General features: G+C 36.0%; 3 protein-coding genes across 4 annotated transcripts in view; 2 read left to right on the plus strand and 1 right to left on the minus strand.

Moving 5' to 3' along the window:
* The window catches only part of LOC109234290, a 3708-nt gene extending 2448 nt beyond the window's left edge, over positions 1 to 1260 (plus strand). For both annotated transcript variants that reach the window (XM_019400208.1, XM_019400209.1), the window contains exon 6: positions 1022 to 1260. In XM_019400208.1, the coding sequence (XP_019255753.1) occupies positions 1022 to 1036 (15 nt within the window). In that variant the 3' untranslated portion in view covers positions 1037 to 1260. The remainder of the gene's footprint in view (positions 1 to 1021) is intronic.
* Positions 31420 to 32396, plus strand: LOC109235016. Its single transcript, XM_019401033.1, has one exon. It carries the CDS (start codon positions 31514 to 31516, stop codon positions 32126 to 32128), a length of 615 nt encoding a protein of 204 aa, XP_019256578.1. The 5' UTR covers positions 31420 to 31513; the 3' UTR covers positions 32129 to 32396.
* On the minus strand, positions 32889 to 44502 carry LOC109234291 (probable LRR receptor-like serine/threonine-protein kinase At1g56140). The gene is made up of 24 exons (XM_019400210.1): positions 44149 to 44502; positions 41229 to 41406; positions 40732 to 40803; positions 40574 to 40645; positions 40427 to 40498; positions 40231 to 40302; positions 39223 to 39294; positions 39045 to 39116; positions 38846 to 38917; positions 38675 to 38746; positions 38488 to 38559; positions 38203 to 38274; positions 38056 to 38121; positions 37682 to 37747; positions 37528 to 37572; positions 37118 to 37182; positions 36365 to 36741; positions 35594 to 35792; positions 35349 to 35513; positions 34852 to 34970; positions 34283 to 34493; positions 33944 to 34175; positions 33704 to 33854; positions 32889 to 33412 (listed from the first exon to the last, which is right to left on the minus strand). The coding sequence occupies exons 1-24, from the start codon at positions 44300 to 44302 to the stop codon at positions 33062 to 33064; spliced, it is 3099 nt and encodes a 1032-aa protein (XP_019255755.1). The 5' UTR covers positions 44303 to 44502; the 3' UTR covers positions 32889 to 33061.

A 63683-nucleotide genomic window follows, 5' to 3' on the forward strand; every position in this document is an offset into this window, starting at 1 on the left:
CTCCAGATTTTCTTCATCTCTTTGTTCCCTTTGCAGCACAGCCAGCTACTTAGTAGCTCTTTTGTGGTTGATGACGTCGCCCACTTTATCACAAAAATGTACAGGAAAATATTCCAAATATTTCCGGTAACTGCAATGCAAAAATTGTACAGGAAAAAATTCCAAATCTCTCGTACAAGTTGGTATTGTTTGTAGTTTCTTATCTAGGTATCCTGGATTATATTAATTTATGATAATCTCTGTTGCTAGGACTGGGGTGCGGGTATCCGATATGGGTGCTGATCTAGAGAACGGATTCTTCATCACATAACTTTAGGACGGGTATGGATCAGACTATGGATACAGGTGCCAGGATACAGACAATAAATGTATATTACGACACATATAAGTATATATTCGAGTACTTAAAATTATTGATACAACAACAACAACAACAACAAAAAACCCAGTGGAATCCCACAAAGTTATTGATAAAACTAATAAAATTTGATTCTTTAAAAACACCTAATATTTTGTTCATGTAATAGCAAAAACCTCTCTTACTTTATATAACTATATATATGACATAAAACCGCAAAATCAAATCGACTATCCAATCAGTCTATACTTCTCGGTCATAGATGTAGTCAAAGCACCCACGGTGAGTTGACCAAATCCTGGGATATCCCACACCCACACTCTGCAGCAAGGATTTGAAGAGTCCAAGCAACATAGCTGATAACTATGTCTACTGAAGAGGTCTTGTGCCTTGTTCCTATATATTGTTCATTAGCGTGCATAAACTCCTCAGCTCAGCAGCTGACTCTGCCAATAACTTTCATATTTTTATGTTTTTGGCTGAAACAGAAAAGAGCTAGTGAAAAGAAGTCTGAATTTAGAATTATGACTTTTGAGCTTTCTCCCGTGGAGAATTTTCATTATATTTGATGTTTCTATTATATGCCATAATATTTTTTACATAATTTATCTGCTTTTCTCTACTAAGTGAAGTTCTGTTCTTGTATTTTCTGGATCAATACAGGTAAGCGGACGATGAAATCTGATGTTTATATATTTGGTCTTCTACTTCTGGAGCTGATAAGCAAAAAGAAGTTCAATTTTCGCGAGAATCCTGTGAGTGTGAGAAATTCAGTTGTAAAGGAGGCTACATAGTTCAGATTTGATTGATGTTATTGAGGTGAAAATCATATTCTAAGTATCAAATCAAATTAAATTTTTTACTATAATTTTCAATATGAAGAAAATTACTTTCTAGTTTAATATTTGGCTAGAAATTCAATAACTTCTTAACATGCGTATATAAATACCCATGACATTATCTTTTTCTATAAGCAACTTTTATTGAAAACAATTGAGCAATAAATTTTATTTTATTTTAGCAATGGATAAGGAGAAGAAGAGTGAAGGACGCCAATCAATTCCTATGGAAAGAATAGAAAACCCAGAGGGAAAGTAATTTGGTCAAAGCAAGTAATTTGGTTGAAGAATGTGGCGTAGATATAGGAATAGCTCTTTTTTCGCCCGCTGGTAATCCATTTTCTTTAAGAATGTGGCGTAGATAAAGAATGGCACAATTCTACTTCTGATATATCTTTAAGTTTAAAGGGATCTTTATATAAACAGCTGGTCGAATTCGCTGTTTACTTTTCCTAGCATATACATAAATTTTACACTAATTATATATGGTTATACACATAAAGGTCGTTTGGTAGCTGGTTAGAAGAACGGTTATTCATGTATAAGGGGTAACATAACTTATACCATGTTTGGTAGGCAATAGTTATTTTGTATAAAATTCTGCATAACTAATACCATGTTTGGTTGACATTTTTCAATTATGCATAAATAATACATGTATAAGTTATGAGTCAATCTGTGTATTATTTTATGCGGGGTAGAAGATGGAATAACTAATACATGTATTAGTAATACATGGATAAAATACTGAAATGACAAATTTACCCCTATCACTTTACACATAAGGCTTCCTTATTTCTCTGCCAACCCGTCAACAGGTTTCACTTGCTTTCACTTGCCAACTATATACCTTGTCTTCTCTCATTTTTAAAGAACAAACTAGCAAAAGCAAACTGGAGAAGCAACTAGAAAATGGAAATACCAAAACTAAGAAGTGAAAATCAAATATGTCTAAACTTCACATAGTTCAGTAGTATGACGAAGAAGTGAAAGTAACACCCAAAGTTCCTAACTAAATTGTTTCCTACATAAATAGAAAGAGAGAAAAAATAATGCAAAAGAAGGCCAGGGGTATAGTTGTAAACAAGCATTTTACTTTAAAATTTATATAATGTATATCAATTTCTAATACAACAAACCAAACATTCAAAAAAATAATCTCTGCATAACTAATACTTGATATCACACATCTGGTATTCCTCTGCATGAATCTGGAACCAGAAGAAAGGCCAACGATGAAGGATGTTTTAGATGCTTTGAGAGCACTAAGGGAGTGAAGGGGGAGAAACGAAAAAGAGATGAAAACGAGGCAGAATAGAATAAACTATCCTCGCTTTTACTTTTTGTATAGACTGAATTTCGTTAAGTGTAGTAGCTATAGAGTTGATTACTAATAGTATTAGTTCGAAAGGCTCGTTGGAATTGAACCACTACGGAATTAACATTTACACAGCTTGAACTTATGAATTGTACCCCTAATATGGTATTCAGTCTGCGGCTATGCTCCTTTGGTGGGGCTACAAAGATAACCAGGCCAAATAATAAATTTTTCACTCTGCACTTCTCGGCCTTTAGATGAGGAATGTAATTTTCGCTTTTTGGCACAACAAATTCAAGAATATAGGCACTCTCATCCTCACTCTTTGACTCCCCCATAGGCTCAGATGGCTTGATTAGTATCTCACTATCTAAACACAATGTAGAAAAATGATTGGAATGAGATTTATTGCGCTCTAACTCATGAATTTTACTACTATTTGCATCCCCATATTTACACACACTCAAGTCTCCCAAAGTAATGTTATTTACTCCCTCACATGACTCTAGAGCACTCTTCTCAATATTGGCACCCTCAAGAAAAACATGGTCTAGTGATTGCTATTCTCGTTTTAGCCCCTCAATTTGGTTTAGAAGATTTTTTTCAGCTTCACACAACTCATTATTAATTTGTTGGGCGTTACACGCATCAACCTTTGTGCTCAAATCTGCATCTAAGTTATGTACAGCCAAGCCAAAATTATCAATTTTATGTGCAAGTTCATCTCTCTCCTTAGACCAATCATTCACCAACGTTGTTAGAAGACAACGTCGTTTCGCATATTCGCCTAATCGAGAATATTCTTCCCAATACCAACCCTTATCCCATATTCAAATTCAGACCTCCAGGAGTTCAGGTCATGACAAGCCCAAAAAGATGGGCCATAAAAATCTTCCTTCAACCAAGAGTCTTCATCAATAACCTTATCTCCAAATATTTTATGCCCAGATGTCATGTTAAGAGAACTAGAAATACGCTAAGAGAAAAATCAAATAGTTATAAAAAAATAAAAATATTTACAAGAAAAGAGAAGAAAAAAAAACAAACCTTGTAGAGATAAAAGTAAAAGTCTAATTTAGAAAATAGTTAATTTCTAAGTCCCCGGCAACAGCGCCAAAAACTTGTTGCGGCCAAACACACATGCAAGCGCACGCGGTCGTCAAGTAATAAAGTGACTAAAAGTCGGATGTCGATCCCACGAGGACTTGTGATTAACTATTAACTAAATTAGACTATCCTGATTATCTAAACAAGAATTAAACCTAGAAGTATTTGATTCTAAACTAATTAAAATAAAGAAATATATATAATGAACTTTTAACAGAGAGAAAGAGCAGATTTTTATGATATCAATGTAATGAAAACGATCTAGGGTTATGGGCTATCTAACATTCCTATTGTATTCTTCAATTGAATTGACTAACTAATTTATCTAGTTTATTGGTTGACAGGGTTAATATTGCTCATAAGAATCTGTCGAGTTCTTACTCGCCTATTCAAGCTAACCTAACTCCTATATGTCTATAGAATTAGAATCAACAAGAACGCATTTATAATTCCTGTAAATTTACCAAGCAAGGCAATTAGGTATATGTCTATCCTAATCGCAAATCCGTTCCCCGAGGCCCAGGTTCAAGAACTTGCTCTACTCAATCCTATATGCAATCTAGAATTCCCACTTTCGAGTTCAATTCTAGATTCGTAGATAGTATTCAATTGGTGATCAAGCAATCAAATAATTAAGTGCAGGATTGAATAAATAAACCAATATGATAAACTAAGAAATCAGAATCAATATCCGAATAACAATAGTCATGAAAGAACCACAACCCTAGAACGTGAAGTTTAGCTCCACATAGACATGGTAGCAAAACAACAAATCATACAAAGAAACATAAAAAGACTAAGTTGGTGGAAGAAAAGATGAAACCCGGCCTCTACGGCGGCTCTGTGCTTTTGTTTTCCTCTCAAAAACGTCCTCCTCCCTCCAAAAATTACTCTAAAAACGTTCTCTCATGTATATATACCAAGTAGGGTTGGGACCAAACAATTATACCTTCTCCAATGTGAAAAAGGACACTTTTCCCGGGTGACTAGCGCGAGTTCGCGCGTCCTTCGCGCGTGACTTCGCGCACCATTCTGCCTCCAGCTCCTTAACACGCACGACTTCGCGCTAACTTCGCGCGTTCGCACATTTTTCACCCTGTTTCTTTCCGAATTTGGAAAAACATAAAACATGAAAGTTGTATCCCTTTGAGTTATCTTTCCAACCATATATTGTGGAGCCAAAATGGAGTTCTGAGCAAAAAGTTATATCTATTTTACTAGACAGTGCGCAATCTGCCTACTGGAGTCTTCGTTCGCTCTAACTATCATCCGTTGACCCCCAAACACGATCCCGGCTTAATTCTTTGAACTTTTACTCAAACTTTAAAGCTTTAAATCACTTGAATTCATTCCATAACATCTATATAGCTCGGAATCACTCCTACAAGGCATAAAACATATAATTAGTGCAAAACACTAGCGATTAAAGCTCATACTCAATTAAAGTGCAGTAAATTAGAGTGTAATAATCGACTAAAATACGTAATTATAGCCTATCATCAACACCCCACACTTAAACGTTGCTCGTCCTCGAGTCAACCAAAAATTTACTCTATCTATGAGCACTTAACATATTTGAAGCACACTACACCAATGATTATGGTTGATAGCAACAATTAAACTCTAGCATATGCAATCATCATACACTTCCCTTTACTTATGTCATTCTTCAAAAATATTCAAACAAAGACAATATGCTCACAACAATCCTAGCCTCAAAAACTGACTCAATGTCACAATGCACTCATGGCTTGAACACCCAACATCCTAGAGAAGTCTAATAATGTTACCTATCCTTCGTGAAACCATGTGCCCTCACAACCAAGGCAAGAGAGTAAGTTGAATCCACACATTCGAATCTCATGATCAAATATATTTTAAGGACTCATATATATCAAAGAAAATATCGCTCACCCTCACAAAAGAAGTCACATGCATGTAATTGGTACCATAGGCTTGCCCATAATGTAAATCTCTACTAATGTAGGCTCACTCGATCTAAAATCAATTAAGACTTTTTCATGGTTGTAATGTGGGCTAAGGGACGAGTAGGATATATTTAGGAATAGTGACTAACCCTCCTAAGCACTTTAACACACCACATAATCAACTTTAAGCGCAAATTCTTCAATCCCAACTTCAATTTCACAACTAAAATCACTCCCAACAATGTTCCCTCTTTCTTTAAGCACTACATTAATTCATACCCACCAGCAGGAACAAGACAACAATGTATTCATCTCTATATTTTTTTTTCCTTCAGATTTTTTTTTCAATTTCTGCTAATGGTGTATTATTTTACAAAACAAGTGCACCTTTCTTCCTTTTATTGGTTCCACTCAAAAGCCACCCCACTCTTAGTTCCTTCTTACTTCTTTTAGCACTCATCTCACAATTAAAGTGCTTTAAGAGGAAAATGGATCAAAACAATGTCACTTAAGAACAAAAAGGGTGTAGGCTTGTAATGTGGGTGCCAAATAAAAGTCTATAGGCTCAAAAGGGCTAACTAGGAATAGATTTTATTTGTGATAAGCAATTAAGCTCAAAAAGATCAAAGAAAGCCTAAAATCATTTTTCAAACCGAACATCACCTAAAATTTCGCTTCGACTCACAAACCGGGCAAGTTCTAGACACAAGTACAATACATGGACTACACAAAAACCTCACAACACATGGCACATGACTCACTAAGGACGATCTCATTCCGACTCTCAAACAAATGCAAGTATTCACAAAGCCACGAGATATTAAGCATTAAGCACAAAGTGAACATAAGTCAAGAAAACGAGACATGGGCATCACAAGACATGCTATCCAACTAAGCAAGGCATCATCAATAATTTCAAATCATAGGGAAGATACTACACATGCCAAAGCCTAAATATGCTACTATCAAACAAGTCAAGGGCGCCTAGGTTCATCATTCTTCCTCCATTTATTCCCTAAATTCTAATCTACTCTAAAAATATAAAAAAAAAATACTACTACCCGGTTCAAACTACATCCCATGGAAAAGAACCGAGGCACAAAGAAAAACCACGGGGGATTATTACTACTTAAAGAAAATAAAAGACATATTTTTGGATTTTTTGTTTAGACTTTAATCCCTCAAGAAAACTGTCTAGGAGATCCATCGTCGGGAAAATTCCAAATCTTTCAAATTTTTTTTTTCGTTTTTTAGTTTTTTTTTTTAAAAAAATTACTACACTAAGAACGAGTACTATAACTAAGCTAACATAGCACAGAAAATCACCCAGACAATCTCCTCACCCCACACTTAAAATTGTGCAATGTCCTCAATGCACACTAAAAATAACAAGAGGGTAAAAGAGACTCCCTGGTAGGCCAAAGGCCGAAGAATTAGCAGCTCACGGGATACTCAGACTTCTCCCTGGTATGATCCCTTGTGCGGGTACCTCACACTCAGTTTCAAACACATTCTCGCTTTTGCACTCTTCCTGTGGCTTTGCTCTCTATGCTCATAATCCTACAAAAAAAAACGCTACAAAGATAGAAAAATAAAATAAACAAAAATAAATAAAAATAAAAGAAAGCAGTAAAGCTGGGTTGCCTCCCAACAAGCGCCTAATTTAAAGTCGTGGCATGACTTGAACCAATTTTTGTCTCCACCTTGAACTTATGAATTGTACCCCTAACATGGCATCCAGTCTGCGGCTATGCTCCTTTGGTGGGGCGACAAAGATAACCAGGCCAAGTAATAAATTTTTTCACTCTGCACTTCTCGCCTTTTAGATGAGGAATGTAATATTTTCGCTTTTTGGCACAACAAATTCAAGAATATAGGCACTCTCATCCTCACTCTTTGACTCCCCCATAGGCTCAGATGGCTTGATTAGTATCTTACTATCTAAACACAATGTAGAAAAATGATTGGAATGAGGTTTATTGCGCTCTAACTCATGAATTTAACTACTATTTGCATCCCCATATTTACACACACTCAAGTCTCCCAAAGTAATGTTATCTACTCCCTCACATGACTCTAGAGCACTCTTCTCGATATTTGCATCCTCAAGAAAAACATGGTCTAGTGATTGGTATTCTCGTTTTAGCTCCTCAATTTGGTCTAGAAGATTTTTTTCAGCTTCACACAACTCATTATTAAATTGTTGGGCGTTACACGCATCAACCTTTGTGCTCAAATCTGCATCTAAGTTATGTACAGCCAAGCCAAAATTATCAATTTTATGTGCAAGTTCATCTCTCTCCTTAGACCAATCATTCACCAACGTTGTTAGAAGACAACGTCGTTTCGCATATTCGCCTAATCGAGAATATTCTTCCCAATACCAACCCTTACTCCCATATTCAAATTCAGACCTCCAGGAGTTCAGGTCATGACAAGCCCAAAAAGATGGGCCATAAAAGTCTTCCTTCAACCAAGAGTCTTCATCAATAACCTTATCTCCAAATATTTTATGCCCAGATGTCATGTTGAGAGAACTAGAAACACGCTAAGAGAAAAATCAAATAGTTATAAAAATAAAAATATTTACAAAAAGAGAAGAAAAAAACTTGTAAAGATATAAGTAAAAGTCTAATTTAGAAAAATAGTTAATTTCTAAGTCCCCGGCAACGGCGCCAAAAACTTGTTGCGGCCAAACGCACACGCAAGTATACGCGGTCGTCAAGTAATAAAGTGACTAAAAGTCGGATGTCGATCCCACGAGGACTTGTGATTAACTATTAACTAAATTAGACTATCCTAATTATCTATACAAGAATTAAACCTAGAAGTATTTGATTCTAAACTAATTAAAATAAATAAAAACAAATAATGAACTTTGGACAGAGAAAGAGCAGATTTTTATGATATCAATGTAATGAAAACGATCTAGGGTTATGGGCTATCTAACATTCCTATTGTATTCTTCAATTGAATTGACTAACTAATTTATCTAGTTTATTGGTTGACAGGGTTAATATTGCTCATAAGAATCTGTCGAGTTCTTACTCGCCTATTCAAGCTAACCTAATGCCTATATGTCTATGGAATTAGAATCAACAAGAACGCATTTATAATTCCTGCAAATTAACCAAGCAAGACAATTAGGTATATGTCTATCCTAACCGCAAATCCGTTCCCCGAGGCCCAGGTTCAAGAACTTGCTCTACTCAATCCTATATGCAATCTAGAATTCCCACTTTCGAGTTCAATTCTAGATTCGTAGATAGTATTCAATTGGTGATCAAGCAATCAAATAATTAAGTGCAGGATTGAATAAATAAACCAATATGATAAACTAAGAAATCAGAATCAATATCCGAATAACAATAGTCATGAAAGAACCACAACCCTAGAACGTGAAGTTTAGCTCCACATAGACATGGTAGCAAAACAACAAATCATACAAAGAAACATAAAAAGACTAAGTTGGTGGAAGAAAAGATGAAACCCAGCCTCCACGGCGGCTCTGTGCTCTTCCTTGGTCAAAAATTGCTCTAAAAAACGTTCTCCTATGTATATATACCAAGTAGGGTTGGGCCCAAACAATTATACCTTCTCCAATGTGAAAAAGGACACTTTTTCCGGGCTTAACTAGCGCTGCAGCGCATTTGACCGCGCATCTGGGCACGCTAATTGGCTGACTTTCTGTTTCTGGGAATTTTTCACCCTGTTACGTTCCGTATTTGGAAAAACGTAAAACACGAAAGTTGTAGCCCATTGAGTTAGCTTTCCAACCATATATTGTGGAGCCAAAATAGAGTTTTGAGCGAAAAGTTATGTCCATTTTACTAGATAGTGCGCAATCTGCCTACTGGAGTCTTCGTTTACTCTAACTATCATCCGTTGACCCCCAAACACGATCCCGGCTTAATTCCTTGAACTTTTACTCAAACTTTAAAGCTTCAAATCACTTGAATTCATTTCATAACATATATATAGCTCGGAATCACTCCTACAAGGCATAAAACATACAATTAGTGCAAAACACTAGCGATTAAAGCTCATACTCAATTAAAGTGCAGTAAATTAGAGTGTAATAAGCGACTAAAATACGTAATTATAGCCTATCATCAAATTCCAATCCTTTAAACAAACTATTGTAGACATATTTATCTCTCTTTTTTCTTTCTTTTTTGGCTGCTTATTTTCTTTCAAATTGTTGCTATTATTTGTTGTTTTATTATTACTGTTCCTTGAGTCGAGGGTCTATCAGAAACAGTCTCTTTAACTTTATAGGATAGGGGTAAGGTCTGCGTACACAATATCCTTCTCAAACCTCACTTATGAGATTACACTAGGTTTTGAGTTGTTATTGTAGTATTCTCTTTCGAACTATATCTGGTGTGCAAAGTCTCCTACCTGACTTTATCATTGTTACTAATCTTATCATTTTTGTGGCTATCAGATACAAATAGTTTTGACCGCTAGCTAAAGTGATCTTTGCCCCTGTCTACATAGGAATCCTTTTCGGTCAGTCCTTTATTCTAGTCCAAGTATATTTGAGTCCAGCATTATTATTAAGGGATTTTTACCTTCCTATACCATATATGAAACCTTATTACCCTCAATGTTTAAGGTTTGTGTTAATTACATTTTAGTATACCAAATTACCATTTATATACCATAACTCAAATTAGGGATATAATTAAGGGTGCATTTATATTAGGCGCTATTATAGGACCGTATCTTCCCACTTCCCCCCTCCCCACATATGGAGAACTCGATTTTGTCTATGCATTACACTATAAACAGTTAGAATTTTAGAAAAGCTTGCTTCCGAACTCAATTTCCTCTTCCTTAGATGAAGCAGCAGTAGCAAGATCTCTTAGGTCAGACAAGCTCCTACCTAACTTCAACGCCATCTTAGTTGAAATCTTGTATCTATTCAGGATTCGTAAAGCAAGAAACTTATCATTTTGCTTTTATTTCTGTAACCAAATGATAATTCCTAATCGTGCAGACAAGTCTGGCTGGAGAAAGGAGATTGAAACTCCTCGAAGAAGAAGAAGACGACATATTTCCAGAAATTGTAGATAAATTGTAGAATTGTAGAAAAACTGTAGATAAATTATAGACTGTTTTTTGCAGAAGATTTTGTAGAAGCTTTAGTCGTTTTGGATTTGTGAAAACAGAAAACAATGCATCTACAATCAGAATACAAATAATCTACAATTTATCTACAAGATATCTACAAATTGGATACATTGAATTTTAATATCCCAATTCCCATTTCAATTGTAGCATAATTGGCATTTTCGACATAATTGTAGAAGATTTGTAGAAGTTTTAGTCTTCCCAATCTACAATTTATCTATAATTTATCTACAATTCTACAATTTATCTACAATTTATCTACAATTTCTGGAAATATGTCTTCTTCTTCTTCGAGTTTCAATATGAAATTCAGTCAAAACCAAGTCTAATCTTCACCAAAACCCCTCAAAATTGAGATATAAACTCCAAATCATATTCCCGATTATTTTCAACAACACCCAATCCAAACAAATAATGATTTTTGAAAACCCAAATTTGAATTCAAAATTTTCAAGCTTTTTAATGGCTATCAATGGTGGAAAATATATGGAAGAACAGATGAAGATGAAGATGAAGTTGAAGAACAGAAATCTCCTTTCCGTTTCAAAATTAAGCAGCTTCCAGATCTCCTTTACGTTTCAAATTTCGAATTTAATTTGGAATAAATCAATCCCAGATTTTGTGGCTGATTTTTCGCGCGCAATAAATGGCAGATTCTGCCTAATAAACGATTGGTATATAAATTGTAGTTAAAGTGTGGACTGGGCGGATAATATACAAACTATGCACATTTTTGATAATAAGGTTTCAAATATGGTATAGTTAGGAAAAAATCCCTATTATTAAATCCAAACTTTAATCCATAACCATCCTAGTTCTACCCAGCTCTAGTCCAGAATAATTTGAATCCCACTGATAGCCTAATCAAAGATTAGGTTAATAGCGTATTTGGCCAAGCTTCTCATCAGACCAAAAGTGTTTTTTTTTTCTTCAAAAAAGTGTATTTTTTCCCTCAATTTGAGGCGTTTGGCCAAGCTTTTTTTGGAAAAAAAGTGCTTTGGCCAGGAGCAGAAGCAGTAAGCATAAAAAAGTAGTTTATCTCCAGAATCAGAAGCAGTTTTGACTTTTCTTAATACTAAAAATACCCTTTGCAAAATATTATATATATCAAAATAACCTTACTTAGCTTAAACTATTAAGTAACATAAAATAATTTTTGGGATGAACTTTCATATTTATTAGATGATTTTTTGATATATTTAAATTATCGTGAAAGAATACAGTACTTTTCAATTTTATTTTTATATTTTAGTTAAATAGAATAAAAAACTTAATTATTCTCTTTAATAATAAATATTTGTAATTATTTATCTACTTATATAATATTAACTATTAAACAAATCTCTTCATGTCCTTATTTATAATTTGACACTTAAAAGCATTTTTTGAAAAGCTTGGCCAAATATAAATTATTGTGCAAAAGTGCTTTTCAAATTGATTAGCCAAACACAAACTATTTTTCTCCAAAAGTATTTTTTCGAAAAGCACTTTTGAAAAAAAATACTTCTAAAAATGAGCTGATTTTTCCAGTTTGGCCAAACAGACTATAAGTCTCGGCTCTAGCAACCTATAAAGTCTCATTTAGGAATGACTTGTGTCTTGGCTGCTTCAAAATGCAAAAACTTCTTCAAATTTTTTAAAAATTTCCACAAACAAGACTTGTGAACTCCCCTGTTAGAAAAATTAATCTAAATGGTATCCACTCAACCGTTTAAATTGAAAATAATATATAACATATGTATAATATATATAAACTATCTTTGACCAATGCTATCTCGACTTTGTGCCTTTTCTTGACCCGGGGTACTCTTTCGTGATTGCTACCTTCAACCCAATATGAATTTTCTTAGCATAAAATGGGACTAAAGTTATAAATAGGGACAATGTAGTAAACTTTTCACGGCAAGTGTAATTTAACCATGTACAAGTTTACTTAGTTAAATAAAAATATTTGTTTGACAAGAATATAAATTTTATTTTTATATAATATGTATATGCCAGTATATAATATCGACTAGAAAAAATAAATAATAAATTCGGTCAATTATTTGGTAAAAATGACACTAGGTAGCCACTTTTAAGCATGGTGTTTAAAATATATCCACAGTTTACAATGTATTTAAAGATTAGCCAATTTCGCTCAAACTTCAGGACAGGACGTCCTAGAGTTTAAACCTCAAAATTCATACTTTAGGACATCGTATCCCAAAGTTCGCAAATTGTGTCTTGAAGTTCGAATCTTATGTTTTGAATTTTAAATTAGTAGTCTAGAAATTCAGGACACTTATTCCTGAATTTCAAATTAGCAGCTCAAAAATTTAGAACACCTAGTCATGAAATTTGGGTAAATTGGCTAATCTTTAAATATATTGTATATTGTGGCAACAACAACTACAACAACAACAATATACCCAGTATTATCCCACATCGTGGGGTCTAGGGAGGGTAGTGTATACGTCGATCTTACCCCTACCTTGTGAGGATAGAGAGACTGTTTTCAATAGATATTCGGCTTAGGAAAGCATAAACACCATATTAATAAAAATATAGACAAGAAGGGACAGCACCAAAAAGCCATATAAAAGCAGGAAAAAAAACAACAAGATAGTAAGGTGATCAATAATGAAAGAAAATAACGGTTAGTCATAAAAACATACTACCAACAAAAGGCGAGATTGTGTGCCAATAATACTGTTACAAACACTCTAGACTGCCTACTTTACTACCCTAATCCTCGACCTCCATATCTTCCCATCAAGGATTATGTCCTCGATCAACTGAAGTTGCGCCATGTCTTGCTTAATCACCTCTCCCCACCTCTTCTTTGGCCTACCTCTACCTCTACGTAGGCCCTTCAATGTCAACCTCTCACACCTCCTAACCGAGGCGTATGTGCTCATACACCTCACGCGACCAAACCACCTAAGTCTCACTTCCCGCATCTTGTCCTCAATAAGGGCCACACCCAGTTTGTCGCGAATAACCTCATTTCTAATCCTATCTAACATGGTATGCCCACATATCCATCTCAACATCCTCATCTCTGCTACCTTCATTTTTTGGACATGAGCGCTCTTGACTGGCCAACACTCAGCCCCATACAACATCATCGGTCTGACCACCACTCTGTAGAACTTAACATTAAGTTCAGTGGCACCTTCTTGTTATACAAAACACCGGAAGCGAGTCTCCATTTCATCCATCCCGCCCCAATACGATATGTGACATCTTCACCGATCTCCCCATCACATGAATAATAGACCCAAGGTACTTAAAACTTCCTCTCACAGGGATGACCTGCGAGTCCAGCCTCACCTCCCCCCTCCCCCTCCCCCTCCTCCCCCCCCCCCTTGAGTCTCACCACTAAACTTACACTCCAAGTATTCTGTCTTGGTCCTGCTTAACTTGAAACCTTTAGACTTCAGGGTCTGCCTCCATACCTTTAACTGCGCATTCACACTGCCTCGCATTTCGTTAATCAATACAATATCATCCGCAAATAGCATAAACCACGGCACCTCCCCTTGGACGTGGCGCGTCACTACGTCCATCGCCAGGGCAAACAAAAAAGGGTTGAGTGCCGACCCTTGATGCAACCCCATCATAATCGGAAAATGGTCCGAGTCCCACCCACCGTCCTCACTCGAGTCTTTGCTCCATCATACAAGTCCTTAATCACCCTAACGTAGGCAACAGGTACACCTCTAGCCTCCAAATATATCCACAAAACTTCCTTCAGAAGTTTATCGTACGCTATTTCTAAGTCGATGAACACCATATGCAAGTCCTTCTTCCTCTCCCTATACTGCTCTATCAATCTCCTAACAAAGTGGATGGCTTCTGTAGTCGAACGCCCCGGCATGAACCCGAACTGGTTCTCGGAAATAGACACACTCCTCCTCACCCTTAGCTTTACCACTCTCTTCCAGACTTTCATAGTATGGCTAAGCAACTTGATACCCCGATATATATTGCAATTTTGGATATCACCCTTGTTCTTGTATACACGAACCATCATGATCCACCTCCATTCTTCGGGCATCTTCTTCGTTTTAAAAATGACATTGAATAACCTAGTGAGCCACTCCAAGCCTGCCTTGCCCGCACTCTTCCAAAACTCCACCGAAATTTCATCCGGCCCGATCGCTTTGCCCCCTGCTCATCTTACGCATAAGCCCCTCCACTTCATCAACTCTAATCCGCCTACAATGGTGGATATAATTTAAATAGTTGGCTTAAAAGTGGCTATTGCTGCACTTCGCCCAGCTATTTGTGTAAAGATCCCAACTATATTGTACCATTTTAGGCCCCATTCGAAATTATGAATTATAGACGGGGCATTTGCATCTATACCCGCTTTTTGTGTCACGTTTTAACTTGTGCCCTCTTTGCAAAAAAAAATTGCAAGCGTACCCGCTTTTTCGCAAAACATCAGCATACGGGGCTGAAGTAGCAAAGGCAATCACGCAAAACTTCAGCATTCTAGTAGTCGGGCCTGAAGTTCAGCTTTAGAGCTGAAGTTTTTGTTTTGTAACTAGCGAACTTCAGCTCTAGAGCTGAAGTTTTTGTTTTGTAACTGGCGAACTTCAGCATTTTATAACTGGCGAACTTCAGCTCTAGAGTTGAAGTTTTTGTTTTGTAACTGGTGAACTTCAGCTCTAGATCTGAAGTTTTTGTTTGTAACTGACGAACTTCAGCTCTAGAGCTGAAGTTTTTGTTTTGTAGCTATCGAAGAGCTGAAGTTTTTGTTTGTAACTGGCGAACTTCAGCTCTAGAGCTGAAGTTTTTGTTTGTAATTGACGAACTTCAGCCTTCTTAGAGTGTTTTAAGAATGATAATTTGCCTCAAGATAATCCCATCGCTATGCCTCATAGGAGTCCCATTTCCACTACCAACGAAACTGCAGCATCATTATCCCATTTTCCTGAGTTTCACAGTGCATGACGAGGCCAATGGGTATAAGATTTTACTGCTCGTACTCTGTCAAATTCTAGTATAGTTTATGATATCGTCCCACAGATATTGGAGAATCTAGCTACAAACTTATAATATTCTTACTACTATTTGAGAGAACCAAATTGATGAAGTTTTGTTTGTTGAAAATTTAAATTGCTTAAGTTGAAACAAAATAACTTTCGGAAGATTTAGATTTAAAAAGAGTTGGGAATTATTGAATTCACTCGATAGCGTGATAATAATAAAATCTTAGCTTCTACATGTATTTCTCTTAGGAATAACTGTTTATTGCTAATACAATTATATTTGCTCACTAAGAAATAATCAATTAATAACACTCCGTGAGGTTATGTAAATCAATTGATATATGACTCGTGACGATTAAACTGAAATAATTTTCTTGCCTGAATTGTGCTAAAAGATAGCAAAAACCTCTTGCGATTACTTTTTACTAAAAAATCAATAATCTTGCCAACTACAACTCCTCCGTGAGAATTAGAATGGAAGTAAGCAAGATTAAAGACTTGGAATGATAGCTTAAAAAGAATTAGTCTCACTCTATTATTTTACCCAATAGTTATCGTATATTAATTTTGCTTCGTGAGAATTACAAAATTGACATACAACTAACTTTGGAGAATAAGTAGATAGAAGTGATAATAATTAATTAAAACTAATATTCCAGCACAATATAGAAATATCCTCTTGCGATTACTTTTTACTAAAAATCAACAATCTTGCCAACTACAACTCCTCCGTGAGAATTAGAATGGAAGTAAGCAAGATTAAAGACTTGGAATGATAGCTTAAAAAGAATTACTCTCACTATATTATTTTACCCAATAGTTATCGTATATTAATTTTGCTTCGTGAGAATTACAAAATTGATATACAACTAACTTTGGAGAATAAATAGATAGAAACGATAATAATTAATCAAAACTAATATTCCAGCACAATATAGAAATATAACTAGAAAGTTTCAGGTCAAGCATGTAGTAAAATTGAGATTAATATTATAACAATATCGAGCTTCATCAACTATCCCAACGAAAGAGATTACTCCATTATGGAGTATTTAAATCTCACAAAGAAAGGAATTCTTAAAATACTATCAATACTCTTAGAAAATCCAAAAGACTGCAAGATAAAGTAAAATATATAAAGAAAGAAGCAAAGACCAAAGCTAGAGAAAAGTTGCTAATTAGGCACGTATGATCCTCCTTCCCTTCAACACAAATATGACATCCTTTTTATAGAAATCAAATCTCATAAGGTGCCACGATGCCTCGTGGTTCTTTTGCCATGATGCGTCGTGCTTCTATTGCCATGATGCGTCGTGCTTCTATTGCCATGATGCGTCGTGATCTCTTTTTATTCCTTTTATTTGCTTTTATCATGATNTTTTTTATTCCTGCAAAACTATTAGAAAATGTAGATAATTGACATAATATATATATATATATATATATATATATATATATATATATAAAATTTAAAATAATTTATTTTTAAGTATATAATATATGAATATTTTATAGTCATCAAACTCCCCCACACTTGAATCCTTGCTCGTCCTCGAGGCAGTAATTTTATTAATAATTGTTGTTTCTTGTAGAGTAGAAAAGTAAAAAAATAAAATTACACATAAAATTCAAAACCTATAAGTTTTTCAAGTCGCCAAATATTTACCTTGTTTCTGCTTCTGCTTTTGTTTGCCAAGATTTTCAACTCCTCTTTTGATGAACCTTTGAGATTGATAACATTATGATCACAATTTTGAGTTTCTCAAATTTTGTCCATAAGCTTGCCCTTCATGTCAGTCTCCACTAATGTAGAATCAACTCTAATTTCTAAAATTAATTCAGGACTTTTTCAGGCTTGTAATGGTAGGCTTAATGCTGGTAAGATAAAGGGATATATTTGTAGTGACTTTGTTCCATCCAGCTTTATTATGAGAGCCGATTATTTTACCAAAGTAACTATGCACAACAACACATAGAAAATAACTCTAGAGATTGAGCTAAAGGTCCCGGTCTCCAATTTCATAATTAATATCACTTAAGTCATCATTTCTCTCAATAGATTTCTTAAATTCAAGCTTCTTGAACCAAGAATTTATTCTCCAGATATAAACACGTTGTTTTCCTTTTCTTTTTCCCTTTTTTTAGAGTGAAATAGAACATTTACTCCACAAGTATTCCTTCATCGCTTGCTTTAATAATCATTTTTGCTCAACTATAGCCGGAAGGAGTAGTATCAATCTTTTTGTAAGATAAACCAATACGGTGTATCAATAAAAGTTGGTTTATCCCTTCTTCTTTTTTTTGGCTCAAAGTTGGGTGCTAAAAGGTAAAATATAAATATTCGTTGTTAAAAATAGATAGGCTAAAAAGGGTTTCAAAGAAAGCCTAATTTCATTCTCAAAATAGTGTTGTCTAGAATTTCGCCTTGATAGACATTTGGGGCAAGTTCTAGCAGAATTTTATTGATTCTACCTGTTGAGATCATAATGCTTCTCAATTCCAACACTTTCTCAAATTTGGAGATACTCGTTCTTGCCTTCACAAAAATAAAATCACAAACTTGGAAGTAATATGGCATAAATGAAAAAAATTATGTTTGAAAAATATGTCAACTTTTACTTTAAAACTTTAATATTGTACAAGAACAACTTATAACTTGAAAGAATGTGTGACAACACATATTTTTATATGTAATAGACTGACTAATTTAAGACCTTATCAGTCATTTGGTCCTGGTTTAAATATAAACCAACAAATTTACCTGTGCCAACATTTTGAATTGATTCATTAAATGGTTAGTCAACCAGTTACATAGGCATACCGATCACCATGGAGTTACTCCTGCACAGGTGACTCTGTTTTGTAGAGGCCTTCATGAGATGTTCTGGTTGTACAATAACTTGGATATTGACCAGATCATTTGATTAAGCATTTAATCACCCAAATCTATGTCGGGCTTATGAGGCTCCACTGCTTCTCCCTCAATGGCTACGGGTTTTGTATCTTAGTTCTGAGTTTAACGTCGTCAGCTCGACTTATTAATTGCAGAATTCATCAGTCTATCAAAGTAACTGATGGATGTTGTTCAAAGTGTCTTCCAAAGTACAATTTTAGCATATGACCATTTACCTTAAACTTGTCTCCTCCATTTTCCTGAATTTCAATTATCCCGTATGGAGTTACACCTATAACATTGTAAGGACTTGTCCACCTGGATTTTAATTTTCCTGGGAATAACCTGAGTTGGCTATTGTAAAGAAGTACCTGATCTCCAATTTTGAAACTCTTTGGTCGGATCAACTTGTCATGCCATATTTTTGTTTTTTCTTTAAAAATTTTAGCATTTTCATAGGCTCCCAATCTCAGTTCTTCCAATTCATTAATCTGAATAAATCGCTTTTTTCCAGCGGAGGTTAAATCAAAGTTCAGTGCTTTCAATGCCCAAAAAGCTTTATGTTCTAATTCTACCGGCAAATGACAAGCTTTTCCAAAGACTAATCTATATGGAGATGTTCCAATTGGCGTTTTGAAAGCTGTACGGTACGCCCATAGTGCATAATCTAATTTTAAAGCCCAGTCTTTTCTTGAGATTCCAACCGTTTTTTCAAGAATTCTTTTTAACTCGTGGTTGGAAACCTCAATTTGCCCTTGAGTTTGAGCATGATATGGTGTTCCTGTTTTGTGAGTCACATTATATTTTGACAGTAAAGCAGAAAATTGCCTATTGATGAAATGAGTTCCTTGGTCACTAATGATGACTTGCGGAGTGCCAAATCTGGTAAAAATATTTTTTCTAAGAAAATTGCACACTGTACGAGCATCATTCTTTCTTGTGGGGATGACTTCAACCCATCTTGACACATAATCCACAGCCACAAGGATATATTCAAAAGAGTGAGAAGAAGGAAAAGGACCCATAAAATCATTCCCCAAACATCAAATATTTCGCATACCTGTATTGATTGCAGTGGCATCTCATCTCTATTGGTGATATTACCTGTTCTCTGACACCTGTCACATTGTGCTACATATTCTCGGGCATCTTTAAAGAGTGTGGGCCAGAAGAATCCGGCTTCTAAAACTTTAAAAGCTGTTCGATTTGCTGCATAATGTCCTCCAATTGCTCCATCGTGACAGTGATATAGAATTTTATTCATCTCTTCTTTAGGTACACACCTTCTAATGATATTATCTGCACAATTTTTGAATAAGTAAGGTCCATCCCACAGATAGTACTTTGCATCAGATATAAGCTTTTTTCTTTGCTGGTAAGAGAAATCTTGCGGTATCCACTTTCCAACCAAGTAGTTTGCGATATTTGCAAACCAGGGTGGTTGAGTCGCAATTGTGTCAACTCAAAAAATATATTCATGAGGAAATTCTTCTTTTATCTCATTAAACTCAAGGGGAGGTTTTTCTAATCTAGACAAATGGTCAGCTACTTGGTTCTCTATCCCTTTCTTGTCCTTTATCTCAAGGTCAAATTCTTGCAGAAGTAAAATCCATCTTAATAATCTAGGTCGAGCATCTTTCTTAGCTAAGAGGTATTTTGAAGCTGCATGATCAGTAAAAACAGTGACCTTGGTTCCTATCAAATAGGAACGAAATTTATCAAAAGCAAACACTACTGCTAGTAACTCTTTTTCTATTGTGGCATAATTCACTTGAGTCTCACTCAATGTCCTACTAGCATAGTAAATGGGACGAAAAATCTTATCCCTTCTTTGGCCTAAAACAGCTCCAACTACTGTATCACTAGCATCACACATGACCTCAAAAGGTTGGTTCCAATCAGGGGACACAACTACAGGTGCAGTTGATAACTTTTCCTTAAGGGTTTCAAACGCTTTCACACATTCACCTGAAAAATCAAACTTAATGTCTTTCATCAAGAGGTTAGTCAGCGGTTTTGAAATCTTTGAGAAATCTTTTATGAATCGTCTGTAAAAACCTGCATGACCTAGAAAGCTCCTAATGCCTTTCACAGTTGTGGGAGGGGGTAATCCTGCTATAAGATTAATTTTTGCCTTATCAACTTCTATCCCTTTAGCAGTGATTTTATGTCCTAAAACAATTCCTTCCGTAACCATAAAATGACATTTTTCCCAATTAAGAACTAAGTTTGTTTCTTCACATCTTTTAAGAACTAAGGTCAAGTGGTTAAGACAATCCTTATATGTTTTGCCAAATAGTGTAAAATCATCCATAAAAATTTCAAGAAATTTGTCAGTCATGTCAGCAAAAATTGCCGACATGCAACGCTGAAATATAGCAGGGGCGTTGCACAGACCAAATGGCATTCTCCTGTAGGCATATGTTCCATGAGGGCATGTGAAGGTTGTCTTATCTTGATCTTCTGGTGCGATTGGTATCTGATTATATCCTGAGTAGCCATCAAGAAAACAGTAAAAACCATATCCTTCAATTCTTTCCAACATTTGATCAATAAATGGCAAAGGAAAATGATCTTTTCTAGTGACATCATTAAGACGTCTGTAATCAATACAGACTCTCCATCCTGTAACAGTCCTGGTAGGTATGAGCTCATTATTTTCATTTTTTATAACTGTCATTCCTCCTTTCTTTGGTACTACCTGAATAGGATTTACCCACGGGCTGTCATAAATGGGGTATATAATACCTACTGCCAACAGCTTTACGATCTCTTTTTTCACTACTTCCTGCATTGCTGGATTCAATCTTCTTTGCGGTTGGACTGTTGTCTTGTAGCTATCCTCCATGAGGATTCTGTGTGTACAAATAGCCGGACTAATCCCTTTAATATCTTCTACAGTCCACCCCAAGGCTCCTTTGTGTGCTTTCAATACTTCAATCAAACTATTTTCTTGTTCTGCAGTAAGAGAAGATGAAATAATTACTGGAAATAATTCTTGCTCAAGATAAACATATTTCAAATGAGAAGGGGAGTTTTGAGTTCAATTTTTGATTGAACTTTTTCGGATTTCATCTCTTCTTCTTCTGAATCTTTGTCCAATATTTCAGCTTCTCTTCTAATGGTGGGATCATCGTCCTGTGTGGTGCCCGATATGATCAAGCATCTTTCCATTGAATCTGGAATTAATTGATCATGTTTGAATTCATCTGTAAGATAACTAATCATGTCAATTGAAAAACATGAAGATGATGTTTCATCTCCTGAATATCTTAGTATCTTTTGCATATCAAATATGACTCTTTCTTCATCAACTCTTAAAATTAATTGTCCTTGATGAACATCTATAATTGCTCTTCCTGTAGCAAGAAATGGTCTACCTAAAATTATTGGTTCATTAGGACATTCTTTCATTCAAAGCACTATAAAATCTACAGGGAAAACAAACTTATCTACTCTTACGAGTACATTTTCAATTATTCCCTTAGGTTTCTTAGTACTTTGATCTACAAACTGAAGAGAAACACTTGTGTCTTTTAATTCACCAAGATCTAACTTTTTAAAGATAGAAAATGGCATCAAATTTATTGAAGCTCCAGAATCACAAAGTGCTTTTTCAAAATATACTCCTCCCAAAGTGCATGGAATTGTAAAACTACCTGGATCACCAAGTTTTTGTGGTAGCTTATTTTGAAGTATAGCACTGCATTTTTCCGTAAGCATTACCACATAACCTTCTTCTAATTTTCTTTTACTTGACAAAATTTCCTTTAAAAATTTGGCATATGAAGGCATTTGTAACAAAGCATCAGTAAAAGGAATATTGATGTGAATTTGTTTAAAAAATCTCCAAAAATTTTGCAAATTGGTTGTCAAGCTTTTCTCTTTTTATTTTTTGTGGAAAGGGAATAGTCACAGGGAGAGGAGTCAATTTTTCAATATTTTTTTCTTCTTTTTTTCTTGACTTCTTTTTCTTCTGATGGTTCAGAGGGTGTTTCAACATTCTTACCCTTGTCTACCTGTTGTCCTGATCAGTCTGCATAGGGTTCATCCAACTCCTTACCTGACCGTAAGGTGATGGCCTTAAGATGCTCCTTTGGATTCTTCTCTGTATTACTTGGTAAGGGACCTTGAATCTTTTCTGACACAAGAGTTGCTAGTTGGCTCAACTGAATTTCTAAATTTTTAAGGGCAGAATTCTGACTCTCCATCTTTTCATCAGTGGCCTTAATGTACTTGTACATAAGGTCATCAAGACATGGATGAGCTTGTTGATGGCCTTTGTTGATATGTGGCTGCTTGCTGATAAGGTTTAAAATTCAATTGCCCTCGGTTTTGATTCTGATATCCGGGCGGACCCTGTACAGGTTGTTTCTGAAAGTTTTGAGAGTTCTCGCCACCATTTGGATTGCTCCATTGAAATCCTGGATGTTTATGTGCCATTGGACTTCCAAAGGGGTAAGATTTGTAGCCGATAACATTGACTTGTTCATCATTTTGATGGATTGCTTGGCATTCATGGTTTAGATGATTTCCTCCACACATGTCGCAAACTTTAGACTGGCTTGGTTGTTGTGTATTCACCTGAAAAGATTCAAACTTTTGTGCCAAAGAAACAATATGTTGTGTTAGTGTATTTAAAGCATCTGCCTGATTTACTGTAGCAGCCTTCTTGATAATTATACGCTCAGATGGCCATTGGATGGCATTCTCAGAAATTTCATTCAACAATTGCAATGCTTCCTCTGTTGTTTTTCCCATTACTAAACCTCCTGCAGCTGCTGTAGACATGTAATTTTTGACTCTCCCCAAGATTTTTCATATTTTAGCATGTAAATATTTAATTTAGGCCTAATAGCGCTATTTCAATTAATTTTGACGCTTTTACTTTATTTTAGTACAAGAAAAATGAAAATTACAAAAAATATTTTAGTTTATGTATTTTTCATAAATTTTGAAAAAAATACAAAAAATAGTACCCTATTTTTATCTTTATATAGTTTCGAAAATAAAAAATATATATAGTTTCATGTCTCGTTTAATTAATTAGGATTAGCTTTGGCATTGTGTAGTATTTCTATCTTATTTTTTAAAATACAAAATAAAAGAAAAGAGTCATTGTGTAGTTTAGGGACCCTTCTAGACTCTTCTTTGGGATAAAAAATAAATAAAAAAAGACCCTAAGGACTTCACACAAAAAAAACCTAGGGANGTTGCTTGACATTCATGGTTCTGATGATTTCCTCCACACATGTCACAAGCCTCGGATTGGCTTGGTTGTTGTGTATTCACCTGAAAAGTTTCAAACTTTTGTGCCAAAGAAACAATTTGCTGTGTTAGTGTATTTAAAGCATCAACCTGATTTACTGTAGCAGCCTTCTTGATAATTATACGCTCAGATGGCCATTGAATGGCATTCTCTGAAATTTCATTCAACAATTGCAATGCTTCTTCTGTGGTTTTTCCTATTACTGAACCTCCTGCAGCTGCATCTATCACATTTCTGGAAGAGGGTTTTAACCCATGATAAAAAATATACAATTGCATATGTTCAGGAATATCGTGGTGTGGACATTTTCTTAACATTGCTTTCAACCTTTCCCAAGCTTGATAAACTGACTATGTGTCAGTCTGCAAGAAATTAGATATGTCTTGTCTTAACTTTGTGGTTTTAGCAGGGGAAAAATATTTGTTTAAAAATTTCTGAGTCATTTGATCCCATGTGGTAATGGAACCTTGTGGCAAACTTCGCAACCAAGTCTTGGCATCTCCTTTTAAAGAGAAAGGAAATAGCCTTAACTTGATAGCTTCAGGAGGTACTCCATTATACTTAGCTGTTTCAACAAGTTCCAAAAAGTCAATTAAATGACTGTGTGGATCTTCACTTGCGTCTCCAGTGAAGATGCAAGACTGTTGAATCGTTTGAATCAGACCAGTCCTGATTTCAAAGTTGTTGGCTGCCACTGGAGGTTTTCTGACACTAGNTCGTGGTTCTTTTCCATGATGCGTCGTGCTTCTATTGCCATGATGCGTCGTGATCTCTTTTTATTCCTTTATTTGCTTTATCATGATATTTTTATTTCCTGCAAAAATACTATTAGAAAATACAGATAATTGACATAATATATATATATATATATATATATATATACACATATATATATATATATATATATTATTTAAAATAATTTATTTTTAAGTATATAATATATGAATATTTTATAGTCATCAATTTGTAATTTTTATGTTACTTTATGTGATTTGAGACCTCGAGTAGGTTCGTGGGATGTTTTGGGACTGGTTGGTGTATTTGGACGAGGTCCCGAGGGGCTCGAAAATATTTCGGATAGATTTTGAATTATTTTGAGCTTGTTGAACTGCTGAAGATTTCTGGTGTCTAGTGTGCTTTTCAATCGTGGAGCGGTTCTCGCGATGGCTAATTTTCGGGTAGTGCCTTTTTGTTTTTCGTGTTCAGAATGCTTTGGTGGTTAATGGCCTTCGCTATCGCGTTCATGGGCTCGCGTTCACGGTGAAGTAAGGCAGGCTGGGGTATGTTAGGCATCTGGCCTTCGCGTTCGCTGAGGGTGTCGCGTTCGCATAGCGAAGGCCAATTGTGCTTTATGCTTCGTGTTCATGGGCTGGGGTTGCGTTCGTGAAGGGTTAATTTTTGCTGAGGATTTTGTACTTCACGAACGCGAGACAGTGGCCGCATTTGCGATTGGTATCACTGGACAGACTTTGAAGTTGGCTAATTTTGGGACATAGACCGATTATTTCATATTTCAGCCCTAGACTTGGAGAGGGATAATTTTTGAAGGGGATTTTCGCTCAAGGCAAGAGGGTAAGTAATTTCTACTTGATTTTAACATTATATCTTGATTACCCAAGGATTATTACACAGATTATGGGATTTTAAGGAGAAATTTAGGGATTTTGATTATGATTTTGGAGAAAAAAATAGAGATTTGAACCTCGAATCAGAGTTGTATTTGGATGAAACTTGTATATTTGGACTCGTATTCGAATGGGCAGTAGGGATATGTGACTTTTATCGTATTTCGAGAGGCGGATCTGGATTGAATTTTTGATATTTGATATAGATTGAATCTTTATTAATTGGAATCGATTTCTATAGCCGTATTTGACATTATTGAGTTATTTTTGGCTAGATTTGACTCATTCGGAGAACGATTCGAGAGGCAAGGACTTTTTGGAGTATTGATTCTCGCGCTTTGAGATAAGTATCTTGCCTAGGCTTGGCTTGGGGGGTTTTTCCCCGTAGATTTCGATGCTTGTTATGTGTTGGGGATGACACACGTACATGGTGACGAGCGTATTTTCGTACATTGTTGTTATTCATGATAAGAGTAGATTGTAGGCTATTATGTGCCCTGTTTTGCTGTCATGCCTTTGTGTTACCGTATTTTCTTTACTTGTATGACTACTTGGACTATTATTCATGCCAGAAATCATGTATAGGCTATGTGCTTATCTGTTGGAGACATGATAAGGTTATTTTGGGATGTTGAGTTGTTTGCCTTGATTGTAATCATATTTTCTTCAGCCATGAAAAAATTATATCTGCGTATTATATCATCATTTTTGTGTACTTCTTACCGAATATCTCACATGTTGTTGGTTTCCTTACTTGAGCACTGCGGGTCTGAGTGGACTTGTGGCACGTTGGTATAATTTGTGTGGTTTATTCATTTCTGATACAGTGACATATTGGCATACTATGATTTGAATGGATTAATGAGTGAACTAGGTCCACAGAGCAGTATTTATGTTGATATTAAGGTAACGCATGCGCCAGAACTCTTATTGGGCTGAGCGATATTGATATTGAGGTGATGCATACACCAGGCCATTTGGGCTGAGTTATGATGATTGTTGACTTTTGATCCGATCTGTGCTTAGAGTAGGATCCACCCCTTCGGAGTCAGGTGATAACCTATGGTCTTTGGGCCCTCTAAGTGCAGGCACTTTGTATGTGCTGAGTGAGGGGCTTTATGGCAGGCACCCGTATAGTGCTGAGAGTATGATTATTGATGGTTTCACTATGGATTTGTTGATTTTGGCATTGTTACTCGTCATGCATGCATAGAGATGTATCATCCTCATGCTATTTGAACTCTGTATTAAAAAATTGATGCTTAAGCAAATTTGGTTGGAAAGCATGCCTATTTCTTGTTAATTTGAATAAGTTGAACTTGTAATTTTTGAGTTGTTTTCCCCTTATCACTATTATTTTGTTGTTTCTATTATTGTGGACTGTTGGAAGTGAGTAGCGGACCTTGCCAATCTCGTCACTATCTTCAATCCGAGGTTAGGCTTGTTACTTATTAAGTGTCACACCCATCTTTAAAGAGTATTTAAAAGAGTAGACTTACCACCTAACGATTTTAAGGTGCATTAGGGCACCTATTTGTAAATAACTCTGTTTTATCTAGTCCGTGTCGTCAAAGATCGGGTAAGGGCTCAAATTACCTCAAAGAGAAGGGGTTAGGCACTCCTCGAGGTCCACAACTATTATTCCCAGTCGAATTTTATATGCGGATTAACGGATTATAACTATCTTACGTGTGCATGCCAATTGAAGGAGAGTAAAGAGTCCATGTAACTGATTAATTATCCAAAATGAAATAGGACGAAATAATTGATTAAGAGAAATCGTACACAAGCGAAAGAAATAATCTGTCCACTAATTTGTACAACTCTTTGAGAATTATAAGATATGACTTAGTCAAATCTAGGTTTCAACAAGCAAGTATACAAGGAATAATTACACGGGGGGTCCTAAGTTTTTTAGCCTAAAGGATCACCCCGTGCAACATAAATAATACTTTACAAACCCCTAAAGTACAAGGGTTGCTCATATTATTCGGTGAACACAAACTATCATCTCCTGCTATCCAATACTATCTTGAAGTTGTTTACCTAAAGCACATTAGTACAATTCTAACTCGCGTCCTATGCGTGCCTACCCGTCCCATGTCTATGGTCCAGGAGGCTTTGGAATACTATGTGGGTGGTTCTAGACTCAGACTAGGCCGCTCAAAATGAGAAAACTAGGCGTCACGTAATTGAAACAAATAGGACTTCATATAAGATGCAAGTAGCACAAAGGGGTCTCATGTTTACCATCATGCACATATATCATCAAACAACGGCAGAATGGTCAAGTTAACGAGTCGCTATTCAAGTTAATTATGCCTAAGGCAGAGTTACTAAGTGGACGATCATAAGTTCACAGATCTGGAAGTGGTACATGGACAATTGGTGGACATGCTATGTTAGTTTAAGTCCAATAGGCATGATTTTACACGACTAAACTTAGACGATTAGGACCAAGAAGTTGAGTAATATCGATTCTCGTTATTTTTAATCCTATAGCCATGATTTCTAAGCAGGCAATACGATGAGAGAGGGTACCAGCATAAACAGTTTCAAACAGTCGACACGGAGTCCTATAGGCATGATCTCTAAATGGTCAGACTTAGGCAATTTCAGGTGTCCTTTGCTCCAATTTTTTCTTCACTTTATAACTTTCACACTTGGTCCTCGATCTCTTAACACGATCCCGATTTAATTTCTTGGGCTTCTACTTAGACTTCAAAGCTCTAGTTCATTCATTTTCGCTAGCTCATCAATTCCTTCTTAACGCGGAATCTTATTCTACACAGCATAACATACATAATAAGTACAATGTACTAGCAATTAGGTCAACACGAATAAAATGCAGAAATTAAAGTGCAAAATATAGCTAAAATATGAGTTACTAGCATACCATCACCAAACATTCTCGGAAGAATGATGGAACTAGATCATATGCAAATATAGTGCATAAAAGTAGAAATGTATGACTATGTATTCTACTATATGTAACACATGTACATAAAATCCATGATGTTACACTAGCATGTTAAAGATGACTAGAACATTATTCTAGCACGAATAAGATGCTCCCTAGTCATACAATAACAAGTCATGACATATAATATCCCATCATGTTATACTAGCATAAAAGAGATGCTTATAGTACGATACTAGCATGTGAAGATGCATATAGTCATGACACAAATAATTTAAGTAAAGCATACGAAGTGAAGCTTATACTATATAAGGTACAAAGTAGCCTAAATATGCCTAGAGCATGGTACAACCTTGGCATTCACATATATGTTCGTCACCTTGCATATACATCACCTCGAACATGTAGCATGTATCACATAAGCCATTTTAAAAAATATTTCCTCAAATCGAGGTTAAGCAAGATACTTAACTTTATCTGGGATAAATTTATTCTTTAAAATTACCTTTCCACTATTCCCGACCTCTAAATGCCCAAAATCTAGCCAAAGAATATTCAACAAGGCCAAATATGATGTGGAATTAATCCCACATAAAAATAATTTAATCTTTATCAAAATCTCAAAAGTTAACAAAAAGTCAACCCAAGCCCACAGGATCAAAACCCGAAAATAAGACCAAATCTCAATGACCCATAATCTCATGAGTCCAAATATAAAATTTGTTTTCAAACTCGAGTCCAAATCGGTATTCAAAATCATAAAATACACTTTCTTAAATTTTTCAAATTTATGTTTTAATGTTGATCTAGTGATAGTTTCATGTATCAACCATGGATTCAAGTTAGGATTACTTACCCCAATAAATTAAATAAAAATTTTCTCAAAATATTATCTCAATCCGAGCTCTCTACCTCCCAAAATAATAAAAATAAAGTCCAGTACTAAATTTTTTCGAGAAATGACAGCATTGGCACTCCTTTACTAAAATCGTCATAACTTTTTGTACAAATATCAGAATGACAAATGATTTAACTTTCTGAAAATTAGATTAAAAAATGCTACAACTTTTTTTGGGATCATCCTCAAATTATCTATAGATTGGAGAAATACACGTATGAAGTGAGGCCAAATGCAAAAAGGCCTTGTTTCGGCAATTCGATTCTTTCAAAACTTGTTCCAAATGCGCCGAAATTTACCCGAACCGTCTAAACCATCCCAACAAGACCAAATACCCGATATGAACTTTTTCAAAGGCTCAAAACATTAATATAAGTGTTAAAATGCAAAGTCAACTTTCAAGTCAATTTTATAAACTTTAAACTCCAATTTTCATGCAATAGTGCTGAATCGAACCCGAGCACCCGGGCTCCTAATCCAAACATACCTACAAGTCCAATATTATCTTACGTACCTATAGAAAATTTCAAATCATGATTCTGAGTCTGTTTGTCCAAAATATTAACTTTTGTCAACTCTCTTGACTTAAGGCTTCTAGTTAGGAACTAAGTGGTCGTTTGGTAGGAGGTATTAGAAAAAATAATGCAAGCATTAGCTCTATGCATTACTAATACCTTGTTTGGTATAATTTTTTAATATGTGTATAACTAATACTTGTATTAGTTATACATCATACTTGGTATTATCCTATGTATAAGTAATGCATAGAAAACCACGGCATTAGTAATACCAAGGCTATTAATGCATACATTAGTATGGTTAACGACAAAATTATCCTTAAAGTCCCTTTAAAGCTAGAGAATATGGAGGGCATTTTTGTAAACAACTATTTTTCTTAAAAATTCTGCAATGCATTATAATTTTAATACACCACACCAAATAGTAGATAAGAAATAATATCTGCATAACTAATGCTTGCATTACTAACCCATGCATTACTAATACACCTTATTCCGCACTATTCTTATACATCCTACCAAACGACCTCTAAGTGTTTCAAATCCTTTCCGAACCTCTCAAGACCTGAACCAACCATACCCGCAAGCCATAAATCATCAAATGAATGAACCTATAAGAAGTCTCAAATCATAAAATGAATGCTAGAACTCAAAACGACCAGTCTTTACATTAATGTATAACGCTATATTAATTTATCACTTAATTATAATAAATAAGTGCAATTTGGTGTAAACATCGAATGTGAATAAGTATTTTTGTTTCTAATAAACTAGCTTTAGCATCTTGAACTTCTATGGAAAGTTGCACGCGATATTTCTTATAGTGTGGCCTTCCAAAACCTCAAAAGAAAAGAAAAGAATCGAAAAATAAACTAGTAAGTACCTTTTTTGTAAAAATAATTCTAGGACCTCTATACTATAAATATATAACACTCAAGAAAATTATTGATAAATTTAGACAATTGAAGAATTTTAAACAGTATAACATATGTATAAAAATATATATTTCTACAATAAGAAACTATATACGTATGTTCTAGAAGTAGCTTCAAAATATTAAGCCAATTGATAAATTAATAAAAAATCTCATTAGTAAATGTATAGTACTAAGTACTTGCTAATTTAATAAAGTATAAACAATTGAAGAATTTCAAACAGTATAACATAAGTATAAAATATATATTTTCAGAATAAGAAAATATATACGTATGTTCTACTATAAGAGAAGTAGTATCATAATATTAAGCTAATTGATAAATTAATAAAAAGTCACATTAGTAAATGTATAGTTCTAAGTAATTGCTAATTTAATAAAGAATAAATAATTTATTTGTTCACTATAATGCTTTGTATCCTTTGATTTGTTATAGATTTTATTAGATGTATATACACGATATTAAATAATNATAAAATAATAACTAATATTTATTAAAATAATATGATATATTAGATCATAATTTTATAAGATTAATATTCCGTCAAATTATCCGCGCATCGCGCGGGTTCTAACACTAGTTACTTCTAAATCGAACGAATCCGGATCCAGCTAGGAGCCGTAGATCTAGAAAAACAGTCATTTGACAAACTCCACAAAGTCGACCGTTACAATATTTCAAAACCGAGAGGACCGTTAAAAAGGAGCCTCGCCTTTATTGTTTTTCCGCTCTCCACCCTTCATTCTCCCCTGACCCAAAAGCAACTTGTCACAATCTCTCAATCTCAATGGCCGATCAGAACAGCAACAACACTTCAATAATGGAATCGAAGCCTTTACACCCACTTCACCAAATCGCAGAAACCCCAACTCACAAGTTGCTTCTCAAGCAATGGCTTAAAGAAGAAGAACTCATCCTCAATAGAATCGCCGCCAAAGAAACCCAAATCGATTCGGTCCGCAACGAAATCACCCAGCTCTACTGCATCTTTTTTCTCTTCCACTCCATTTCACTTATGCTTTTATTTAGTGCCTCCTCGAAATGGGCTTCTAAAACTGGGCTCTGCCACCGTTCTTGGATCCCATCTCTGTGTTCTCTGCTCTGTTCTCTGGGTATCATTTGGGCTGTTCGGTACAAGACGGATACGGAGAGTCACTTAGAGAAACTGTTGGAGAGAGAGAAAGAGGACGGGAAACTATTGGCGAGGTGTGTGGAGGAATTGAAGAGAAAAGGGGTGGAGTTTGATTTGTTGAAAGAGGTTGATGCTCTTAGGAGGGCTAAGAGTTTGAGGGTTGAAACTAAGGTTGTTAAAAAATGGTCTGCTAGAGACTTTGTGTCTCTATTTTTCTTCTCTGCTTCTTGCCTCGTACTCGTCGTAACTAGGTTCATTTTGTGTGGTTGAAACTCACAGGGTGACGAGAATACTAGATTGACTGCTGCATCTTCTCTTTTATGCTCTACAACATTTGTACCCTTCTTTTTTGTGAAGTTGTAAACTGAAAAGTCTGAAGCTTTTGGCTTCTAATCATGTAGTGGTAGAAGAAAATTGATTAATGGGAGGTAAACAGAAATTGCAGAATATACTGTTCTGCTTTTTGGTTATTTGGGGTATTCTTTTTGTATGATTCCAGTTAACAGAATCTTATTTGGCAATAAATGTTTTTAACATTTTCATGGTGTTAATAGTGGATAAATACAACTATAGAACTGTGTATTAGTAGTACTTTCTATTTCCCTCTGCTTGATTGTTTCTGCCAATTTGCAGTTCCGGGTTATGGAACACTGCAAGTGTAGTTTTTTGAATGTCCCTGCAACTTCTTTCACTCTCATTGGTTTACTTTTTGCAAGAAGCTACTCTGTGTTTTTATCCATCGGATGCAGGGGCGAAGCTATTTTGGCCCAAGGGTGGTCAACCGACCACCGTTCCCCGAAAAATTATACTACGTAGTATAGTACTTGTTATTGATTAAAAATAAACTTTGAACACCGTTGCATAGCCCACTGGCAAAGGGTTTGAACACCCTTATTAAATTTCCTGACTTCGCCACTGATTGGATGCCGGTACTAATATTTCTCAACACCACCATCACCTTGCCCTCTTCCCCCCTGATTGTCAGTATGTATCTTTTAGTCATAGCAGTTTTTGAGTCCTTGAAGAATCATTCCCCTTTCAAAAGATAGAGTTACTATTCCTTACTTCGATGAAAATCTATATATACACAAACAGTTCATGTAAAATACATGCAGAAAGAATATACAGAGGTAAAATCTTCAAAGAAAATAAAAGGGACAAAAATAGATTATTCATGGATCTCTGACTGAGAAACAAAAAATTTCATCTACCCTCTCCGATGATGTCATGGAGCATCGGTCTGTCATCACCTGATGGGGCTGTACTTGTACTCACTGATGAATTGGGCATTTGAGAAGAATGATCACTCATGAAGGTCGTTGTATCAGTAAATTTCCAGTCAGTCAAGTATCCAGGTCTGGAAGTTACAGCCGCAACCTCTGCATCTCCTGTAAGCATTGCTATTACACGGGACATTGAGGGTCGTAGCGTTGGGGATGTTTGAGTGCATAGTAGAGCTATCCCTATTACTTTTCTGACTTCGTTTTCATCAACTTCAGATAAATTTGCATCCACCAGTTCAGTTTCGCGGTTGTTCTCATGAAGCTGCCAAGCCTAGATGCACACCAGTTGAATATGGTTAGAACTAAATGGTGCGTATAGGAATCCCAGGACAATGCGTTAAGTCTTAACTTTTGAGAAATAATAGAGAAAAATAAGTATGAATGGAGAGGATAAAAAATTTCCGTTTGGTTAATCTAAGTGGTAAATCTTCCTTTCTTTCCATTGAACTAAATGGCTGACAAGCTAGAAGTTGCATCCCCAGTTGTAGCGGCAACTAAGGATAAATGCATATGTTTCATTGTTCTAATGCCTTACTACAAGCAAAGAAGGAAGGGACTATACCCACTCAAGAAGGTAGATCCTCTCTTCTTCCAAGCTCGAGTCAGAGTTAGGTCTACCGCTGACAATCTCTAGAGCTACAACTCCGAAGCCAAACACATCAGCCTTCTCTGTCAGATGTCCGCGCATGGCATATTCTGGTGCAAGATACCCTCTACAAGAAAATATTCACTAGATTCATGAAACAAAACTATAGGAAAGGAGTGCAACAATATGACACATCCTCAATTTTGAGGATCTTACATTGTGCCTGCAACACGAGTGTTTATATGAGTCTTTTTGTCATCATAAAGTTTTGCCAACCCGAAATCTGAAATTTTAGGGTTTAGGTCTGAATCAAGCAGAATATTACTGGCCTTGACATCTCGATGGACAACACGAACCCGAGATTCCTCGTGAAGATACGCCAGACCCTTTGCCACTCCCAAGCATATCTGGAAGCGTATTGGCCAGTCAAGATATAAAGATCCACTCTCTGCCCAATTGAAGCCAAAATCTCAATATCAGTAAAGTTAGAAAAGTGCTTCTTCTTCTCTTATATGTGGGAAGTCAGAATTTCTAAGATATTGTATTCATTAGTACCAAATAGTGCTTGATCAAGACTCTTGTTTTCAAGATACTCATAAACAAGTGACCGTTTTTCTCCCTCGATGCAGCAACCATAGAGTTTCACAAGATTACGGTGCTGTACAGCTGATATAGTGGCAATCTCTGCCACAAACTGACTCTTCCCTTGATGTGATGCCACAGACAGTTGTTTAACGGCGACAACCCTCCCATCCTCAAGTGTACCCTATGGAACATAAAAGTTGGTTCAACGTTCAGACAATTTCAATAATCATTTCGTGTTTTCCGTAATTCATAACAAAAGTAAAGCAAACAAGAATGCACAAGTATTTAGCCACAAAACATTTCTTGACGGCAAAGATGCAGATTATTTATTTGCTGTTTTATACAATGTTTCATGTGTTTTTGGAATATAAAGTTATGTTAGGCCACAATGTCTACAAATGGAAGTACTGAAATCAGTCAAGAGAAAGACGTTGAAAAGAACAAGGCCTATTTGGGAAACCTGTGAGCTACAGGTGCAACAACATAGCAAAAAAGGAAACACTATTTACTTCAGGACTTCATATGGACGAATAGATTACCTTGTAAACTGGTCCAAAACCTCCCTCTCCAAGCTTATTAGAAGGATTGAAGTCAGCAGTTGCGGCTCGAAGTTCTGAATAGCTGAAAGTATAGGGTCTAGCATCTATCCCCAGGAACTCTGCGGATTTGAAGGGAAACATGTCATTAAATAAGTCAAATGAATCAATTTGTGGAGCTCACTCACTAGCGATATACATTATTTCATACACTGAATAAACTGAAGGAATGCCTGTGCTGACTCCTCTTATTACCTCTTGCTCGCAATTCATGCTTATTACTCTTAACTTTTGTCTAAACCGAAGTGTGAAAAACAAGAAATGAACCACAAACATGTCCAGAAACCTTTTACAAAAAAGAATCTTGAATGGAAGTGTTGCTAAACCGACTTTCCTGTAGGATCCGGTCTTAGACAGCTTCCAGTTAGAACTAACGAAAGATGAATCACTTAAAAGTCATAAAACAGAAGAACCATTCTAGATCAGCTTTTGTTTCTTACCTTCATCCTCAAGAGCCTGTTGCCGTTTTCTTTTTTGAATTAGGTAATAGACAGAAAATACAGAAATGAAGCTTATGACTCCAACACCAACAACAACGCCCACAATCAGACCGGTCCGATTCTTTTTTGTAGTAGGAGGCTGGTTGCTAACAGTGGGAATAAAATCTGTAGAAAAGCTTAGGAGTCTCAATACAGTTTTTGAGTGCCTACTTTTCAGAATCTGAATGTCTGTAATTCATGGATACCTGGGGTTGCACTAATTGCTGATATAGATGGTCCATATGTGCCTTGTCTAGGTACACAGCAGGTCCCTTTTCCAGCCCAGAAGAGATGTATCTCTAGATGATTTTCAGAAACCTGAACTTTAAACTGCTTTTGAACAGCTCTAAGGGATCTTCCATCGGCCTCCTTCCGTATGTCAAAATCTTTCAACTCCCGAATTCCCTGGAAAAAGATAACCATAAAATTATTTAGTCAATTATGATTTGAAGGAGGAAAGGAGGCGGGGGGGGGGGGGGGGGGGGGGAAAGCTCTTTCTACTAAATATGCATTTTTTTGTGAGCAGTATTAAATAGCTCAAAGCAGTGAAATAAAGTGGAGATTTTCTTTTGGAGGGATGGTAAACGTAGATGACAATATATCCACATCATTCAATTAATCTACTGTTCCTCAAAGTTGGGGTCGGCCATATGAATCCTCAAAATCAAAGTGTTGCTCGTTGAGGACCCAAATCATTCCAATATTGCTTTGTTTATGAATAATATGTATTTAAGGGAAATAAAGGTTTCTCTATAGCCTTAAAATATGACACTGTTGAGAACTGTAGAGGAGAAGGACATGGTTAGAACTGAAACCTTAAATGTTTAGCAGTCCAAGTCAGAAACAAAATCTGATTAGCATTGGAGCATCATAATCTTGTGTTTTGATAGCTCCATGCAATAGAGAATGAAAGCAACCTACTGATTGAGAAGATAACACCAAAAATAGATATAAATATAAAAGAAAATAGTGCATACCTGTACATATACGTCAAATACACGCCTCCCAAGACTACGCCAAGTTGGGGGATTTAAGATTTGTGACTCAGCAAATTGGAGGTTTACAGTGTAATTACCATTCTCAAGGCCCAAGCCATAGTATCTAAGTGATCCTGCGGAAATCCGTGCAGTTTGGAAGAGCTCCGAGTCCAAGGTGTTTGTAAACTGAGATGAGGAGAAGCTTGTGAAGTCCTGATCTGGACTGTCAGAAGGCAGACCAACATTACTAACAGCCCACCTCCCTGTGCTGGTCATGAAAGACGTTGCTGGACCCATAGTCTGGTTCTCCATCTCATACGATATCTGATCACTTGATGTAATTGGAGGTCCCCCACATTTAATTGCAAAGCTGGACCCTGTGAATTATGAAAACTCACATGCATGAGAAGAAAAGAAACCAGAAAAACAGCTTTATATCAGAACACTAGCAGTAGAGTAGAGTAACGCATGTCCTACTTCACCTTCCCCTTTCTCGTTTCTTGTTGAAGTAGGTTTCATAAGAACAGAGAGGATTTGGGCAATCATAATCATGTTTTAGAGACAACAGTACTATCCCCACCCTTAAATATATAACCATAAACGGACGAATTCAACTAAATGGATATTGACCATTCTTAAATTGTGGTTTATAGACACAAAATGTAGGACAAAGATTTTCAAACTTATTCATGCTAGTAGAACCAGAAAGCTGGAGTAGGATATTTGTCGACGGGAATTGTATGAAGAACTTACATCTCGGAGATCCTCGATTGCAAGGGAAGTTTCGTTGAAGACAATCTAACCCGGAAGGCAGAGAACTGAAAGCAAAAGTGGTATCCATCCATTTAAGTTCTTCAAATACACATGCAACTATAATTGCAATAATGTATACAACAACAAACCCAGTGGGTTACAAACACGATTTATCTTAGAATTCAGACAAGGAAAGCTTAATACAAATAATGAATGAATTTGGTTAGCCATTAGTGGGACCTGGGAACTCGGTGCACAAAGCATCCCGCGTTTACGCTGTCATAAACTAGGGAAAGATGGAACTCAACTTCACACTGGTTAGCAAAACCGGCCGCACCTTAAGGTAATTAAATATTATGAAGACAGAGACAAGCTCAATGATACAAATCTAACTGAAATGTACTAATTACCTGCTGTCTAATTGTTCCATTGTAAAGTTGTTGCCAACTAAATTTCTGCAAGTTGAGTTCCACAAAGGTCTCGGCGTTAGGATGATGATATCCAAAGATAGGGGGAAAAGGGAATAGGCGAACATTATATGAATTTCAGCTTTCTCATACATACAATTGCAGATTTTCCTCATTGATCCAAGAAGGGAATCTTCCAGACATCCCATTGTATGATAAATCTCTACACGTGAAAGATGGGAGATGTTAGACAACAACTACTAAGCATATCACATATTTCTGCAGGCAAAGTATTGAAAATGTCAAGCATTTATCTCATTCAAGAAATAATTATTAAACTTTAGTCAGGCCATGTCACCCCCCAATAAGGCTTCAAAGTCTCAATAAGGAATATGCTGAAATAAAATAAGGAAAATAGTCCTTCATTTTGCTTAATAAGATTGAAAGAACGTCTGAAAGTTCAGCATATTCATTCCAAAAGAAAAAGGGGAAAATTGACAGTGAAATCATATAAAAACAAGAGTTACTCACATAGTCTGGAGGGCCCCGCTCTTCTGAGCTGGCAGAACGCCTGTTAGCTTGTTATCACCAAGAAACCTGATGATTAAAAGGTAGTTACCATATAAGAACATCGTTAAGGTGGTATAAAAAATAAGCAAACATTAGATCATCTATTACAAGTGAGTCAGCGAACTCAGATTGAAAAGTGCATCTGGAATACGCCCACTCAAATTGTTGAAGCTCAAATCCCTGAGAAAAAGATACATAAAAGTTAGACCAAAGGAGTAGTAAATGATCAATGAGAGTTCAATGTCTTCCACTGAAGTTCGAGTTGAATATAGTAGCACGACGCTTGTTAGAAGTATATCATGCCATGGCCATATAAGTGAAATAATCAGAGTTCAATTCACACTAGTGAGGGCTTAAAATGTTCATAAGAACATTATCATACTCAGAACTTACAGTAGTGACAGGCTCTGATATTCTCCAATATTGGGTGGGATGGAACCTGAAATATTGTTATTTCGTAAAACCCTGGAAATACCAGATTTAGTTTGTCAGACTGTCGATTCTGAAAACACAAAGAGAAGAAGAAAAAGAAATACAATATCAAGCTTTGTAGCATTTGGTGCTATGTCATGTTCCTTACAGCTTGCTTAGAGACTTCATATTCCTGAGGAAGTCAAGTGAAGAGCTCCCATTGGATAGATCACTTATTCTCCTGTTAGTTAAGTAGGAGCAGAAATATCAGATTATGCGAAATGTAAAACCAATGGATTTTAAACTATGAACAAAAGATAAAAGAGTCGTTAAAACTCACAGGTCAGTCAAAGTGGTTAAGTTGGAAAAGGAAGCTGGTATTGGGCCCTCGAAAGAATTTCCTTGGAACCTCCTGTGGCATTAGAAAAACCAATCACATACTATGCTAGAGAGGAGATGCAATAATGAGCATTATAGCAGTGCTGCAACGGAAGAAGTATGACACTTATTGGACATAATGCAAGTAACTGTGATCTCACAGTGTAGTAAGCTTTGACCAACTTCCAATGAAATCAGGAATCCTTCCTGTAAGATCATTATCTGCAGCCCACCTGAAAGCCGGAATAGTTAATTTTCCTATGGAATTTCTTAAAAGACAAATTTGTCCAAGTAAATATTGGGAAGCTAGAGAAGGAGCATGCAGTAGAGAGCTCTTACACTGTATCCAAGTTCTGCAGTTTTGCAAACGTCCATGGTATTGGACCACTAACACCAGCACTATCGAAATAACTACGCAAGGAAACAACATTCTTTTCAGGGAAAAAAAACAAAGCTACAGAAAGGACAACAAATAACTAAAATTACAAAACATGCAACATATTCATGTTATCGGAAAAGCAGTTTCATACTTCTCAAAAAACAATGAACATAAGAGATCTCGTCGATCAAAGAAGGACCTATTCAGGAGAAAATAACCTTTAAACCTAAAATTTTACTTTCACTGTCCATATATGATGCTTCTTCTAAGTGGTTATCATATCGATGTTAGATACTTTGTGAGACATGAGACCTGTTGGAGACAAATCCAGCACGCCACTGATCCTATGTTTGATGGAAACTCTCATGTCTTTGTTTATGTTTTATGTTTGGCATCTGCTATGTCTCAACCGTGTGCTATATATTTCAAGTTATACTATCTTTCCTTTTTGTTTCTGTATGTTGCAAGTTCAAATTAAAATTTTAAGGCTTCAAACATATGAAATTGGAATGAGAAGCAAAAGAAAGAGGGGCGAGGAAGATGAATACTAACGTACATAGAACGAGAGTAATATGTCTTGGCCATGTTGTATTCTGCATCTTTTGTAACTCATGCGACATGCCACAAATATTAACAACCTAAAATAGCTTATCATACTCTTGAGAGAAGGAATGATTACTTTATACAGAAAATCGGAGAAAGATTTAACTCCTATACTCCTCCACTAGCATGAAAAATACAGCAAGGACAACACAGATAGCATTAGATCGTTGACAACTTCCTGCTTCAACTAATACAATTTCAGGGCCTTGCCTTTGATGTATAAATCAAAACAATGCAATACACTCCAGATTCAGTATGATATTCATAAACAGATAAAATATTTCCCATGTAAAATGCAAAACTCTAAAAATTAAGATTTGACATGATAGCAGTTTTAAGATGCAAAACAATGCATCATAACTTACATTTGTGTCATTTTTGTTAAGTTTCCAAGCTCTGAAGGCAGAGGTCCAGAGAAATTGTTTGTGCCAAAACCACTGCAGCACAGGGAAACTACATCCTTTTAGATGAATAAATGCAGAAGAAATGATGAAGATGCTCTTCATACATCAATGATATATCATGAAAACCAAGGGTCCAAAGAACGTAATGAGAACATACAATGATTTTAATTCAGTCAACAACCCAAGTTCCTTTGGAAGCTCCCCTGACAAAGCATTAATGCCAATGCTTCTGGAGACACCAAACATTTAAAATTATTCCAAAAATATCATGATCGAGTATAAATAACTGAAAGAGTAGACTTACAGCCATTGCATGCGAGTCAGATTGGCAATGGATGGGGACAGTGTGCCTGTTAAGAAATTTTGGGCAACATTCCTGCAATTTATAACTAAAATATCAGTATTTAGGAGAAAAAACATGAACAGTATAGGATAAAACTACATTTAAGAGGAAGCAAGTACAGATCATTGAGGAAGGTAAGGCTCCATAATTCATCTGGAATTTCACTCACGACGTCCATTGCATAAACTCTCCTGTACAGAATAATTGAAAAGAGAATCTGTGAGAGTTACATGGCAAGTAAATATCCCAAACACTACATCCTATTGCGGATTCCAGTAATTTCCTGAATGCACGTTGGTAGTAAATTACAGACGAATATGAAGAAGAAGCACCACCATTAAGTTCAAATTCCGCATCTTAGACTAACATTCTTTGAGGTTAATATTAAAATAAATTCAAATACAACATAGAGACGGATGCAACATGTGACTAGTATTTGCTCGGGCATCTAGGCTACATATATTAAAAGAAGCACTTATTAACTTTGAATCTTAGATTCATCTCTTAGACAAATGTCATTAAAATGAATAACACGGATAAAAAAGAACTAAGGAATGTCAAAAAGGCATAGGCTAAAACTAGGATTAAGATTGAGTGGGGGAAACGAGTGACTTACAAGCCAGTGATATGACAAAGGGTGCGGTTGTTGTCGGAACAATCGCATTTGATGGCGGGATTAAAATCTTGGATTTCAGTGGAATCAATGGCGGCTCCGCTGCATAACTCACCACTAATGTTCCACTGATTTGTCGCAGAAATTCCCCATTTTTGGAAGATGGAGTTCAAAGCACGGGCTGCAGTATCAGCATGTACTCACAACTATGAGAAATCTATTAATGGCAAGACAAAACAACTCACAAATGTGATCTTGTAGTCACAATGGGAAAAGGCTCCTTATGGTGCTTAATTACAGTACCAATACAAATTTAAAATTGGTGAAAAGATCCCACATAAGAAAGTTCATACAATACGAACTACTACTTCCATTTCAATTGAATGTCCTCATCTTTAGTATCTATTGTCTCAAGAGGAACTTCCTATACACATCATATGATATGTATATAAAGCAAAATCAGACGAGACACTGATTCAAATGCATCTTTTTTCTTAGTATTATGATACAAAAATATATCACATGTGGACACTGCATGTATATAATACACACATCTCTTTTACCAGAGGTCTCGCGTTCGAATCCTACGTATGGACCAGTGGCGTAGCCACCCTATGCATACACATCATATGATATGTATATAAAGCAAAGTCAGACGAGACACTGATTCAAATGCATCTTTTTCTTAGTTTATGATACAAAAATATATCACATGTGGACACTGCATGTATATAATACACACATCTCCTTTACTAGAGGTCTCGAGTTTGAATCCTACGTATGGACCAGTGGCATAGCCACCCTGGGCCAAGGGTGGTCAAGAACACACGCTTCGCCTAATTATTATACTGCGGATATAAGTTAAATACTATTTTAAATGGTTATATATATATATATATATATATATATATATATATATATATATATATATATATATTATTTTGAACACCTTTAACATAGTTGAGTGAGACAATCCACTGGTTCAGAGTGTTCAAAGTGATGTGTTGTTTATAGGTTCAAAGTTCTGCCAAAACTAAACGAAGTCCACCATGCGTGGTCTATATATAGGATTCTTTTTCAATCTAAAAACTTTTTTAATAAAATAACTCTTTAAACTTAAAATTTGTGTAAAAATAAACAACTAATGTAAAATTTTAACTAAAAGTTATTTCTTAAATAAATTTTATAATTTAAAAGTCAAGCTCTATAAAAGTTGTTCAACAAAAACTCCTCTACAAACTACAAATCCTCTCGACTCTCTCTTTCCTTTGGTTTTATGCTTACTTTTATTAGTAAAATTTCTATTGTTGTCTTTTTGTTATTTTAATTTTGATTTATAAAATTATAGTTCTATTAATTTTTTTTAATTGTTTAGCTAAATGTTGCGTAGTTTGATCTAAAACTTTTGGTGCACCATTTATTGACAAAAAATATATTATTGACTTGTTCAAAGTTTGAAAACCCTTGACGGAATTCCTGAGTACGCCACTGGTATGGACCTGCATTTATTTGTATTTAGTCGAGCTGCAATGTGAGTATGGACACCGGGTTGGAAACCAAAAAAGAAGTAACTCCGTTTGTCCCAATGTATGGTCATAGTTCGAAATCAAAAGTTAAACTTCTTAATGTTGACTATGAATTCGAACATTAATACTTAAGCTTTTTGCAATAAAATATACATATTTAGAAACTAAGTAAAAAGTACTATACTCAGAATAATTAACAATTCAAAATATTTAAAATATATGAAAAAATTATCCGTATACTGATAGAGGGAGCATATAATATACACACTAGACATTCACTCTTAATTACCATCTGAAATCAAATAAAACCTGCCATTTGAAACGGAGAAGTATTAGTATGTATTAGCTTAAAGCATTGAACAAAAATATTTACTCTTAATCCTATTTTACATGACAGTGTGTAGACTAGACAGAATGTATAGAAATACTTATTAATTTGACTAAAAAAATATATTGGTAATAGTAAAAGAAAAAAAATCAACATATAGTTTAAAAAGTTAGTTTGTTAAAGCAACAAAATTTAAAACTTAAGATTTAGCAAATGATGGGAAGTGAATCGTGTGAATCTCTGCAGTGATTTGAGAAATTAAGATTTAGTAAATGATTAAATGAATTTAATTTTTTAAAAAGAATTGTGAAAATTAATATAAAATAATATTATAAGTGAAGTAATGTTAATATTTAAAAAAAAACATATTGGAATTGAAATTAAGGAACAATCAAAGAAATAATCAAAAGGAACATGTATAACAAAAATAACCACAAGGTCGTGGTGTGATATCTTGAGTTGGAGGTATGGGAATGAAAAAAAAGTTCTACTAGAAAAGCTACAAGTGAATTCAAGCTAAATGATTATAAAAATAAATAAATTATAACAACACAAATACTGCTAAATTTCGCTGTCCTCGCCCCTTCCAACAGGTCACAGCATCAAGAGAAAACAAAACTTCTTCCAACTGATACTTGTGATATGCACGACAAGACATATGTTAAAAACTTTATTTCTTTAATCTACACTGTTACTTTAATTAGCTCTCTTTTAAAAAAATAAATGATTTAATTAATTTCGTATTATGAATATATAACAATATGTATTTATACTTAATTTTATATATGTAAATACAAAGAGGGGTAAATTTTGGCATTTCACCCGTACTTAATATTATAGCTCCCCCTCCGTTTGCTAGGTTGACGTGGATGAGCGAGGAGTAGACTTTCTGTAATTTCAACCTCTTACAACACATGATTAACCATAAATTAAAATTGGCATATGTCAAGAGATTATTTTATATCCTAACTTACCGGACCAAATAGAAGATTATCGGTGGATTTTGTATCTGTGGATTGTAAGAACTTGAGGGAGAAAGAAAAAAGAAAATTTGCAAAGGACGACTAACCTTCAGGAGGATTAGTGGTGGCAACACTGGTTGTGTTTCTTTGAGCTACAGCTATCTCCACGAGTAGACTAAACATGACGATGACGGCGGAGGAGTAGAAGCTTAAACCAAATCCTCTTCTTCCGCTTATTGTCCATGGCACCGCCGCCTTCATCTCTGCCTTGTCTTAGCTTGTTGAGTTGTTTCTTCTCCCACAGATTATTAAAGAATGATTTAGTAGGAATATGAAAGAGAGAAAGACAGAGACCACCACTGCTAAAATGAATTAACAAACAATATAATCCGTTATATATTAAACTAATACAACTGTTGCTAAAATGTTTGAATAAGGGTTTAGTCGCATCTTAGAAATGCTTAATTATTTGGCAATGCGTATGTTATGTTATCGTCATATTACATGCAACTGTGCCACGCGCCTTTGAAATGTTGCATACTTGCATTTTGTTTTAGGGTCAATATGGCACGCTAAATACGAGTGTGTTCAATAATGAAAATTATACTCCTGCTTGGCGGCTTAGCAATTGGCCTGAGGTTATAACTGACGAAGTAAGACTTCGATTGAAGTGGCACATTAACCCGAACCTTCTCACATTCTTATGATCGATTACATTAGTTATTTTCTCCCAACTGCTAATTAGGAGTATATAATGATCTCTCAAATCATTCTATTAGGTAATAATTTGAGCAAGAAATTTACTAAAAGGTTGCGTTTTTTTTTTTAATGGAAAATGGTTTTGTTAAATATTTCTCTCATAAGATATGTCAAATATTTGATAGAAACATTTTCCTAAATGGATAATTAAAGCAATGCAAAATGGGAGAAATTAACTAGATGGACATTGATAAATGATGAAAGGTGCATATTTTTTAGTACATTTGCATATTAATTCTTGTGTGAGTCGCGAGAGATTACATGGTTTTTGAAGTGAAATATACTCATTATGTGTAGGAACGAGTTTGGATGATAAATGATCAAAAGATGACAATTCGACACAAAAAGAAGAGATGGAAAGAATTGGGAGCTTGTCCAATTTCGTGCGTGGCACGAAAACGGACACGAAAAAGGAGAAAAATGAAGGCACAAAACAACGAAGCAAAGCGAAGGCACGGATCGCTTCGCGAACTGAAAAATTGCAAAAGCAGAGTCCGCGTCCAAGTTCACGCGCAGCACGAAAGTTGACGCGCCCTCCAGCTCTCCTATCCGAAGTTAGATTGAAAACTTCCGCCCCTCATTAACCTAGGTCATATAAATACATCCTAAAACACCTCTTTGAAGGGAGAGAAGACTTTAGGGAGGCAAGAACACGCTAGGAGCAAGAAGGAGAAGGATTCAACTTCACGTTTTTCCCTCTTTCTTCCTCTATTTCCATTATTGGTTATGAATTCTAGTATTGTAGTTTTGCATACTATTATGAATAGCTAATTTGTTATCTAGGGTTTTGATGGAACCTTTTGGAGAATAAATTCTTGTTAAGTTTGAATGTAATTTAGCCTTTGAATTTCTTTACTTTTTATCTACGAGATTATTTCTGTTGATTGAATGACCATCAATTGACTATGCCTACTTATTATGTATTGCTTGGAAAAGGGTACATATTTAGGTAGTTGTTGAACAACATCAATCCTAACGTATGTGAGGAATCAATACGGAGGGTTTAAAGGTGAGATTAGGAATAACGAAGCCTTGGTGCGATCTTAGTGAGCGGTGCAATAGTGCCAGCTAGCGTAGTTCGGAAGAATATGTATAGTAAGTTGTGGTAGTTGCTCGGAAGAGAATTACGACACCCGAAGTACTCACGATCAGTAGAGAATACTTAGGCGAAATTATAGAAGACGCAGCGAAAAGGATTCCGACAATTGGGGAAATCATAACTCTAGACCTCCTTAATCTTGTCTCCAATCCTTATTCTTGTTAATTAATAATTTTACTGCTTTTTAGATTTGTTAGTTACTTAGATAAAAATAAATATTATAATCTTTATAATTAGGAAATTGTTTGGACTTGTGTTTCTTAGCGATATTGAAAAACTGTAGCTAAGTCTTAGTTCTCTGTGGGATTCGACTCCGGACTTTTAAACTGGATTATATTTGCAACGACCGCTTAATCCTTTTTATAAGGCATAGTTGGGCGTGATCAAACATAAGTTAATTTTCCCCAATATTATCCCGTCTCTTTTTCAATTTTACTTGTTTAATTTTAATCAATATCTAAGGATTTGTCAATCTTTAATACTCAAAATGGTCGTCGAAATGGTACCTCCACGCATCCATCTCAGCATTATAGTATTTGTATTAAGGTATTTACCAATAATAAGACACCAAACACTAAGAAATGTGAGAGATAATAACGTAAAGCACATTTTACGAAAAATAATTTCTATTGTTTGCATCATGCTCCAAAATCATCGCTTATGAAACTGTGACTAAGAGCCTGTTCGACCAAGCTTCGGGGATTAAAAGTATTTTTAAAAAAATTTAAGGTGTTTGGCCAAGACGGAGAAGTACTTTTGTCCAGAAGCAGAAGCAGTTTTTCTGCTTTTGGAAGAAGCAGAAAATTCTAGGTTCTTCCAAGAAGCAGAAGCAGAAGCAGAAGCAGAAAATTAATTAATTTAAGACAAAACTATCACCATAGATTTATATTTTCCAAATTATCCCTTATTGATTTAAGTCTTTTCTTTTCTTTTTTGTTTCTGGTTTCTACCATTCTTTTAAAACTAGAGATATCATATAGATGAATATATTGTAACTTTCCAAATTCTTTTTTGACTTTTCTTGTTTTTTACTATTTTCTTTGTGTAATGTCTGGTAACTTTCCAAATTATCTTCTTCTTTTTTCACACTAAAGCAAATTATCTACATCCTTCTTTGGATTGTCAATTCTCTTCCTATAAATAATCATTTATAATTTCTTCTATTATAGGCTATTAAATTTTAAAATAGTTGTCAAATCTAATTACTGAAAATTACCTACAAATAGGTAATAAATTTATAATTGCATCACATAATCTATATATTATTAAAAGAAGAAGAAAAAATCTCCACATTAAACCAAGTGACAGTCTCACGATAGGTCACTTGGCAATTTAGGACAAAGTAGTTAGGTTAGGTAATAATTAGTTTTTTTGGTATTTAAATTTTAAAAAAATTTAAATTATGTATTATGTGTTGTTAATAATTAGTTACTCTTTCTGAATTTGAATTTGAATTTAAACATACTAACTATTTTTTGTTTTACGAAAACAATAACTTTTTAAATATTTAATTTCTGTTTTAATGCCATCTTTTCAAGATTAGCACGCAGAATCATCTTGTTACAACTACCATGGCTATACATAATTTCATCTGACGACATTCTTCTAGCGATAAAGAGTTCAACTATTATACTAATAAAGACATTACTGCAGAGATCGAGGAAGGAGATGGGCCTTCTGGTATTCCTTTAGAAATGCAAGACATGTCTATACTAATATGAAGGCGTTCTGTGATATATAGTAATTTATGGAATAGACTTCTTTCACTACAAAAAAAAACTGAAATTAGCTACGAACGTCGTCGCTAATCTGTCGCTAAAATGCTCGTAGCTAGCAGAATTTCTTGATAATCCGTTGCTAATCCATCGCTAAATAAGATTAGCGATGAATTTTTTTTTTTAGCTACAGAATTTGTCCGTCGCTAAAACCTAATTTTTTAGTAGTGAATTCATACTGAATAATGACAATAAGTAATTATAATAGATAATATTATATGCTTTGGTATAACTATATATGTTATATTGATTTAAATCTTTAATATGTCTGTTTACTTTATGTTTTATATTTTAATTTAATAAAAAAAAGTCTCTTACGATAAATATATAAGTTCATTTTCTCTTTAAAATAATTATAAGACCTTGATACTATCCTTTTTGGTAAGTTGACACTTAAAAGCACTTTTTAGAAAGATTGGCCAAACACAATTTGTTACTAAATGTTGCAAAAAGTACTTCTTAAATGAATTGGCCAAACATAAACTATTTTTTTTTAAAAGTACTTCTGAAAAAAGTACTTTTCAAAATAAGCAGTTTTTGGCAGCTTGGCCAAACGGGCTCTAAGTCGAGTACGTAAGCAATAAATGAACTAAGTAGTATATATAGTCATGGATGAATTTATGGGGGAGATTATGAGACAAGTGAACCATGATCTCAGCTCAAAATTAGATATCTTATATTCATTTTTAAAATTTGTATAATATTAACTGTTGATATTCATGCCCCAAAAAGGTTGAATGGTGCACTTGATTAAAGGTCGAGTTATTTACTAAGAGGAATAGGGATCAAGTCACATTTAATATATTTTTTCATTTTTTAGAAGTGTACCCATGTACTGAAAATTCTAGATCCGCCTCTGTATATAGTACTATCTATTATTAATTTTTGTGCACATCAATGAGTTGTTAATCCTTCAGAAAACAAATACTTAGTGAAATAACTTATGCATTCTGAAATTATATAGGAAACCTGAATTAAATTACGAAGAATCGAAGAAAAATTTGTAACGACCCGGCCGGTCGTTTTGAACTCTAGCGTGTCGTTCGGCGGTTTGAGGCTGTGAGTAGCTTCACTTCATATTTTATGACTTATACGTGTGGTCGAAATTGAATTTTGGCAAGTTCGAAATTGATTTGGAAAGAAAAGTCTCAATTCGGAAGCTTTAAGTTGGAAGAGTTGACTAAGGTTTGACTTTCGAGTAAATGACCTCGGAATCGGGATTTGAAGGTTCCAATAGGATCGTATGATGATTTCGGACTTGTGCGTATGTTCGGGGTAAGTATCGGGTAGTCCGGGAGCATGTAACGACTCACCGGTCGTTTCTAGAGTTATAGCCATAATCCCCTATTTTCTGCTTCCCCCATATCTATTTTTTGCTATTGTAACTTGCCAGGAGGTTTCGTTTTGGTCTTTTTAGTGTTTTGGGATACTTAGTCCCTAAACGGAAGCTTAAGTCTTAGGATTTGAACCGTAGTCGGAACTGTATGAAGACGACTCCAGAATGAAGTTCCGTCGATTCCGTCAGCTCCGTTGGATGATTTTGGGCTTAAGGGAGGGTCCGAATTATGTTTTGGAGGTCTGTAGCCGATTTAGGCTTGAAATGGCGAAAGTCGAATTTTTGAAGATTTGGGCCGGTAGTGGAATTTTTTATATCGGGGTCGGATTCCGTTTCCAAAAGTAAAAGCAAGTCTGTAATGTTGAATATGACTAGTGTGCAAAATTTAGGATCAATCGAACGTGGTTTGATAGGTTTCGGCATCGGTTGTAGAAATTTGAAGTTTCAAGTTTATTAAGTTTGGATTGGAGGGTGATTCATGATTTTAGCGTTGTTTGATGTGGTTTGAGGGCTCGATTGAGTTCGTAGGGTGATTTAGGACTTGTTGGTATGTTTGGTTGAGATCCCGGGGGCCTCGGGTGAATTCCGGATGGTTAACGGATCAAGTTGAGTTTGGGAGAAATGGCTAAAGTGTGCCGCATCTGGTGTAAACGCACCTGCGCAAGTTTGACAGCAGGTGCGAGCTCGTAGATGCGAGCCAAAGGGCACATGTGCGGATTAGAAGGAAAAGGTCAGAGGTCGTAGGTGCGAGAGAAGGACCGCAGAAACGGAGTCGCTTCTGCAAAAGCTGGAGCGCAAAAGCGGAGGTAATCACAGAAGCGAACATGTATCCATAGGAGCGGGAGCGTAGATGCGGCGCATCTCGCGAAGATGCGGCGCATCTCGGGCAGATGCAGAATCTTGGACTTAACTGAAGTCCGCACCTGCGATGGTTTTTCCGCAAGTGCGGAACCGCAGATGCGGTTATCCCCTCGGTGAAGCGAAATTGCTGGGCAGAAAAAGGGCCAAGTCGAGGGTTTTATCCCATTTTCAATTTTGGGACTTTGAGAGCTCAGATTAAGGTGATAATTCAAGGGTTTTCCAGAGAGAACTTTGGGGTAACAATTCTTAACTCCTTTATGGTTATATTCCGCACTAATCAATGGTTGATTTCATTATTTAATTAGGGATTTGAATTGGAAATTTAGGAAAAAATGGTAGAAACTTCATAGACTAAGTTTTTGAGATTTGCAAGGCGATTTGAGCCTGATTTGAAAAATTCTTGTATGGTTGGACTCATGAGTAAACGGGTAACCGTATTTTTTGACTTTTATCCGATTTCGAGACGTGGGCCCGGGGAGACCTTTTAGGGCGATTTTTCAATTTCTCTCTTTAGCTTGATTTCATTAGCTAGATTAGTTTCTTTTAGTTATATTTATGATATGTTATTGATTCCGGCTAGATTTGGGCCATTCGGAGTCGGATATTTTTGGAAAGAGCATTGCTACGGATTAATTTGAGCTTGGTTCGAGGTTACTGGCTTGCCTAACCTTGTGTGGGGGAACTCCCCTTAGGATTTGGTACTGTTTTTATATGTGAGCACCGTGTACGTGATGTGTCGAGTGCGTACACGGGCTATTTGTTGTAAAACTCCGTATTCACTAAGTAATAACCCGTTTCACTTTATTTGAGCTACCCTAGCATATGTAATTATCCTGTTTAGTTTAGAATAACTTGTCTACGTGTCTTAATTGCATATCTGAACTCTGTGCAGCATGCTTAGTGAATTCCCTGCTTCTTTCTTGACTTGTACTTAGTCTAAATTGTAGGATTTTGTGCTTTAGCTGTTATTACTATTGTTTGAACTGTGTATTTACTTTTTGGGACTACGAAATGGTATTCTGGGAGATCCCCTTGCATAATTACTTTTGGGACTACGGAACGGTATTCCGGGAGATCCCCCTGCATATTTACTTTGAGACTACGGAACGGTATTCCGGGAGATCCCCCTGTCTTGCATATTCACTTTGGGACTACGGAATGGTTTTCTGGGAAATCCCCTGTACATTTACGTTTGGGACTACGAGACGGTATCTCGGGAGATCCCCTGTTGTTATCTCTGTGTACTGAGCTGTTACCTTTCTACGAATTCATTCTTGTTGAATTTCGGTCTTTATTTTACTGCGATATATCATTCTGTCTTGTTTTACTATATATATACCAGTAGGGGCCTGACCTGACCTCGTCACTACTCGACCGAGGTTAGGTTTGGCACTTACTGGGTACCATTGTGGTGTACTCATGCCTTTTCCTGCACATGTTTTTCGTGTGCGGATCTAGGTACCTCCTACCATCCTCGAGTTTAGTTTTGCATAGTCGCTGCCATTCCAGACTCTTCAAGGTACATCTGCCCGCATCCACAGACATTGGAGTCCCCTTCTATCCCTTCTGATGTTGCTTCCCTTTTATTTATTCTAGTATAGATGTATAGAACAGTTGACAAAGATCTTAGAAGCTTGTGACTTACGGTGTTCCGGGTCTTGGGAGAGTTTGTGTATATTTCGGGAGTTGTTAATCGTATATGCCGAGCGGCATCTCTAACGTTTATTTAAATTATCTATTACTGCTAGTTGTTAAATATTAAGTTTTCATTTCTTTTCCGCAAAAGTTGGTATCAGAGCTCTAGGTTTAGATGCACAGATGCGGCACATCTCGCACATATGTGGAATCTTGGACTTAAGTGAAGTCCGCACCTGCGATGGTTTTTCCGCAGGTGCGGAACCGCAGATGCGGTTATCCCCCTCGCAGAAGCAAAATTGCTGGGCAGAAAAAGGGCTAAGCCGAGGGATTTATCCCATTTTCAATTTTGGGACTTTGAGAGCTCAGATTAAGGCGATAATTCAAGGATTTTTCAGAGAGAACTTTGGGGTAACGATTCTTAACTCCTTTATGGTTATATTCCACTAATCTATGATTGATTTCATCATTTAATTAGGGATCTGAATTGGAAATTTGGGGGAAAATGGTGGAAACTTCATAGACTAAGTTTTTGAGATTTGGAAGGCGATTTGAGGTATGATTTGAGAAATTCTTGTATGGTTGGACTCGTGAGTGAATGTGTGTTTGTATTTTGTGACTTTTATCCGATTCCGAGACGTGGTCCCAGGGAGATTTTTTTTAGGGCGATTTTTCAATTTCTTGCTTTAGCTTTGATTTGATTAGCTAGATTAGTTTCTTGTAATTATATTTATGATATGTAATCGATTTTGGCTATATTTGGGCCATTTGGAATCGGATATTCATGGAAAGAGCATTGTTACAGATTGATTTGAGCTTGGTTCGAGGTAAGTGGCTTGGATAACCTTGTGTGGGGGAACTCCCCTTAGGATTTTGTGCTGTTTTGATATGTGAGCGACGCGTACGTGAAGTGACGAGCGCGTACACGGGCTATTTGTTGAAAAACTCTGTTTTCACTAAGTAATAACCAGTTTCGCTTTATTTGAGCTACACTAGCATATGTAATTATCCTGTTTAGTTTAGAATAGCATGTCTACGTGTCTTAATTGCCTATCTGAACTCTATGCAGCATGCTTAGTGAATTCTCTGCTTCTTTCTTGACCTGTACTTAGTCTGAATTGTAGGATTTCGTGCTGTAGCTGTTATTTGTATTGTTTAAAACTTTTTGGGACTACGGAACGATATTCCGAGAGATCCCCCTACATGTATACTTTTGGGACTACGGAATGGTATTCCGGGAGATCCCGTTGCATATTTACTTTGGGACTATGGAACAGTATTTCGGGAGATCCCCCTGTCTTGCATATTTACTTTGGGACTACGGAACGGTATTCTGGGAGATCCCCCTATACATTTACGTTTGGGACTACGAGACGATATCTCACCCGGTTGTTATCTCTATGTACTGAGGTGTTACCTTTCTACGAATTTATTCTTGTTACAATTCGGTCTTTATTTTACCGTGATATTTCATTGTGTCTTATTTTATTATATATGTACCAGTAGGGCCCTGAGCTGACCTCGTAACTACTCGACCGAGGCTAGGCTTGGCACTTACTGGGTACCGTTGTGATGTACTCATGCTCTTTCCTGCACATGTTTTTCGTGTGCAGATCCAGACACCTCCTACCATTCTCAAGTTTAGTTTTGCACAATCGCTGCCATTTCGGAGACTTCAAGGTACATCCGCTCGCGTCCCCAGACCTCGGAGTCCCCTTCTGATGTTACTTCCCTTTTATTTATTCTAGTATAAATGTATAGAACAGTTGACAAATATCTTAGTAACTTGTGACTTACGGTGTTCCGGGTCTTGGGAGAGTTTGTGTATGTTTCGGGAACTGTTTATCGTATATGCCGAGCGGCATCTCTAACGTTTATCTAAATTATCTGTTACTGCTAATTGTTAACTTTTAGTTTTCATTTCTTTTGCGCAAATGTTAGGCATACCTAGTCGTAGAGACTAAGTGTCGTCATGACAATTCACGGAGGGAGAATTTGGGTCGTGAAAAGTTGGTATTAGAGCTCTAGGTTTAGATGCGCAGATGCGGCACATCCCGCGCATATGAGGAATCTTGGGCTTAAGTGAAGTCCGCACCTGCGATGGTTTTTCTGCAGGTGTGGAGCCGCAGATGCGGTTATCCCCTCACAGAAGCGAAATTGCTGGGCAGAAAAAGGGCCAAGCCGAGGGATTTATCCCTTTTTCAATTTTGGGACTTTGAGAGCTCGGAATAAGTCGATAATTCATGGATTTTATAGAGATAACTTTGGGGTTGTCACACCTCCTTTTTCACTACACCCCCCGGAAAGGGTATAATAAAGGGAGTTTTTCCAATTAAAGGACAATCGAAACGGGATTCATTTTATTAAAAGATTCAGAGTCGCCACTTGGGAGATTTATGGTGTCCCAAGTCACCGGTTCAAATCCCGAATCGAGGAAAAGATTAACTCTGTATTACAGTCTGCGAACCAGAAATCCGGGTAAGGAATTCTGTTAACCCGGGAGAAGGTGTTAGGCATTCCCGAGTTCCGTGGTTCTAGCACGGTCGCTCAACTGTTATAACTGGCATAATTATCTGATTTTAAAACATTTTGAACCTATGTGCAATTTTAACTTTTAACCACTTTTATTTAATTAATTTTTTAAGAAAGATTGCAACGCTATTTAAAATATGTTTCGGCCCACGTCACATAAATGCACTCGCAGCCCATAACACATTTTATCTAACGTTGAGATTTGGATTTGGGTCACATAAATGTGCACCCGAGTTTAGGAACGTAAAATATTAAATAACGCGCCTAAAAGCAACTACGCGTTGTTGACTTTGCGAGGGCCATAGAAATTCCGCTAAATGGCACGCCTCGAATTCTAAGGATCAAAGGATTGTACTCAACTAAAGCAAACTGCGAGATTTCAATATTAATATTTTAGGCTAGTTTTGAGTTTTTATTTTTATCAATTCAACTTGTGGCATTCCATTCTGTATTAAAATTTGCAATCACTCGTTTGAAAAAGTATGAAGTTAACCTTTTGATAAACATCCCAATCAAAGGAGTTGAAGTACTAGGAGTATATGGAAATGTCAGCGTTGGCCAAGTATGACCAAATTTATTCAGAAAGACTTTGTGCTTGGAATACAAAACATTCATGGAAAAATAAAATAACAACAGAAGTAGCGACATGATAGATTTAGTAAAATAAATTAGTGGTGTTGATGAAACTATATACAACAACCTACCTACAGCAATCTTTTTATTCAACCACAACGATGCCTGCTTTCAATTAAGAGCATAACATACTCTTCTTCACTTTATCAAAAACCATCAGCACATGAACATCAACTGCTATTCACGATTGTTCACGTAAAATGAGCAAGATAACAAAAAAATTTAGTAGAGAATTAACACCTCAATGACATATGCTTAAATAAGCCAAATATGTATTAACAGTGAACAATCAGAAGGAACCAACACAACATGGTTTGAATTCATTAGGAAAAATCTAAGAAACACAAAGTGAGTATAGAAGATTTAAGCACATATACAGCAGATCTTCATCTATATGTCCGATAATAATCAAGTAAAGTATCACATACCCAATCGCAAGACAATAACACCAGAATCAATCTGAACGCGTACAGACCTGACCGGAGACCAAGCCGGAATCTCGAACGGAACTGAAACGCACTCGATTTCAAGAAAATGCTGCTTTATGAGTGCTCGTGGCTATGACTGCTTCCTATTGTATCTCTGTGTGTGTGTTAGATTGAATGGCTGCTTAAGCCTTGAAATCTAAGGAGAAGAAATCAGCTCTAGGTTAGGTCTCCTAGAATGAATAGGAACGGTCGATCTCCTGGGGCTCTAGCGTCTGTTCATTTTGAAGAAGAAGAAAGAAGCGGTGGGGTCGTGTGAAAGAGATGATCCGGGGGGGTGGGTCTGTATTGTGCGCAGCTTTTCAGCTTTTTCTTCAGCGTTCTTTTTTGTTGTATAGGGTGTTTGTATATTTAGGTTTTAGGTACTATTATATAGGGGTAGGGATTAGGTTAGGGGTATGGGCATAGGGATTATGGGATAGGAAATTGGGCCAAAGACTAAAAAAATGGACTACACTATTTATAAAGATGAGAAAAACTAACCTAAAACTAATTCCTCCTTCTAAAATTATGTACAATTATAATATAAAAATATAAAACTAATTTTAATTAATTGAACTAAACTATAAAACATAAAACTATTTTTTGTGTTTTCAAGATTACATAAAAATAAAGATTAGGTACTATTTTTGTATATTTTTTATTTAAATTTACCAAAGATACGTAAGCTAAAATATTTTTTTTTTGTAATTTTTATTTTGTGACGAAATAAAGTAAAAGAGTCAAAATTAGTTGAAATAGCTATATTCAGCCTAAACTAAATATTTACATGCTATGCTGGGTGAAATTTCGGGGAGGGTCAAAAATCACATGTCTACAGCTGCACTCTTTGACTGGAAACGCGAAGAGTTTTCCGACAAAGAATGACTAGACAGGTTTTTGACCCGACCCTTATTTAGTGAGACCAAAACTAAGAGGAGGGAGAATGTGACCGAGCCCTGGTATCTGAGCTGCCTACATATCCTCAAGCCACGTGTAGTTCAGAAGTGAATGAGGTGATGGAGTACCGAGGTGGAGAGCCGGTCGAGGTGCCGTTCCGCTGAGGTTCCGGTCTGCGGTCCCGTTATTACATCAAAATCAAAAATGAAAAAGACTAACTAAGCCTATCAGCTACGAGTTACAAGATTCCTATCTATGAGTCTTCTGAAGCTTGATCTTGAGTCTTGGTTGGTTCTTCATGCGGACCCTGATCTGAATCTTGATGCTTGTTAGCTGCAGGTATTGGTTCAATCTTCTTCAGCTTTTCAAACCAAGACGGGACATGCAGAGCTTGTGACCTCAGCCGTGTCTTGAGCAGCTCACATCTTTCATCAATTTCTGCATTTTGAATTCACTTCTTTTTCTTTATTCTGGATTGAGACTCATTCTTTTGGTCATCTCGAACCCTGTGTCTCGAGGTAAAACCTGCTCAGACACCAAAAACAAACAAACGAAAGAAATTTTCTGCCCCAGTTTTCACTAGGAAAATTTCGTGAGTTATTTGTAACAAAAATCTAAACTATTTTCTTTTTCCTTTTTTTTTAATTTTTAAAAGTGATAAAATAAGGATTGTGTATCTTTAGGAGGAAAGATTAGGGAATGGAGCCCTATATCTAGAATTCTCAACTAGGGAATAGAGGCCCTATGTTGGCAAAAAAGGCGACTAGGGAATGGAGGCCCTATGTCTAAAAATCTCAACTCAGGGATTGGAGCCCTAATGTTGGCAAAAAAGGCGGCTAGGGAATGGAGGCCCTATGTCTAAAAATTTCAACTTAGGGATTGGAGCCCTAATGTTGACAAAAAAGGCGACTGGAGAATGGAGGCCCCATGTCTAAAAATCTCAACTAGGGATTGGAGCCCTATGTTGGAAAAATGAGACTGCTAAATTGTGTACCTATGCTAAAATGAATCAAGAAGGATTTTTCTTTGAGAAAATCATTCTTTTAAACAAATTGCCCCAACGCCTCTTTTTTTTTTTTCAAATTATCCTAGGAGAAAATTCGTCATACTAGGTTTTCTAGATTTTGATCCTAGGAGAAAGTTCATCAGACTAGGTCCTTTTTTTTTGCATCCTAGGAGAAAGATTCATCGGACTAAGATTTGATCCTAGGAGAAAGTTCATCAGACTAGGTCTTCTATCTTAGGAGAAAAATTCATCAGACTAAGATGTTTATCCTAGGAGAAAATTCATCAGACTAGGTTTTCTATCTTAGGAGAAAGATTCATCAGACTAAGATGTTTATCCTAGGAGAAAGTTCATCAGACTAGGTCTTCTATCTTAGGAGAAAAATTCATCAGACTAAGATTTCGATCCTAGGAGAAAGTTCATCAGACTAGGTCTTTTTATGGTATCTTAGGAGAAATATTCATCAGACTAAGATTTCTTTCCTAGGAGAAAGTTCATCAGACTAGGTCTTCTATCTTAGGAGAAATATTCATCAGACTAAGATTTTGATCCTAGGAGAAAATTCATCAGACTAGGTTTCCTATCTTAGGAGAAAGATTCATCAGACTAAGATTTCTATCCTAGGAGAAAGTTCATCAGACTAGGTCTTCTATCTTAGGAGAAAGATTCATCAGACTAAGATTTTGATCCTAGGAGAAAGTTCATCAGACTAGGATTTTTTAATGGGAGAAAATCCATCAGAATAGGACTTTTTATCCTAGGAGAAAAAATGTGAAGAGCAATGCAAAATTTTATGCACACTAGCAAGACAAATAAAGGCAAAGATTTGAGAAACTTCCCTTTGTCGGCTCTTCTCTTCTTCTTCTTTTCTCCTTTTTTTTTTTTTTGTTTTTTGTTTTTTTTTGAACCGCTTTCCTTGCGCTACTTTGTTCCCGTTTCACACAAAGAAAAATCTGTCAGTTTTGAAAATGGTGGTCGGTTTGTGGCCTTGAGTCTTGAGCAGCTTGGCTTTTGCTCAATCAACTTGAGTCGGTTTCAAGAGACTTTTGCTGTGCATCAACCCTAAATTATTCACACCTAGTACCATTTGTATTTGTGGCTCAATCAACCTTATCCCAACTGGAGATCTTTGCTCAGGTGACCTTTTTTGATATCTTGAATGACTTCCTGCTTTTTGAGCAATTTATCTGTCAAAGAGAATCACCAGTTATCTTTCTTGCGCCAAGTAGACTGACAAGAGTCTTTTGGGGGGAAACCTTTGCATGAATCCTCAAGTCATGTTGACTGTAACAACTGAGTGTGCTGGCCAAATTTACTTTGTGCAACTGAAAAGCTGGTAGCAGATTTTGAAATCTTTTCTCACTTGTTTGACAAGGACTGACTCGGAGTGAAGGACACAATGATGCAAAGAAACAAGTATCAACAAGAAATGCCCCGATCGGGAAGGACATGGGAAGAGTTTTTTTTTCCTTTTCTTTTTTCATTTTTTTTCATTTTTTTATTTTGCGCTAACTAGCCTTAATGATCATGACATGTATTTTGGACTTAACGACCTGATCTATCCAACTAATCCAATCTTCCCTTTTACCATTCTTATGACCTTTGAAGTCGGGCTTGTTCGTGCCAATCCTTTGCATCAGCTTCATGACTCACTTTTGACTAGTGGCGCCCCGAGGGGTTTTCACCAACAAGTCTCTCTCATTTATTCATCTCTGCTTACCGTCGTCTTACAGTGCCCGTGAGGGTTTTCACTAGTAAAACTCTCTCATTTTTCTTTTATTTTCCTTTTTCTTTTGCTTCTTGTGTGAGCAACTTGACAGTGTTCTACGTCGCGTGACAACCGTTGCTCATTGCCTGCTTCTCTTGGCATTTTTGAAGGCATATCGGGAGGTCTTATTGGGAAGGTTTTTGGATAGGGTTGGAAATAAAGGTCGGCATGAAGGCTCAAAGTAGACTAAAAAATGAGGGGTTATGGACTTACAACTCTTGGAATCGACTCTTCAAAAGTGAAATAAAACCTTTGCCCCAGTTTCAACCATTGGGGATTTTTTTCTTGAATTCTTATTTGATTGGACCGAACCGTGAGGCTGCCTACGTATCCTTTAAAGGAATCAGGTCTAACGTAGTTCAAACATTTGACCTAGACTATTTTTCATCTTTCTTTCTGTTTTCTCTTTTTCTCTTTTTTTTCTTTTTCTCTTTTTTTTTTCTTTCAAAACAAATTGCCCCAGCTTCTATTTTCTGGGGGCATGGACCTTTGAATGTTCTTTTCTTCTTCTTTTTAACTTGAACTTTCTGAGAATTGCCCCAGTTTTACTCTTGGGGCATGGACTCTTTTCTTTTTTTTTCCATTATTTTTTCATTTTCATCTTTTATTGGGCTTTTAACTCTAAACTTGATTCCAAAAGAGGGTGGTCAAATAAAATAACACAGGCTCAAAGGGGTGACAAAGGGTATAAAGTGTTTGGGTAGCAGCAAAAGGGCCTCCCAACCTCGAGAACGCCAAACATATTATCCTTTTGCAATCACAACATTGATGAACATGCCTGTCTTCTTGGTGTGTCGTGGTCACAAGACACTTTCCATCCATTAACCTTAATCTTTCCAACAATCTTCAATTGATTCTTCCTCAAACCCGATCTTCACAATGATCCGAAGGTGACTTTTACTCGACCTTAATTCCCAAGTATTTCAACTCTTTATTCATCCTCAAAAGTGCTTCTTTTTTTTTTCAGTTATCCAATTCCAGATTAAATCAGTTTCTAAGATCAGGCCAAAATTTCCGCATGCATGTCATGTTATTAGAACTAGCACGAAAAGAACTAAGAACAGAATGACACAAAAGGACAAACTGAATTTTATTGAATAAGGATGGAAGGGTTTGACGACTAAACAAGCAACCTAAGATCCGAGTTACAAACCTAAAATAACCCGGATAATGAAAATAGCAACAAAACAGACAGACATGACTCATACAAACAGAATAGAAAGATAGAAGGGTTTTACTCAATAAAGCAAATAAAATTTGGATCACAACCCTGAAATAAACCAGATAACAGAAAAAACATCAAAACAAGCTACCAAGATTCCTTCCTAAGTGAGGAGGGAATGTCTTTTTCAATTGATAAGCCTGACATTTAGCCACAAATTTGCTCATCAGAATCACCACAGCCTTCTCCAATTTCAGTCGGCAAGTTCCCGAGAGGATTCTTATACTCCATGTCCATCACACTTATAAATTTGGGATTCTTGAAACCAGGCGGCAAATGGACATCGAGGAACATATATAGATCCTTGAAGGCAATACTCTTCTGACCTGCCAACCCTTGCATGTTTTTTTTCAACCGTCGTTCTAAGCTTTTTACTCTTTGGGTCATTTCTTCCTGTGCCATCTTTCGGGCAGACTTCTCAATATTTCCAGAAAGATCAAACGAGTACGAGTGGTACTCAGGAGAGTGGTACTGCTCTTGCTGTGTAGCAAATTGTGACTCATGACAAGGTTGTCCTTGGCCATTGGCCCATGCTTGACATATTTTGGTCATTTGCTGTTTCAGTATTCTATTTTCCTCAACCACAGTAGACTCTTGTTGAACCCTCTGACCCTGAGTCTTTTGAGCACTTGTAACAGCTTCGATGTCAGTTATCATTTTTCCTTGAATCCTGTGCTGTCTGCTTACCAGAAACCGACCACCTCAAACTTTCTTCACAATTCAAAACAAAAGACATGTTAGAATGGACTCAGTCAGTCCCTATAATTATCAACATTTTTTCACTTTTATTTTTCTTTTTTTTTTCTTTTCTTTTCAATGGTTGATCGAACCTGATGTGGATTGCCTACGTATCATGTGGGAACATGAATCAGATCTTGCGTAGTTCGAGAAGATTAGGAATAAAGGAATAAACTAAATTTATGTTTTTCCGGATTTCAAATTTTCTTTTTATTTTTTCACTTTTTTTCAAAAGAAAGACTTATAAAGAAGAAAGAGAATATTTTTGGATTTTGATTTTTCTTCAGCATTTTTGCAAAGAAAGACTTCTAAAGAAGAAAGATTTTTTTCCTTTTTTTTTTTCGAATTTCGACTTTTAGTTTTTTTTGAATTTCGACTAATAAAGAAGAAAGAAAAATATTTTTGCATTTATGGATTTTTATTCTGAAGTTAGGAAAGAAGTACTTTTAAAGAAAAAGAAAGTATTTTTGAATCTTGAATTTTCTTTTCAATTTTCGAAAGAAGAATGAAAATATTTTTGTATTTTTTGATTTTGAGAAGCAACTAAAAGAAAATATTTTTTTTTGTATTTTTAAAAATTGGGGTCTCAAAGAAAAAAATTTCTAAAGAAGGAAGTAAAAGAAATTTTTTTGGATTTTTGAAAATTGGGGGCCGGAACCGATGAGGTTTGCCTACGTATCTCACATCCGGTGAGAATCAGACCCGCGTAGTTCTGCAGTTTTGACGGAACAGGAAAAACATGACTTATTTAGAAATGACTTTCTTTTTCTATTTTTCAAAATTTCGACAGAGTTTCAGGATATTTCAAATACCAACATCTCACTCTTTTCTTTTTCTTCTTTCTCTTTTTTTGATTTTTTTTCCTCTCTTTTTTTTTTCATTTTCTTTTCCTATTCTAGAAATCAGTCAACATGCAAGCCGAAACAGACAGATACGCAAGTAGCACGTAAGATGCATCAAGATGGTCTTTGATTTTTGGGTACACCTGTCCTAGACGGGCCCAACCCCTATGTTGAGTCCCCAAAGTCAAATGCACATGATGCAAACAAACGGTCCTACTAGGGATCCGGCATGAGGCCGAGTTATTCTAAGTTTAAAACCTGGGTATATTGTTCTAGACTTGTGTACCCGAGCGGACAACTCGAGCCGAGGAGGGGGCTACGTACCGGGAACCAAAAGGCCATCCGGCTTAGTAACTTGTCCGAGCCTCTTTCTTATTTCAAGGTATGATGCTAACAGAATAGGGAGTCTCGACCAGCGAGCACATCCCCGAAGATGAGAAGAGAAGGGTTTCGTAGCAGTTTATATACAGTTCAGATAATATCAAAGCGGTAAAAGCATCATTTAGCACATTAGGCCCAAACATCTAACAAAATCAGATAACAGATAAAGCTAAAATATAACAATTCAACTGTTATAATTGCCTATTATCTGATTTTAAACACTTTTAAACCTATGTGCAATTTTTAAATTTTCAACCGCTTTTATTTAATTAATTAAACGAAGATTGCAACGTCATTTAAAATATGTTTCAAACCACGTCACATAAATGCACCCGCAGTCCGTAACATATTTTATCTAACGTTGAGATTTGGATTTGGGTCACATAAATGCGCACCCGAATTTAGGAAGGTAAATTATTAAAGTAACGCGCCTAAAGCAACTACGCGTTGTTAACTTTGCGAGGGCCATGAAAATTCGACTAAATGGCACGCCTCGATATCTAAGGATTTAGATATTCAAGAACAATTAAATGAGGGCCGTGCATTTTGAGATTTTATTTGGCACGGCACACCTTGACTCCAATTCTGGTGTCCATCTTATTTCAGCACAATTTTTTTTCATTTCAAGAATAATAGGTGCTAGACCACTAACTAAAATTATGTAGCTTTTGAGCATGAGCTATAATTAATCCTGCATGACTAAAGCACATAAACATGGACTTGCCGCCACGCAATTTACAAACTAGAATGTGCACAGAAACAAAATACCACAAAACAGTAAATACAACAACTATATATCACCAAACAAGAAAAGCAAATGTAAAGCTTGTTAGACTCATGTACTATCTAACCAAGTGAAGAACGATTAGTCATAGCAAGAGAGGAAACTGGTTGCAGCACCTCATACAAACTCAAGTGCACTGTCCAACAAAAAGCCCAATAAAAACGGTAAAAAAAACAAGTAACTAGCATGTATTATTCCAAAACAAACTTATCACAAATCCAGAATATCACAAATTCAGAATATCGCAAACTCACGCAAATTTGTCACTGAAATATCACATGGACGAAATCAAGGAATAAAAAGGATAAGGCAGGAATGGACCTTGGTGAGCAAATCGCTTCCATTAAACAGAAGCTAAAATTTGTACATCAACCATGGATGAATTGCAAAAGACAATCACCAACCGAATTTGAACCCAAAATTGACCCAAAATGGAAATCGTGCAACGGCCTCGACGAACCCTGACCCAAAATCGATGAGATAGCACTCAAGACGACAAGCTTAACTTCCACTTCACCCCTCCTTCAAGCAATCTCGGACCCCAATTTCACAATAGTTTGTTTGTCTATGGAAAGATGGAAGCAGGGAAAAGGAGAAACTTTATGCTGCCTTAAGCTTTGGCCAAAATGAAACCCCCTGTACCTAATTACTTTGCGTGCGTGTGTGATCTTTGTATATGTTTTCAAGGGAGATGGATGTTGTGTTGTTGGAGAGTGTCAATTTTAGAGTGAGCTATTGTTTCTTCAGAAGCTACTGCTCGTTCCCTGTTTTTGAGCATTGGAGACGATGGTCTCCTCTTCTTTTGGAATCTCGCCGTTTTTTGTGTAGTCTTGGGTCTAGGAATTGAAAAACTTAGGGTAGGGTTTCTATAATTGGGTATTTTATATGGAGGTGGAAGGGATGATGG

This window comes from Nicotiana attenuata, chromosome 11 (assembly GCF_001879085.1).
Source record: "Nicotiana attenuata strain UT chromosome 11, NIATTr2, whole genome shotgun sequence".
In the NCBI taxonomy this organism is placed as follows: domain Eukaryota; kingdom Viridiplantae; phylum Streptophyta; class Magnoliopsida; order Solanales; family Solanaceae; genus Nicotiana; species Nicotiana attenuata.

Bases quoted from the DNA above. Each gene is read 5' to 3' on its own strand.
- LOC109234291 (XM_019400210.1), bottom strand. From the start codon at position 44,302: ATGAAGGCGGCGGTGCCATGGACAATAAGCGGAAGAAGAGGATTTGGT. The intron at 41,407-44,148 runs GTTAGTCGTCCT...CTGATACTGCAG, and splicing joins CACCACTAATCCTCCTGAAG to CCCGTGCTTTGAACTCCATC. The intron at 38,560-38,674 runs GTAAGGAACATG...TGGTATTTCCAG, and splicing joins ATGAAGTCTCTAAGCAAGCT to GGTTTTACGAAATAACAATA.
- LOC109235016 (XM_019401033.1), top strand. From the start codon at position 31,514: ATGGCCGATCAGAACAGCAACAACACTTCAATAATGGAATCGAAGCCT.